Here is a 72,089-nt window from a genome sequence, read left to right on the forward strand (position 1 = left end):
CACAGGGACCAAATGGCATGTGAAGATAAAAGGAAAACCCAGACTCTTCCGTGAGTGAGTGGCTGAGGCATTTCCAAGTCTTGGCATGTATTGGCTATAAGAAGCACTGGAGGATTAGCCCCACTTGGCCAGAACCGTGCAAGCTGCAGAGCACGGGCTGATTACCTGGTGCCAAGCCTGTCCAGTTAATCTGTGCTCAGTTTCTTTATCCTGTCTGTCTATATATAACCTCCCTCCTAGCCACCTTCAACCACCAGTGGGGAGGAGCGCACGCCAAGGGGGTGGGAGGCCCGGAGAGACATGCAGTGAGCACCTCGATGGCAGCTCAGCTGCTGCACCAGGCCTGGCATCCTTAGGGTGCATGGATGTGCAGGGAGGCAGCGAACAGCCCCACATGCCCGATAACGCAAGGAACGACCATGGTCTCCTCTGCACCCCTGGCACCAGGATGCTTTGAGCAGGGCTGGGTGGTCTTGCCTGCAACCATGGCCAAGCTGGATTCGGCATTTAGGACAGTCTCAGACCAGGCTGGAGGTGAAGTGAGATATGCAGAGTACAGGGAATGGGGTCTGGGTCACTTTCACTCATGAGGGTAAGAAATCAATACAAACAAGGGATTTGCCTTTCTATGAACAAGCTGCGGGTGACAGCTCTGGATAGAAATAGAGGAGGTGAAGACATGGCAAGGGACAAGTGATGGGACCTGTCCCATCATGGGACTGCTAGGCGGGACAGAACAACAAAGGGGCTGTGCGGGGCAGACCAGCATGGCTGAGGTGGGATGGAGGAACTGCTGGCAGGGACGTGCCTCCAGGCTGGTGCAGAGGAGGAATCCGGGTCCCGCAGCAGGCTATGAGTCTTCCTCACATTTGGAGGTCCGACACAGACCAGTTTGCACCCCTCCGACCTGCCCAAAGCCCTGCATAATGCTACTCACCAGAGACATCACGTCACACACTGCCACTGCAGGAACATGACACTTTGGGGTTGCTGAGCCTGCTGAGAAACAGCTGGAGAAAAGTCTCTGCTCACAGGGTGCTTTCTGTTGGAGGAAAAAGAGGAGAAATCCCAGTTCTCTTTGGTGCCAGGATGGTATTTTAGGAAATTCCCTTTCATCTTCCCAGATGTGTTGTCCATTTAAATATTGATCCTTCTCCTTCACATGTGTTCTGTACCCACTTAGGCTTGCCATTTTTCAGCTTGCTCCTCTGATGGAGCTCGGACAATACATTCAAGTCTCACATCTTGATTTGCTTAAAAAAAACCCCATCGTGTCTCTTCCCCTGGATTCATCAGAGGAACCAAACACAGAGCAGCTCCACACTGTGCAGCCAGGGGGGCCCACTGTCCTATAGGGGGTCCACTGCATCCTGCAAATCCCCCATGGCTGCAGGCTGATGGGAAAGGCACCACACTAGGATCCAAGAACCCTTGTAACAGCCCTGCAACAGACCACAGGGGCAGCAGCACCAGCCCCAACAAATCCTGGGGGTTTTGCACCAGAATTCATGCAGGGTCTGTGCCACTGATTTAAATGAATTTCCAAAATCCTGATAGCACCAGGTGGGCCAGCTGTGCCCATTCTGACAGCCCCATTTAAAGTGAAGAAGGTTGAAACTACCCTCAGAACAGGGGTAATCACTCAAAACACAGAAAACCCACCAAAACAAACAAACAAAAAAACCCCAACAACAACAAAAAAATGGGCATTCAGATCCTCTGGAAATCAAAATGTTGGAGCTTTCTCTATAAGAATTATTTCCTGGATTAACTTTCTGATGTGAGCAGGCATGTCCCCTCAAACAATAATAAAATTCATGGGTATCAAATTCAAAAGAATATAACCCATTAAATTGAGCAAAACAAATCAAAATGGTGTAACCAAAATCTTGCAGCATCTCCAAAACATTATCATCTTTCATTTCTTTTTCTTCTAGCTACAGAATTGTGACATTCTTGCAAAAAAATTCCTGTCCACTCAAATCTACATTTTTGTCTTTGGTTAAATAAAATATTTGACAAGAGGAAACAACACAGGTTTGCAAGTTGTTTGTGAAGACTGCTTGTTGCAGTGATTTAATTAAAAGCCATTTCACATGAGGGATTCACACTCCTCTGCACCCTCGGGAATATTTTACTTTTGTTCTTTCTCACTCTTCTCTGCTTGCAAAGCCAAGACCATCCAGCCTGATGGGATGCAGTTGGTCTTTGTATTAAGGTAAACTTGAGCAAAATCCCATTTAGCTTATGCTTGGGGACAATCAGAGCTTCTAGTGCCAGGGGCTTATTTCAGGGGGATTTGTGCAGTTTGACACAGATAGGAGTTCAATTTGAGCCACCAAAAATATATCAACTAGAGCAAGACAATCAGGGAAACAGCTGGACGTCCCAATCCCTGTCCCCATGCATCTGCTGGGAGACAAACCAGTGTGTGCATGGGACACACAGACCCTGCTCCTGCAGGAGTTCATGTGTCCCAAACTCCTCTGGGGAGAAGGCGGATGGAAGGAACATTAAGAGCTCTGGCAGAAGGGATCAGGAGAGGCAAGTCTATTCCAGGGGGGAGAAACTAGAACAGGGGCTGGAAGAAAACCAGGAGGACAAGAATAACCAGGACTTCCGCACCAGCAGCTGAGCCTTGCAAGTGTGCAGCAAACACCGAGTCCAGGGATTTATTAGAAATTACAAGGAAACCAGTGGCAGTGCTGTCTGCTCACTGCCCCAGCAGTGTTGGGCTTGCTTTGCTGGTGAGTCTGCTCTTGGGAATACCTGGATGAGAAGCCCACTCCCTGTAAAGCATGGGTACAGGCTCTGCCCTGAGTCTGAGAGCTCCCAAACCTGCACAGCAGGTGCTGAACCTCTCTGAATGCTCCCCACCAGTGTCACAGCCTAGTCAAAGAGGACTGGATCATCACCTAGTTCGAGAGATGAAGACCTGTCCTGGCCATCCCATCCTAAGGTGGAGCAATTGACCTGGTAATTCCTGGTCATGGCTGTAGATTTTTTATGAACTACCAATGGTCTTTTAGAGAGACACCTCAAGTCACCAGTAAGATGCAGTGGAGATGAATAAGGGTCAGCGATGGTCCACCACAAATCAAATACCTTATAGAAACCATAGGGCAAATGAGGAAGCCAAACTCTCCAGCTCAGGTAAACTGGGGGACCTACCTCCAGCAATGAGCACTCTGCTCCCCAGGGTGGTGCTACAGGAGATCCCTGTGGTGGAGGCTAAACCAGGCTGTCCCTGATCTGGATATGGAGAGTGGAGTGCACCCTTGGGCTCAAAACACACCGCTGGCGTCTGGCTGGGCCCTATGTCTGCTTTTGTCTGTAATGGGAAGAAAAGTGCATGTGCATGCCATTAATTTCTTGCTCCCTGCAGCAGGAGACTATGGTCTGGCTTCATATCACCACCATGGAATGAAGCACTGCAACATCAGTAGGTGCAGGATGGATCAATGGGTTATGTGGTTCCCAGGGGATGGGCAGTGGGTTTCTATCACAGCCAGATTCTGGGAAGGGACATCACAGGACTATCTGGTGCCTGCCTTCACAGCCAGCACAAGGGAAAATCGGAACAAGGCTTTCAGCATCAGTGTAAATGCACTACAATGTGCAGGATAGGAGGGAGGCAAGTTCTTTCATATTAAGTGCTCTGAAAGTGGCTCTGCTCCCTCAGGGAAAGGGGCAGGACAGCCAGGGAGGGAAATCTGTGTCCAATTGCTGCACCAATCCCTCCTGATGCTCTGCACCAGGCCATGTCCCTATGTCCTCCCCACAGTCATCCCCTTCCCTCAATGTTTGCTGGAGAGAGACAGTGATTTCTTATAGTGTGGCCCTTTTCCCTGCCCCTCCACCACCAACTGCCTCCACTGATGCAACCAGGCAGAGCTGGACGTAGGTCACCGCCTCTGCCCCTTGTACTGTGTGACATAAATGGCTTTGCTGACCCTAATGCTTTGGAGCTTACAGCTCCTGATGCAGGTAGTCCCAGGACAGCTGTCCTGCTCAGCTTCCTGCCAGCAAAATTAAGTTAGAAATGCAACTTGGGAGCTCAGAGAGCAAAATGTGGTCCTGCCCTCCCTCCATGACCAAGATTGAGCAGGGCAAGCGTGTGCCCCCACCCTATCTTGAAAGCACTGGTTCTGCTTCCTCCCTTGCTTCTCTGGAAGCAAGAAAGTCACATGCTGACCTATGAGCAAGTGCTACGTGAGGGTTAAGCAAGAGGTGCTGATGGCGTCTGTCTGGGAGCCAGCAGGTAAGTCAAGAATTTCTGCAGTACATGCCTCACACCTTGGAGTGGAGTGAGCCACAGTGTTGCAACACCTCCTACAAGCTCAGAAGACGCATTAAAGAAGTTCACTGGATGGAAGCACTTCTTCTAGGCCTGTTGCATAATCCAGATAAGTAGATAAGCCTGTAACATTTGCACAACACAGTGTCCCTTCATTGGCCTTGTTACTGGTCTCATTTTGCAGGGCTTAATTCAGGGGATCTGATGGATTGAGGACACCTTTCAGGTCGTCTATTCCTTGGGAGGTGGCTGCGACCAAGCTCTAGTGTTGTGCTACTGGGCGCATTAAAGGGATGGGGACACCTCACTGACAGCTGTACTTCATGCTTTGCAACTCTGACCCAAGACATTTTGGAAATGGCACTATGACACCTATGGGAAGTACTTGGGCAGCTTCTCATGGAAGGACTGTGGCAGGGCAAAACAACCAGGGGAAGAGAATCATGACCTGCCAGAGATGAAATAACCTTTGCACAAACACACAGATACACACAGCTTGGGCACATGCCTGCTCGACTATTTACTTGACTCAAAGGGCACAGGATGTCAGGCTTGAGTAGTGGCAGGACTCAGGTGTCAGGGAAAAAGATGGGACACAGGTGAATGCATTGACTGAGCACAGGCATAGTCCAGAGTCTGCTAGGAACTGTCCTGCTTCTGTAACTCCCCTCTCTGGAATTTGCCAGGCAGCCCAAGGGGAGGGCACGGTAGCATCTACCCAGCAAACGGATGACATCACCTTGTACTTTCCTTTGGGCTGTGGATGCAGGAAGAATCCAGCTAGCAGGCTCCAGGGATGTACCCCAAGCACAAGGGCACAGAGTAGAGCAATCAGCGCTGTACTCTGGGCACTTGCAGAGTCCTTCGCTGAGCCAACAAGCAGGGAACAATGTTGTGCTGAAGGCTGGCCTTCCCTCCAGGAGCTTTCTGCAAGCAAGTCCCACACCTTGCACTGAAAGGGACCTGGGTGGTCAGAGCAGGAGGCTTGGGACTTGGCGGGATGATGTTTGTAGCTGCCCTAGCCCCACGTTGTCAATGATCCTGAACTAACAGGCTGGGGGGCAGAGGGGGGTGAATGCAGGAACTTTCTGCCCCAGTGACCCCAGCCTGGTTCCAGGTGACACCAGACAGGGAGGAATTCCCCTACCAGGGGAATGCAAACCTCTTCCCCATTTCTTTGTTCAGAGCATGGGATGCCTTGTCCTTGGGTGCAGGTGCCTTCAGGGATCTGCACCATTTCTAAATTGCCACAGAGCCCCAGGAGGGACCAGAGCCCCAGGATGGACCACCTCACCCCTTACATTCTTTAAAGACATATAGATGCCCTATGGCTGTGGCTATTCAGAGGCCTTCAGTCCCAGCCCCACTCTCACATCATGGGGAAGATCCTAGGGCTTGCTGTGGCCCAAGTCCTCTGGTCAGCCCATGGTGTTTTAGCAGTGGAGTTTTTCCCTCCCTCCTGCTTTGCTTTGACTTGCTCCTAGGCCACAGCCCTTTGGCAATGTCCATCAGAAATCCCCCCCGGGGTGCTCACAGCCAGTGTGTGGGATTTGCAGGGAAAACATGCATCACTTGCAGGAACACGAGGTCAGGAGACACAGGACAGGGCGAGCAGAGCCAGTGCGGCTGCAGCTCACAGCCCTGCTCCTGGGATGAGTCACAGCTGCAGTATTTATGCCAGCATCGAGGGGAGGGCCGGGACACCTGGGTCAGGGGAAGGGTTTTCCATGCTCTGCTCCCTTACCCTGCCAGGGATGGGGACTTTATGACTGCCCATAAAGCCACCTGTTCTCCTCCTTCCTTGTACATCTTAATAGTGAAGCATCCCTTCTACTTGCCCTGTTCCCCACCTTGACCTCATCCACCCGCTGTGGGCATAGCCCGGTCCTGGAGAGATGTTTTGTCCTCTTCACCCAGCCTGGGGCATCATCTGCAGGAGCCTGCAGAGATGGAGAAAGAAGACATGGCAGCCTGACCCCATTTCTCTGGACAAGGGGAGGAAGCAGAACAGAGCTGCCTCATGGTGTGGGTACAGATAGCCCCCCATCTTTCCCAAAATCTCTTCCTGGGGCAGTGCCAAGCAGCCAAGCAAAGACTGGCCAGGGAAGAAGGAAAGGAGTTGGCATAAGTGATGGTAAAAGACTTTCCACTCATTGCTTTTCCTTCTTGGTAGGGACTGCAGTGCAATTGCAAGATCGCAAAATCCATGCTTGGGATTTTTTTAAAATGCTAATTCTGGATCTCCAATCTTGAGCTGGCTGGAGGGCCATGCTGAAATAACAAAAGACCATTTGTTTTCCTGAGGGGGAAACTAGAGTCTTGTTTGTTTTCTTTCAAAATCAGAAAGTCAGATCTTATATGTCTCATTCTCTGAATTTTTTGATGGAAAAGAGCAGGTGGCTTTGTAGCATCAGATGTACCAGGAAAACATAGTCCCATTGCTTGAGTTGTGTCAAAATGGTTAAACATGTCAGTCATTCTTGCTTGTTTCACTCAATGACTAAATAAATAGCAGGGAGAAAAGGTTAGCCCTTTAAGTTTCAGTGCTCATCAGTGAGGGTCAGATGAAGCTCATTTTCTGTACATGGGACCTCTGACAAGTCCTACAGGAAAACCAAGAAATGTCAGACGTGACCTTCCTGGCAAATCAAATGTGAAAAACAAGGAAGCTACACTAGGCAGGCTTTTTAAGGAAGCAAAAAAAGGGCACAGCCATTTATTTTTCCTCAACAGATCCTCTCTGAGGTGATTGTACTATTGTAAACTACATCTCAGTTTGGCTGATAACAGAGTTTAGTACTGGTGCTCTGCAGCATTAGTATTGTGTGGGTCTAAATTCATCCAGAGGAGGAGCAGAGCCTTGGAGAAAGTGATGAACCTGTGGCTGGCTGTGGTCAGCTGTGGTAGGGATCTGAGCATTTAATCACAGCAACCTGGTCCTAGCCTCATCCAGACCCAAAAGACAAGAGTGTCCCTAGAAAACCGTGGGAGCTGGACCCAGAAAAAAAGTCCAACTCTGTGCTCAAAGGAGCCAGAGGTCTTTTATTGCTCTCCTTTATGACGATCCAGTTTCCAACCAACAAGCACAGAGGGGTTCAAAAATATGTGTCCTGGTAACTGTTCACATTGACTTACCTCTTGGTTATGTTCCTTTTCAAAGTCCCTCCAACATGTCAAGGTGGTTTATGGTTTAAAGGTTTTCCTATCTGCTAATCCAAGCTGTGGGAGTCCCACCACAGAGGAAAAAGCCAAGAGGGGCTGAGTGACCCAAACGAACCACAAAACACAGCCAAGAGAGGACAGGCACGGAGGTGATCTAGTAAGTGCAAGAGTTTCCAAGGCTGATGTCTGCATCTCCGGGATTACTTGAAGTCCTACAGTCACAAGAGTGTATGGGGTTTATGCACTGTTGGCCAGACCAAAAAGAGGTATCTGGCTAGGAAGAGATGGACTGTGTCCTGGACTCCCTGTTGATAAAGGTCAGTGTGGGTAGGGTCACAGAAACTCAAAAAGAGCCTCACTTTGCCAAATGAACCTCATGCGCTGTGTGACCTGCACTCAGCTTTCACTGCCAGGATGCAGGGTGGCCATGCTCTGCTTTTGCCTGCATTGCCACAGTTGCCTTCATTTGCCCTCCTGATTTCTACAAGTGTTGGTCTCATTTTCTCCAGTTTTTGCTATTTAGTAAGAACATTTGTAAGGACGGAACGTGAGACTCCTCCAGTTGGAGAAGCTGTTGTGATGGACAAGCAGTGGGAAAATTCACATCGCCATGCTGGGCTCAGCCCAAGGGGACCAGAAAGCTGCAACAGGGGCACCATGGTCATTACGTTTCACCACGGAAAGGTTTAGATCCCCAATGGAAAACACGCAACAGTGTCCTGCTTGCTGCCCAGGATGATCAGATACAACCAATGAATGACTAATAAATGAGAACCAATAAATGAGAAGGAAAAGATGAAATACACAAGACAAGGCAGAAACCATGGGGGTCTGAGATACAGTAGCCAACACCAAGGCTTGTTCTCAGAGCCACGGGGAAAGCTTCTTCCTTCTGGAACCATGGCCATATTTTTCAGCAGGACCCAACCCATCATGCACCAAGCCAAGACTGGAGGCTGGTACAGTCATAGCTCCTGCATGACCACAGGAGACATTGGGAGCTGCCTGCAGAAGCCCAACATAATTATCACTCCTGCTACAGTGCAGAGTGAAGAGTTAAATTCTCTCCCTCAGCAAGAGCCCAGAGGCAGCTCCCAGTCACCACCATCTGCTCTCATTCACATGTGAGATGTGTGCGGGCACCATTCAGTTCTCCGTTTATTCCCTTTGACAAAACCAAAACCGTTGAGATCACGTATAATGAAGGAGAAGAATGGCTGAGCCGTTCCCAATGTGCACGGGAAGCTGGGCTGGCTGGGAGCTCGCAGGGAGGGGAAACATCTGGTCCCAGGAGAGGGTCCTTCCCTCTATGCAACCAGGAGGGTGCTGTCTCCTGGGAAATGATTCACTCAACTGCAAGCGGCTGCTGGCATCATCCAGCCAGGCCATGGTCTGTGTGATAATAACTGTGCACAGAGCAGCTCTGCCTACGTATCTGGGTCCCCATGCAAGCAAGAGTGTTTATACACGGTGAACATCCTCTGTTTGCAGGGCATCAGTCTCTCCCCAATAAAGTTTCACTCTCCTCCAGACCAGCTGTGACACTCTGTAGTTTAGCAATCAATCCCATCACAAACGACAATAATCCGGGAGCAGTTCCAAGAACCCCCAAGAGTCTGTCTGCGCCGAACCTGGCCAGAAATTGCCCAGCTGAAATGTGTTGTTGCAAATGGGCGTGAACAGAAATTGCAACTGCTGGAGGGAAACAACCCAAGCCTCATTCAAAATAAAAGGGGGGGGGGGCTATTTTTAAAAAAATGATCCATTGTCCTAAAAAACTAAACTGTTCTATAGTTAAAAAATCACTTGTCGTTTAGACATTTCTGGCAATTTATACTTTAAAAGGGTTTTTTTAAAAGATTGGAAGAGGATAAGGTATTTATAAATTATTCAAATGAAATGTTTAGATTAATTTAAACTAAATATTTTTTTTAATGGCCTCTTCCATGAAATTTTCAACAATTTGTCCTAATTCAAGCAGGAAATTATTTCAGATACTCATAAACTCATGGGATGGGAAGTGAGATCTAGTGAAAATCAGCTGATAATTGCTCGACTAAATCACTTGGCAAGCACTCATGAAAAAAACAAGTCATGCCAAAGAGAATCAAGATGGGAGAAGTAAGCTGAACACATACCAATGAATTCAGCTAGCTCTGGGCTGCAGAGGCTAGAGGCTTCAGTGAGTCATGGGCTTTTCTACGAGAGGGTGTTTTCTTCCTTGTTTCCCCTTTCTGGCTCATGCAAATACAGTTTGTACATCTTTCCCCTGCTTAGGGTTTGTTTTCTGGAAGTCCTGGCTGTGCAAACTTCACAGTGCCAGTTCCTGCTCCTCTCTCTTAGATACCTAGCACACTGCAGACCAGAAGAAGCTCTTAGATGAGGTGGTGGCAACAAGGACAGGTAAAGTTTAGAAAGCTGCAGCACACAAACAGGAAGCGATGGGGGCAGGGGACATTCATGCTGCTGCTTTTCCTCCCGTGTCTCACTGGGCAGCACTGGGCAGGGCAGTGCACAGTGCTGGTGGGGCAGAAGAAAGCATCGATGGTCCCATTGGAGCCAGGAGACCCCTCGCTGAAGGGCCATGTTGCTGGCATCCCCCCCTGCCCCAACCTCCTGCTCATCCAGCCAACTCTGCATCGTTCTCCTTGGACCCCCTTACTGACTCCTTCCCATTGTGTTTTCCATTTGCCAAAGCCACCAGCAGCCTGCAACTGTTTCCACACTAATTTCATAGGTCAGGGGTGAATTGCTTCTTAGGAAAAACAGGCCAATGCAACACATTGGGAGCAACATTTCCAAGATATCCCAGAAACCCAGTTAACTTCCCTGCACCCAATAAAGAAATGCTTCAGAAATTCCCCTGGCAAGGTTACCCAGCAGTCTGAAATGCCGTGGCAATTGCCCTGTTTTTGATATCCCTTGCAGGGTAACTATCCTGACTGCTGGGACCCCTCCAACTCTGCACTAACTGTGTTTTGCGACCCAGATATTCCAGCAGGAGAGTTGTCCCTGGAGGCAGTGTCTGTGCCAGGCAGATGAAGCAGCTCGCTAGGTGCCCTTGTCTAACTTAATTCAAAACAAAGCAGAAACAGAGCTGCAGTGGGTGTTGGGGTCTTCAACTACAACCAGTCAGCTCCTGCACAGAAGGTTTCATTCCCCACCTCCACACTGGAGCTCCACAGTGAGATTTTAAACAGTTCCAGGTATTGACCCATTGGAAAGGAGGTACAGGAGCCTTTCAGAGGCATTAGCCAGCTGGAGCTGGACAACATAGCTTTATACCATGAAGCTGAGCAGTTACAGCTCTGATACTGAGATCCACATCTCTCCAATCCTTTCATTCTAAGTAAAATAAACCACAGCAAGAGCTTAAAAGCCAGCTGACAGCATTTCCAGGTAAGAAAGCCAGACCACAGCTGGGATCATGACTGAGAGCGATGAAAATGTACAGAGCCCAGAGGAGTTTGTTCCTGTGCACCTCCTGGTTTCAGTATTTTTCAGGTAGCTCTGACAACAGAGAGTATGAAACTGTAGAGACATCTGAGCACTGCATTCCACGTAAAAATGAAACTAATAAACCATATGTTTTTAAAAAGAGGGTAATAACAGCAGGTGAAAACAAAATAGCTTGCAACTCCTTTGATGCTGAGGAGACAATCTTGCAACACCGACACTCAAGGAGACCAGAGATGCGGGCTGGGATCCAGCAATCCCCATTTTGGGGGATGCAGACCTGAACGACAAGTTCTTCAGGGCCCAACACAGCGGCCAGCATCAAGGATCCCCGATCATTCCCAGCTGGTGCTCACGAAGTCCTCCAGTCTTGCAAGGAGACGCAGTGGGTCATGCCTTACCCACCACTGTCATCTCACATAGCCTGGTCTGGTGATCTGCTACTGTCATGGTTTAACCCCAGCCAGCAACTAAGCACCACACAGCTGCTCACTCACTCCCCCCCACCCAGTGGGATGGGGGAGAGAATCAGGAAAAGTAAAACTCGTGGGTTGAGATAAGAACGGTTTAATAGAACAGAAAAGAAGAAACTAATAATGATAATGATAACACTAATAAAATGACAACAGCAATAATAAAAGGACTGGAGTGTACAAGTGGTGCACAGTGCAATTGCTCACCACGTGCCGATCGACACCCAGCTAGTCCCCAAGCGGTGATTCCCCTGCCCCCACTCCTCCCCAGTTTATACACTAGATGTGACATCACATAGTATGGAATACCCCGTTGGCCAGTTTGGTTCAGGTGCCCTGGCTGTGTCCTGTGCCAACTTCTTGTGCCCCTCCAGCTTTCTCGCTGGCTGGGCATGAGAAGCTGAAAAATCCTTGACTTGAGACTAAACATTACTTAGCAACAACTGAAAACATCAGTGTTATCAACATTTTTCTCATACCGAACTCAAAAACATAGCACTGTACCAGCTACTAGGAAGACAATTAACTGTATCCCAGCTGAAACCAGGACAGCTACTGACTGGGGGCACCAGTGATTCTCTCGACCACTTCTGGATGAAGATGTAGTGCTTTCTATCACTGACAACCCAAGGCCATAGGTGTAAAATAACTGCTTTTTTCCGTCATACTCACTGGGACAGACTGTCCCAGGTGATCATAGTTCCCACACTGCACTGGCTGATGGGATGGGCTTGGTATGTTCCCTTCCTTTCTCTGTATTGAGTAGGGAACATCTGCCATGCTCAGCAAAGGGAATGCTCAGCTCTCCTAGGCAGGTAAATCTTAGGACTGCACAGTAGGAAGGAAAGGGGAAGATCAAGCCAGGTAGTGGCACATTATTTTCCTGTATCTCTGCAAGTCACTAATAGGCAGAGAGGAACATCAGCAGCAAGTGGACGGCACGGGTGAAACTGCTCAGCCTGTGAGCTGAAGACTATCCACTGTACTACAGGTAGGGAGGAGTCAAATCAGGCAGCTCAGAGCAGAGCACACTGAGCTGTACAGCATAAGACAAACAAGAGAAGATGAAGCCCTGCACTTGGAAACAGCTGCAGGAATCACAGCAGATGACATTGTTTTGCAATAGTTTGAAACTGTCAACCGAGCATGCATGGCACAAAGAAAATGCCAGCAGCGGCCTCAGTGCAGAGACACCCCTGGGAGCAGCTGGCGGGGGTGCTGCAGGAGGTGAATGCATTGCTGGGTGGAAAGCAGAGATCCTCTCATGTTTGAGGTGGATTTGGATGCCAGAGCCAGGTGGCTCCAGAACCAGTGACCCCAGCACTGGAAGAGGAGCTGGGGCAGTAGAAGGCTGTGAGGTCAGACTCAGGATAAGAGGGGTGAGCTGCCTCTGCAAAAGAAGGATGTGAACTAGGCTTCTGGCTGTATGACATGGCTGATTAGAAAAGATACAGCTTGTATTGGTACCAAGAAAACCCATGGCAAGGCACCCCTTAGTGAGAAGCCAGGGACCAGTACATCAGGATGTTATCCATGGGATAGAGAAGATTCCAGCAGTTACAGAAGGGCAATAAACCAATCGTCCATACCACACTTTGGAAAAAAAGCTGGATTTCAAACAACTCCAAGAACTCATCTGGACTCATCTCCCCACTGCTGGCAGAAAGGGACAGCCTGGCTCAGTGCATCAGCAGCCCTGCTGGTGCTCCTACATCTCCTGCTGGCCTTGCCCTTTCCTCTACTTCAAGCATTGCACGTAACTCAAAAGATTAAAAAAATGCATAATAAAGGGAAGATTTTGGTCACAGGGAGAGGACTGTGGGGGCACAGCCGGTACCAAATATTTTTCCATGCCCGGTGCGTCACTGCAAGTTGGGGCAGGTGCACTTAGAAAAACAGAGCCCATGTTTGTGCACTCTTAGGACTGTTATCGAGCTGTGTTTAGGACCCAGCAGGAAACTGAAACTCTTTTTTATGATGTGGAGGCCACTAATGTGTAAGTAAATCACATTTTATGTAGTTAATAACATCAGCGCCCAGGCAGGTCTGGGTTAAACAACCCAAACTGCAATATCCATATAATGACTATAACATTTGCTACAGTCAAGGAAGCAAAAAGTGCAGAGAAGTTGCACGTGGCTGAGGGCTGCCTCAGACTAAAGAGGGCATGGAGCTACCTTGGACTGCAGGGAGAAGCAGCCAGTCACCCCAGCAGTCTGAGAGCCTGGTGGTGGGGAGAAATCAAAGGGGTGAAGCAGGGGAGTTCCCTGCAAGCCCCCAGCCTGCAGCACCCCAACAGCAAGAGCAGACTGACACAGCAGGTGGATTGGCTTGGTGAAGCATCCCCATAACACACCACAGCCCACAAGCTAGTACCTAACACCATGTGCTAGCAAAAGAGAGTCAGTGTGCATAGTTAGGTTCTGGCTTACCTATGCACACACATAGTTTTATTACAGGAAGCCATGGCCAGCTGAAACTGGCCACAAACCATTTAATCTATATGCCCACAGGGTCTTGGTTAATGCCTCTAACCTGGGCACTCATGGGAAAATGCCTTCACTGCAAAAATCCCTTGTAATTTACCATGCTTACTTGAGCTGCTAGAAGACGTGGCTGTGATTTGTGGCTGCACAGATCCAGTCCAGCACTAGACAGACAGAGCTGACACTGGAAGCCTTGGCACAGGCCAGACTGCCATGTGCCTGTGTGCATAGGTTTAAGCAGTTTGCAAAGCCATTTGGCTTTAGCTGTATCTCTACTCATCCCTGGTGCACCCTACTGCATCTGAGGCAGGTATCCAAACCCTGTCTGTCTACCAGAAGTCAGACTGCAGCAGCATCCACAGGGCAGGAGCTGTCACCTGCTAGTGTTATCATCAATAGAAACAAAAATGCAAACAACCACAATTAGAAATGGCCATGGAGGTCACCAGGGAATGCAAAAATTCCAGTTGCAGCACAAAGCTCAGTGCAAGATCATCTTAGGAGGGGAAGGCAATTTTTATTTTTGACAAAGGTGATTCAGCTCACACTCAGTCTCTCCCAGGTTTCACTCACTCATTCTTTCGTGCTCACATACAAGCACCAAGATGTGTGTGCCCAAGTAGCCCGGTTAGGACTACTTGTGGTGACATGGGAAATGAGGGTCAGCAGCTCGCAATGCCTCATCCCAGCTCCTGGATTCTTCTTAGATGGGTGGCTATGCACTGGATCTTGGGCATGCCTCTTGTACCCTTTAGGAACAGACAGTGATTGTGATCTTTTGCCTCTTCATACTGTCCTGCCTCCTGAGTCATTTAGGAGTGCTGCCGATTTACTCAGGCTGGTTGGGCTCCTTTCTGGGTGTAATCTCTTCTTTGGTTTAGGCCCTCCTTTGTTTTACTGCTCCAGATGTCTTGAGAAGTTGCATGCCGATTGCTCTGCTCTTGATGACCTGCTGATCTAGCAGATCAGCACATGCCATTCTTTTAACCCTTCTTCTCACTGTTTCTCCTGCTGCTTTCACATCCAGACATCACCATTCAGGTCAATTTTAAGCTTCTGTTACAAATCTTCACAGTCTGAGCTGAACTCCAAACTCTTGACACAACATTACAAAAATCCCTAAAAGCACAGCAGGCTTGGGTTTCTTGTTGCATTGCTCAGCACACGTACAACCACAACACCCTTCCCTCTTACCAGCTCCTTGGACAGCTTCAGCATCTGCATTAAAAGCTGAATATAGCCATTGATTCTCTCTGCAGAATGACAGGGGAACATCAAGAGACTATATCACACAACTGTCTTGTTTACCATGACATTGCCTTTGAAATCACTCCTTGCACCAGTTCAGTAGATTCCTGAAAAAGTCCCACATTCACTTTGTTATATTGTGTTGGGTCCCTGCAGTTTTTAAACTGGATCTCCTTCATGTTCTGTTGGATTCATGCAGATGGAGAAGATCTGGTTTGTCTAAAACAGATGAGATTTGGCACAAATCCTATGGCCTGGAAAGGCTCTGCAAGCTCATATACAGTCTACTGATTAGCTGGGGTCTCTTTCAATGTGACATCTCCTCTCCCACCTGATATCCATGTTTAGGGTCATTCCAGCCTCTTCCAACCAAGCTCTTAAGGGTTTCTACATACAAGGCCAAAAGCAGAAGACCCAGGTGGATGAAGGAGCATCAAACCATTTGTCACGGTGCAGCTGTATACCTTCAGGTAACCACCCAGCCACATAGGAAAGCGCTTCCAAAAATGACCAACAAAAGGTGAAGCTGCAAAGAAAGGACAGAGAGACCAGAACAGGTTGGGGGAGACCACTAAGATTTCTAGTGCACCACAGAGGAATCTGAAGGAAGTCCCTCGGACCCTACTGGAAAGGGGCTCCAGCAGCGCAAGATCACAGTCACTCATATCTCATCCCTCAGCAGCACCCAGACAGGCTGCTCAGACACTGCTGGCCCCTGTGCACTTTAGTCCTCCCTCTTGGCCTGAACCCCATGAGGAGCCTCAGATCCCACAAGAACCCAGACTGTTCCAGGCTGGGAGGTGAAAGGGGGACACGCTGGGGACTGCACAGACAGGAGCCCACAGCCTGTTCCAAATATCCCAGACCAGCATGAAGAATGCAGTGCCCAATGAAGCCAAGCAGTTTTATTGGCTCTCCTGTGACAAGGTTCTAGAAGAGGATGGGCAAGAATATTAGCAGAGGAAGGGTGTTTGCTGCAGAAGAGACAGGAAGGGGCCCTGAGGAAGGAGCTGTCTCACAGGATGCACCAGGAGAATGAGGCTCATGGAGGGATAGCACACTCCTCCCTCTCCAGCAACAACCGTCAGTGGCACAACTCAGGATGCCCCACGCAGAAAAGCAGAGAGCAGCCGAGAGTTGCAGAGCAGGCACTCTCCAGCCTCTGTGCCCGCAGGGCTGTCACATAGGTCAGGGGGATTTTGATCTTCCTTTCTCCTTGTGAGTGGAGACACGGGACTCCCAAGCCCAGAGGAAGCTGGTGGGTGGCCAGGGCTGGTGTCCCCAAACTATCAAAGGCAATATTTAAGCCAAGTGCCTCTTTGAACCTGACTTGGCACAAGCGTTGTCCCATCTGGGCCACCACAGGGACTGTGTCTGCAAAACTCAGGATCTCCCTGCCTCACGAAGCTGCTGCTCACGAAGCCACCGAGTGCCCAAGTAGCTTCCACACCTACAAACTGAAACCAAGCTGCCAGAGCTGGCCCAGCAAGCCAGCTCAGGTTGCAAATCCGCAGCTGACAGGACAAGCCTGGAGCAGACAGGACAGCATTCCCGGGCTGCAAGCAGAGCCTCTGGCACCATTCAGGAGCTGTTCTCAGAGGGATTATGCTTGCAAATGAACTCAGACAGCAGGGACTCCTGAAACAGCCACTGTGTAGTGAAGGGACCATCCCCTGTTCCACTCCCACCACTTGCAGCCTCTGAACTGAGCTATCACAGTCAGGAAGATCCCACCCTGGCCTCTGCTCGCCCAGCCACAACCCCTGTGAAGGGTCTCACGGGTACAGGAGTTCTCCTTCCCTACCAAAGAGCTTTGCTCTTTGCTTCATGCCAGATGCTCATGCAGCTCTTCGCAAGGGCAATCATCGCTATCTTTTTTTTTTTAAAGATGTTCCTTTTCCACTTAGAAGTTCTCCTGCTCCCACAGAGCTCAGAGAAACAGGTCTCATTCTTATCTGCAGGCATGAGCTGATAGCAGATGAACTCTGGCAGCTCTTGCAGGAGGGTGTGTGCAAGGTGATTTCAGCCATAAAGCCATCGTGGGTGGGGTGTGATTTTTTTTTCCCTCTCTTCATTCTCCACTTAGATAGTTGCACTGCTTTACAGATTCCCTGTGCCCCTGTGGGTTTACATCTCCTGAGGGAGGTACAGCTATAAATGTGACTGCCTAGCTGGGTGTGCAGGAGGGGTGTTCTCTGCAGGGTGGAACCAGTGACTTGCTCGAACCCCAGACAGGCAGCCCAGAATGATACTGCAGTTTTTCTCACAGCCCCCAGGCGTTGTGCCTGATCCTGTGGCATGAAGGGGGACAAGGGCTGGGAGCTCACGGTCTCAGTGATACGGGAGATCCCTCCTGGAGGTGCAGGGCAAGCTGTGCATTTCACGGTGCTGTCAGCGAGCAGAGCAGGACAATGGAAAGGGAGGGAAAGAAGCCGCTAAACAGCCCTTTTGGGGAGAGAGGAGTTAAAGGACGGGCTGTGCTGAGCTGCAGGAGGGAGCCCGGGCTGTTTTCAGCAGAGCTGAAGTTAGAGCAGGGCCGTGGCCGCCCGGACACCCCCTCTGCTCTGGGAGGAGGATGCCTTTGTGTGCAGTTTATGCATAATAGATCCTGCGAGGAAAGAGATACTGTCTCTTTGCTCCAAATACAATTTCAATTAGATGAATAGCAGCATAATCCCATAGAGGCACTCAGCTGGGAACTGACCATGTAAGACGCAAGTGAGCCCTCCCCCAGCCGAGCAGTGAAAGGGGATCCCCCCCCAACCTGCCGGAGAGGAGGCCCCCAAACCCTCCAACAGGGACCATCTGCTCCCGCAGCAGCCCCTCCTCCCGCAGCCCCCAGCGAAGAAAGAGCAAGGGCTGCCAGTGCCTTCTGCAAACAAAGGCAGCGCTTCAAGGCTGGTTCTTTGAGCCCCCCCAGGACAGAGGAAGAGGAGGGAGCGAGAGCCCCAAAGGCTCCCAGGGAGTCCCCCCGTGCTCTGATCCTTGTCAGGCAGCCTTAGCAGGAATGCTCCAGGAGAAGATGGGGTAGCAAAATGGGGAGAGCACATTGTCTCCCTGCACCAGGTGATGCCACCACAGGGTAGGAGGAGAAAGGAAGGAAGAGAGATGACAGGGGACTCGCTCCAAACTCTACTCCCTTCTCCTCCTGCTCTGCTGCTGGTACATCCCAGGGCAGGGACTTGCTTCTCCTGCCATCCTGGCCAAAGGGCAGAGCCACTCCACCATCTGCCAGCAATAAACACAGCAGCAGTGCAAGTGGCAGAACTGAGCACTCTCTCCCCTGTGAACATCCTGGGGTCTCAGAGGGGATTTGCTCTCATGCTGAAATTCTCAGACTTGTCCCTCGTGCTGGAGAGGCCATTTGGGGAAACCTAGGTTGTGCAACCAGGAGTTTAAAGTGGTTTTCATCTCACAAGGCAACTGACAACACTTTTGTCAGCAATTATTACCAAAACCCTCCGATTCCACTGTTCTAGCAACCCCTTCCCAAGCAGGAGTGCACGGCATTTGTAGGACATCATTCACTGCTCCGCAACATATGTGGTCGGCTCATAGGTATCAAACCACCAGATCCTTGGCTTTGCAATGCCCTCCTCCATCCCTGCAAGCATCCCAACATCCTTCAGAACAAATGCCCCTGCCAGGGGCACCCTCCATCTCCCTGCCTCAGGACAGATTGGAGAGCAGTTACGGTGCTGCAGCACATGAAGGAACATCATCCAGTCCAAGGGGCAGCTTGGCAAGCTCTGCAGGGCAACAGCAAGTCATTTTCTTGCTAAAGTCAATAGCTCTGAGCCTGAATACACACAGCTGGGCACAAAGTGACTAGAGATCACATCTGCTGAATAAGAAGGGGTCATTGTTATGCTTTGTCACCCGTTTCAGAGCAGATAGCACTTTAAAGCCATTTGGTTTTGCACTCTGAATAGTTAAAAAGGTCAGGCACTGAGCATGGGCAGTAGGGTGTTTTCCCAGCGCTGGAGCGTGATGTGAATATTCCCAGGTGCGAGTATTTGTCTGAACATCCGCTGCCTTCCCAGTCCCACAGCACGGGAGGGGAGAGCTTTGATCTCTTCCACAGCTGAGACCTGGTGCACGTCTTGCTTTCCCTGTCCCCACTAACGCTCTGACTCTGCAACTTGTTGCTGGGCAGCAGGGCTAAAGACAGAGCCACCGCAAAGCCAAATAACAGAGCTGCTGATAGATGAGCTCTGGGGGGACCCCAGGGCTCAGAGGCAGGGCTCGGCCACAGCCTGACCCTGAAACCAATGCCTTTAATTTACTGTTAATCTGAAATACAGCCAGAACGTGCTAATGAAATGCTGGTTATTGGTTGCCAGTGAAAGGGCGCTGCTTTCTCCTGCTTTTTTGTGTCCTGGGATGCATGCTGGAAGCACTGTGCACTACAGGCACCCACAGCCAGCCAGGCATGGTCCCCACCACGCTGCTCCCACAGTGCAATTACAAACCCAGACATAAATCATGGTTAACCTTTGCTCTCTCTCATATGTTTGTCCAGAGGCTACAGAAATATTGCACAAGACACGTGATGGCCAGAGAAACAAAAATAACTTTTATTAAACTGTCCCAGAGTGGGAGGGGAGGGGGAATTTTTGGAAAGCCAATACTTTTACATTAAGGGAATACATTTGGGAAAATAATGCAGACCAGGTATTCTTTTATCAGCAAAGGTATGTGTTAGGATCTCAAAAGGGTCATATACACACCCTCATGACTCACATACAGTAGGGCTTTGCGCTTTGACTCCGACTTTGACGTCTTGTTTGCTTTTTTCAAAACCAAAACAACTTGCTTTCCCATCAGCTCACCTCTTTCCAGCTACCCTGACTTTAAAACTCCTGCTAATTCCCTTTCTCTCCTCTCCCTCTATCACTGCTTCAAAACAAAGATGAACATGTCCTAATGCCTTGTTATTTCTGAACGACACAGGATTAACTAGGAGAGAAACCTGATTTTGCAAAACCCATTGAGGTTTGAATTGCAAGAAAAATAAACACCTTGCTTTGCCCAGTGCAGAACTGATTACAACACGTTTGCATCTACCTGCAGATAGAGATATCACCCAGCTGTAAGTGTATTTGTGATGCTAAAACTGGAGTCACAAAGGCTGATAATATTGGGAAAGAAAATTCCTGTAGGCTGAAACCCATGAAAGCAGGCACCAGAAAAGGTGGCAGAAAAGCCCAGTGAATATCCAGGCTAAGGTTTTGAAGAGGAATCATCTATACTAGAGCATGCAAATATAGCCTCATGCATCTTTTGTATTCACTTTCCACAAACCTGCAACTGAATGAGTTTTACTAGCACAAATGTTGGAGGAAAGTGAAGTTCAAAGCTGCATGCATGAGTAACCATGGAAACGGAATTTTAAATTTGCACATGTGAGTATTTGTATCCAAAGTACTTTGTACGCTCGGCCAATGCGGGAAGAGGGACACCATCATGTCACAACTGTCCAATGGCAACTTAGAAACACAGCTTGAATTTCAAATATCACCTACTTACAGCAAACCTCCATCCCGGAGCGGAGAAAAAAGAAATGTGAAAAAACCTGCCTCAAATTGCCATCTGCTCGTGAATATTCCACAATTAGCAGAGACAGATTCATTGGATACATTATTCATTGTGGATTATTCGCCCAGATCTAACAGCGATAGTGCAGTGGGTATTTAAATATTGTGCCGAGGAACCATTTCAGACCTAGTATGTGACTGTCCCCATGTATGAATATGGATATGCTCCTGTCCTGCAGGAATCTCTGGGAACAATAGCTGTGTGGTAAATGCCTTGTCCTCTGCACCAAGAGAAAACCTAGAACTCCGTGATAAACTGCATTTTTTATTAATCCCTTTTCCTGTTTATTTGTCCTCTGCCCCAACCCCTCCTCCGTCAGCTGGGCTACTAATGTACCAAAATCAGCTGCCATTTTAGCAACAAAGGCACTTGCTGTTTCCCTTGCTGTGGCTTAGGTTATGGAAGAGGTTTGGTAAGACAGCGTTTTTCCCACTTCCACCCCAGCCTTCCAGTGTGACCCACGTTAGGCAGTGAAAATAATCAAAACAAAACAGAACAAAAACCTCCAAGTGCAATGCTGTATTTGCAATCATGGCTTTCCCAGGACATCTTCATAAGTTGCCTTGCAGTTTGCAGTGACCACAGCACAGATGTTTTTTAGGCCCCTTTGCAGGTTCAGCTTTCGTGGAATGGAGCCAACCGCTCCATGACCATCAGTGGCAGATTGACCCTTGCAGACCTATGTGCCAAAGTCATGGCAAAACAGAGACACCCAAAAAACTCCTCAACTGAAACTGATGACCAACAGGCATGGAAAGAAACAGCCTTGGGAGAGGGGCAGGTTTGCAGGGGTGCACACTTGGGTGTGAGGCTGGGTTATGATGGAGCCAATGCAACCAAGCTGTGCCAGATTGCTGAAGTAGAAACAACACAGAGAAAAGGAAAGGGGAAAACCGATAAGAAAAAGGAAAAAAAAGTACACACATCTAATGAAAGAGTTCAAAGTAGCACAGGATGGGGTTATGCAACTTCAATTTGTCCAGCGCTGTTCACAGACAAACACTCCCCTGAAGCAGCATGGACTTGTGCAAGTGAAGATTGTGAAATCCCCACGCTGCTGCCAGCTGTTGCCCAACTCTGCTGGGTAGCAATGTACTGCAGAGGACAAGCCAGGATCCTGCAAACACCACAGCAAGGCTCTGGCGTGATAAGCACACAGACCTTCACTGTGGAGTCTGGGCTGAAGTCCAGACATGGTTTAGTGGGCATGGTTAATGGTTGGACTCGATGATCTTGAAGGTCTTTTCCAACCTAAATGATTCTATGATTCTAAGTCCCTTCTCAGTGCCACGCTGGGCCGTGGTGGCCTGCAGCATGGCAGTCCTCTGCCAGGCAATCTCTCCTTTAGCTGAGGTCTCATCAAAATGGTGCAACCATCATGCAGTGAGACGTGGTCAAGGAGATAGGACAGTCTTTCTGCTGTTATTAGTAGCAACTCCCAGGCTACTACTGATGCAGAAGATAGGCGGTCTGGTGTCTGATGGGCCAGGGTGCCCCATGCAGAAGGTCTACAGGTGTCATACACAGACACAGAGGTGACTCCCCATGTGCTTATTTCCTTCCCCATTAGCCAAAAAAATTAGCTCCTGCTGAAATGGAAGAATGTGAGAAATTCCCATCCAGAAATTCTTGTAATGTCCAGGATTGTATGTGCTCAAAGCTCACAAGGAAACTGATCTTCCTTGGGGTGTATAGGCACACTGAGCCTAATTTCTTGGTCCCAAAGGTTTTAGGCAGGGGGCAAACCTTGGCTCAATGCACAAGCACCCAGCTTTAGGACCTTGGGCAGCCTTGGACAGGATTCGCTGAACCCACACAGGTCAGGGAAGGATCGTGAGATGTTGTCCTGAAGGCAAGCTTGTAAAACCCATCAATGTGGGGCTCCAGGAGGCAACATGCTATCTGGGAGCTCCCATGGGAGGACTGTTGGGACTGGGGTTTATTTAGACCTTCCTACACGGATTCTCATGATTGTTGACTGGAAGGGTAATTGCCAGCTGGAAGAGCAGCTTTGGTAGTGAGATGATTGTCCCATGTTTGGAGTCTGTAAACCCACAGGGGTGTCTTCCCTCAGCTCTGCTCTGCGCGGTTTGACTCAGTGCAAGCTGCTCAGACGTGCTCCCTCACCACGCTGTGCAGGAATGGGATTGGGCAATTAAACGGTGATTTGGCAAATAGTTTATTTGCTAAAAAATGTGATTTTCATCCCTTTAAAGTTCAATACTGAGGTTTAACTTGCAGCATAAAATTGGTTGAAAAAGATTTTATTATCTGGACTAGCACTGCCAGAAGGCAAGGGACAGTCCTCTTTCATCCACACATCTAGGAAGCCAGAGAGCCAAGGTCAGGGGATTTAAGCCCCATTTCACTGGCACTTTCCTTCATTCTTCAACTACAAAACCCACACAGCAGGGCTTATTCATTCCACACAAGCAAAAACAATAGTTACTGCATTAGTAAGCTTCAAACACAGACAAGGACCTACCCCACCTCTTACCCTAGGAGGTATTTCTGCTCTTGCTTAGAGCTGGATAAAGGACAGCAGTTGTATCTCATGCACTTCCAGATGTTGCTTCAGATGTCCCAGGCCTACAATGCTCCAGAGACCCTTTGGAAGCAGCCAGGACCGGAGAAGGATGTGATTTCAGTGCCAGTGCAGCAGCAGACCCACCCCAATGAGCCCTGGAGCATCTCCAAGCCATGTCTCATGCCACACAAGCTAGTGCTCCTCATTTCCTACTGCACTGTCATTCAGTCCCTCAGCAGCCTGGAAAAAGCAGCAGCCAAAGACAACTTGCCTCTGGGGCTAGATGAGGGGCACAGGCTGAGTCTGGAACCAAGACAAAGAGCCCTGGAGAGGGGAGATAAACATGCAATGCATAGAGAGAAGCATCAGGTCCCCAAAGGGAACAAAGCAGCAGCTCCACATCTTGCCTGGTTCTGTTTCCCTTTCCTCTCCCGTGTTCAGACTTTTTCCCAGGTATAGGTGAGACCATGCACTCGTTTGCCTCTCTTTACTGGCCAGCCAGATAAAACACTGGAGGATCTAAAAACTGCTGTGACATGACCATAGTCTAGGAGAACATCTGCTCCAACCAGCAAGGGCAAAACCAGCTAATGAGACCCATCATCCTTCACCATCATCCTGCTCTGGATAAGGGGTCAGGGCTACAGCTACAGAGTTGTAGCTCAACATATATGAAGCTGGGAGAGGAATCATTCCATCTCTTTGTACACCTCTTAGGTAAAATCTTCAAGCACACCCAAGAAGGGCAAGGGTTTGGAGAAAACCAGAAAGAATGAGGAGAAAAACAACAAATTCCAGAGGACTTAAAGGAAAACAGGGAAAGTGTGTGAGGGTGGCAGTGATGGGTTCACTAAGTGCTGCCTGAACTGGAGTGACTTTCAAAGCAAATTTAGGCCATGCCAGAAGGTGGTCAGCAGTGAGTCCTGTCTGCAGACCAAGACCTGTTCATCTCAATAAGTTTCCACTGGAAATACAGTTGGGCCAACTTAGAAACTCGTTGTTGGAATGTGTCAATTTAGATCATATTTTCTATGGAAAAAAGTCAAAATGAATAATTTCATTTTTCCCTTCTCATTTCAGTGGGGTAGAAAGTTTCGTTTGACCATGATTCATTTCATTTAAACCTTCATAGCTAAATAACTTTTTGCACCAGAATAATATATATGCATGTGCATTAGATATTTACCATGTAAATCTTGCTGAAATGGGCTACCATTACCAAATTATTGCATTCTGCATTCTGCTCCATTTTACAACTACATTTGTCCTAAGTGACACCTTCCAATTTGTGCACTGATGTGAACTTGCATGCATTTTCTTATGGTTGAGGCAGCCTTGTCTGACAGCATCTATCCTAAAATCCCACCAAAGTGTACTTGGAATTGGATTACTCGATCAGCATCCAGGATGAGCAGCATTTGCAAGGTTTACCTGGGATTCAGTCATTCCCCAGGGGTAACAAAGCAAAAACCCAGCACTCAGAAAGATTTACCCTGATGAAGCCATCCTGTTCCAGCCCAGACTGAACCAAATAGGTACAAAAACCATAGTTAATATCCTCTGAACTTTTGTGGTATGCAAAATGAGCCTATTTAAATCCAGAACTGAGATTTGACTAATTGACCTGGGAAGAAAGACTTTTCAAGCCCTGGGAAGAAAAGGGTTATTGCTGTCTTGTAGGAGGGTTCCCTGTATGCTGTTCGAGATCTTTTACAGGTGACCTGGAATGAATTACATGTTCTGTTTCTTGGTTTCCCCATTCGAGAAGACTTCATTTTCCCCAGAGGATGTCTGCAAACTCAATGGTGCTCGTACAGCCCAGCAAACACTTGGGTGGGAAGGGAGGTTGTGGGAGCTCAGCACCACTACGGGCTGTCACGGTGCAGGCTGTGAACTCTGGGTAAGAACCAACTTTGCTCTTTGATCCTGGTTCCTCACCCACCCACGCTACATAGAGCATTTCTAAGCCAGCTCCTCTCAGGGCTGTTCCCTACAGGTAGTATGGATGGGACCACCTCAGGTTTGGGTCCTGTTGCTGTGCCCAGACCTCCACTATCTCAGACACAACCCAATTTGTCCCCACTGGACCCTCACATGGACCTGCTGCAGGAATTGCTGTGACTGTCCTGTCCCAAGCACATGCCCTTTGGGACTACTGCTGTCTTTTCACATGTGTCTGTACAGCACCTAGCACAATGACCTAGTAATTATAACAGAAGCTAGATTACTGCTAAAATTAGGTGCTTATTAACATCATAGCCTCTGGGCACCACCACAACACTTAATAATGCTGCAGTCTAAGAGTAACTCAGGACCCATCATAATCTTCATGAAAAACTGTCCTTAGGGAGAGAGTTTCTGTACAAGATCTTGGTTTTCCATTAGGTCCTATTTTACACATGGAAAAAAATATCTGATCAAATGCCTAAGGATTTCAATTCAGTTCAAGAATTTCAACTGCAAAATGAAGGTGTGCATATGTTGTCACCCCTGAACTTTACTTTTGATTGTAAGCTTTGAGTCATAATCTTCAAGAACAGTTTTGGGGTGTTAAGGCGCTTGGACTCAGGACACTTCATGACTATGTAAAGGCCAGGGCAAGTCCCACACTGCCACCCCACACAGGCACCACTGCAATAAAATCGGCAGCACAGAGCCAAAGCCAAGCTCTGTTTTCTCCTGTCTAGTTCCCACAGTCTCCCTCCTGCAACTAGGATTCCTGGTGGGGTCAACTCCAACCCCAGGGTGAATTTGGGACCATGGCTGCAACAGAGCATGGCCAAAATTCAATTTGCTGCTTATATCCAACCCAGCTGACTGAGGTATTGGAGATGAAATACATTCCATAGCAGGTCCCTCAGGAAAGGCTGAGAAGCAAGACGGCAAGGCCAGCTGGTTCAGGTGCCATGCAGACAGGCAAGGCACAGGGTGAACTCAGCATGCCATGGGGTGGTAGAACACAGAGGAAGGGCTGTGGGGCACTTCCCGGGTCCCAGAGCTGTCCTCTGCCAGCCACAGCACCCTGGGGAAGACACAGACATAGCACGGGCCATCTCCCAATCCAGCAGCCACTTGGAGATGCAGAGACAAGATCAGAGCAGAGCTTGCGGGGACAGGGACAGACCCCAGCATCTTCTCTGAAGACAACCCCTTGCCACCCAGATCAGCTCACTCTGTCCCAGCTGAAGGAGTGACTTGTACAGCCCCAAACGAACAGCCATGAGGCTGTAGGCAAGCACCAGCTGAGCTGGGAAGTCAGATGCTGCTATCGCAACACACACCTTCTCTTCTGTTGCTGATTAATGAGGCTGACAAGGAACGACTCGGAGGCTCCTCCCAGCCCTGCCCCTCACGCACACTCCCCACAAGCACTCATATTATCTGTATCAAGCACATTTTTATGTAAATGCTCTAACCATCGCTTTCAGAGGTACAATGCCTCCCAGACTAAGCCCCTGAATGGCATCGGCACATTTCTTGTGCCTCAGCTGCTCACCCAGACAAACAGAAGTGTGGCTCTCCACAAAGGGCTATGGTAATGCTGAGCTGGAGGAGAGTAGAGGGGAGGGGGCAAGCAGGGGCCAAAGCTATTTCAATGACAGAAGAAAAGCTGGGCTCCCCGTATCTCGATGAGTCAAGGAAGGGACAGGCCCCACAGATGGATAAATGGAGTTGCACGAGGCAGACGGCTCAGCCTCACAACAATGCATCATCTCTGGTTGGCGTGGTGGGCTCTGAGGTCCACTGCAGGGCCCTGGAACATTGCTGCAAAGGCAGGGGCTGGGCTTGCAACCTGGGATCTCTCCATGGAGAATAACACAGGAAACATAAAACGGCCTACAGAGTGGGGAAGGAGCATGCAGAAAACCAGGAAACATTGAAGACTCTCACATGACGTCCACAGCCTCCGCACATGCCACAGGGATCAGTCCAAGGGACAAGAGGAGAGGCGATATCCCACACTCCACCCTCATCCCACCACAACTGGGACCTCCTTCCTTCATCTCTCCTATGGTGAGACTCCATGAGGCTTCCCCTTGTGGGCTGGTCTTTAGTGCCTGGTGGAACACCCAGTAGCTCTGCCTGCACCAGGTGTGCAAGGGTCCTCATTCAGGACAGAACAATTTCTTCCGCCAGGAATAGGTCAACAAGTAACATGTTCATTGAGAAGGGTTTCAAACCATCCAAAGACAGCTCTTACCCAGTGATCAAGGCTGGTGTGCCAAAGAGATGGCTTCTCAACACCACCCGTCAAGCCAGAGGAACTTTCTAGTTTTTCTCTGCAGCAGTTTTGCATGACAAACCAAGTGTTATAACTTGGTGCATCTGTCATAGGTTGGATCTTCACAGACATAGATTAAGAACAACTTCATAAGAGCCTTGACAGGTTTACCAGAGATTTGGCTTGCCTTGGCCTTCCCTTGTACTCCATCCTGTGATCAGTAAAGCCTCTACAGGGACAACTCAGGATCAGCGGGGGTTCCTGATGTGCATGGGACCCTGTCTCTGTTGGAGGGGCCCAGAAGGAAGGAAGGTGAAGCTCAGTTTATGCTCCTGCAGGACTGCTGCAACTGTGAGACACAGCAGAGAAAACCCCATGAGGAATTAAATGTGTCTGTCTGTGAGTGAGGTCTATATGGGGAGGGTGTGCAGGGAAGTGAAGACAGAGCAGTGAAATGATGTATGGATTTGCCACTTGCTACCTCACACACTGACTGGGGCAGAGCCCTGAAATGGGAACAGGAGACATATGTCTATGCACAAACAGGATGATTTGGGGCTGCCCAGGTGTCCCACACCAATGTCATCTGACTTTCACAGGGTCAACTCCACAACACCAGCTGTGCTCTGCTGATGGAGAGCAGCAACACCAGACCCCACCTGGCAAAAATCTTCTCCCTCTCCTGTCCTCTGCTGTCACACATCCCAGTCACTCACACTAACCAGCCCATGAGGCTGCTGTGAAAAACTGGGCAGGTTTTGGGGGGGGCAGCACAGCATGGCTTTCACAGCATCACTACAAGCCAGAGCACTGAGCAAGCTTAACAAGAAGGTCAGGATCCATGTGGAAAGCCCAGGGCAGTGTTTCCAGCTGCTTCTCACATACAGAAATACAGGCAGCACATGGCCTTACTCTTGCTGCCAACCAAGCCGTGCACTCAGTATATTAGTCTCCCTCTGCAAAATCAGGCCAAGGGCATACAGGCATACTTTCCATTGATTCTTTCACTCTGTTTTGATAATTCACCATTAAACTGCAAGTAAGTTTGCAGTGAGAGGCAATAACTACAGGGAAAGTCATGGGATGCACACTGGATTTGGCCCCCATGTGATGGGAAGGGCTGGTGCCTGCCCTTCCCCTTGCCATGAGCACAGATACATGGCCAAAGGGAGGGCAGACAGTATCCCAGCCCTGCAGGGTTGCACTGCACATAGGGACCACTCGTACCACTCCCCCATCCCACTTTCTCCAGCGCTACTAGCTGGGTGAGCTGGACCAGCCTCCTCCCCTCTTCAGGTCCTCCAGCACTATTTATTCCAGCAGACTTTGCACCATCCACCTGCCCCACCAGCAGGACGGAATGGGAGGGACAGGACAGCCCTGGATGTGGGAAGGAGACCCCAGGGATCAATCCAGAGTGGGGCTGATGAAGAGGTTCATGCATACGACATGAGGCTGCAGCAGCCTGGGTCTCCGGGTCCCGACAGTGCCAGGCCAGCTCACAGGCTAAAACAGGCTTTCTGACTGCAAATTAACTTCTCTCTCACTCCCTCCAAACATGCAGCTTTCTGACGTTCCCCAAGCCCAGGGCCTCATCCCACCCACCAGGCTGGGGACTGCACACCCAAGCGAAGTGCAGCTGAGGTTTGGGTCAGCTCAGCAGCTCTGCCCTGGAATGTGGGCTTTGCAACAAACAATTATGATAATTGCCAGTGACAATAACAGGCAGAAAATGTTTGTGTCATGGCAACACAGGAAACAAGCAGAGCCTGTGTCTGTCAGTCATCCCTGCCAGTGCAGCTCATGCTCACGCTGGTTGATGCCCCCAACTTTTCTAACAGCTGGCCCAGACTCTGGACTCCGCTACGTACCCACCAGCTCAGAAGCCATACCACGATGGGTTACATGATCCCAGAGCTGTCCTGACCTGGAGACAGGAGTCACTTACACATGGGGCAGTTTTCACTCAGATAGGGATCCCTGCAGTGCTCAGCCCCACAAAAGTACCCCAGTTAGAGCTAATCCTCTCTATCCCTCCAAAATGGGGATGCACTGGGCGACTTCACAGGGAAGATTGACTTTGCAAAGTTATTCACCACCTGACACACAGAGGCATCCCTCCAGCTCTGGGCACATCTCCCAGCCGGAGCGATGGAGGTGGGTTATGTCCCATCCAGCTCAGGCCTTGCAAAGGTATTGATGTCCACAAGCAAAGTCCATTCCCTGATATTTTGCAGCCAGGTCTCTTACAACAGGAGGGTGGAAGACGCAGCACTGCTGGACACCAGCACGCAAGCATGTCACTCCCTGTGCACCTGCCGTTTCCAACCTGCTCTGCTCCCCTTTCTCCTCACTTATGCCCATCCTTTTGCATAGCTCAGTCACAGCTGATGAGACTTTCCACCAATTTCCCATTAAAAAAAAAACAAACCATATCTGGACTGAGGCCAGGGAAATGAAACTTCAGCTCCACAGGACAGTGATTCAGCAGTGTATAATCAAGGTTATAATTGAAGCTGCACTTACTCATACAGTTTGGGTGCTGGCATCTGCTCATGAACACCAAACCACACAGTGTCAAATTACAAGCCAGGGAGAGGGCAAACCTGGCCTGTTTCTGCACTAAAGACCTGCACCCCTCCTGTCCTCAGCTGCCTGCTGTGCTCCATGACATGGCTCTGCAGGGCTCACACATCTCGGGGGGAACGGGCTGGCTTCCTCCTCCTTGCCCATCAGCAGCATCTTTGCCATGCACCAGGTTCAATTAGATCTGTGCAGTCAGCTAAAGACAAGTGAGCTGGATTCTTGTCACTGAGGGCATGCTCTGAAGACAAGGACATTGTGTAAGAGCAAACGGATGGCGTGATGTGACCTGCAGCATCTTTACTGCCACAACGATGCAAGAGAAGCAGACAGCACAGGTTGGCTCTAAGATCCCAGGGTGACAGGTAGAAAATATGTTGTCCCCTATCTTGTTTGAGCTCTACAGTCACAGACACCAAATATTTTCATTTTACTCCATTTTCCATTTGACTTGCAAAAAGTTGGACAAGTAGCCCTGCAGCCTGCTGCTGTTAACTGACACTAACTCCTGCAGCCCTGGGGAGTTTCCAAAGAGCAGGTGAAGTTAGTGCCAGGCCAAATGTTTGGAAAGGGGAAGAATAATGACTCAGATGCACTTGCAGGCTCATCTGTCTGGCTTTGATGCCAGATGAAGGAGCAATTGATACACCACTCTGTTAGCAAGGAATTAAAATAGAACAATATAATTAAGACCAATTACATGGTTTTATGGAAACGGATTTTGTCAGTCTAACATGGTGTTTCTTGAGGAGATTAAAAGATTGGGTGATAATGGAAAATTGCTTCTAGGTGAATTTCTGACAGAGGTGTCTGAGTTGGTGCCACAGAACAGCTTTCAGGTATCAAGTGCACAAGTGTCCTGGTTTCAGCTGGGATAGAGTTAACTGTCTTCCTAGTAGCTGGTCCAGTGCTATGTTTTGAGTTCAGTATGTGAAGAATGTTGATAACACTGATGTTTTCAGTTGTTGCTCAGTAGTGTTTAGACTATAGTCAAGGATTTTTCAGCTTCTCATGCCCAGCCAGGGCACCTGACCCAAACTGGCCAACAGTGTATTCCATACCATGGGATGTCCCATCCAGTTTAGGAACTGGGAAGTGGGGGGGCGGGGAATCGCCGCTCGGGGACTGGCTGGGTGTCGGTCGGCGGGGGGTGAGCAATTGCCCTGCGCATCCTTTGTACATTTCAATCCTTTTACTACTACTGTTGTCATTTTATTAGTGTTATCATTATCATTATTAGTTTCTTCTTTTCTGTTCTATTAAACCGTTCTTATCTCAACCCACGAGTTTTACTTCTTTTCCCGATTTTCTCCCCCATCCCACTGGATGGGGGGGAGTGAGTGAGCGGCTGCGTGGTGCTTAGTTGCTGGCTGGGGTTAAACCACAACAACAAGCCACATTTTGCACACAGTAAATGGATGATCTCAAAACGGAATAACCACTTTGCTGTTTTCCTGGCCAGGTCTCAGCTTTTCACATTTGTTACCGGTTTCCTGGAAAAAAATCAAATCTGGAGCACTTTCCAGGACAGGCGTAGGGCTCTGCACTCAGCCTTGATGTCCAGTCTCCCCAGAGGCCAGGACAAAAAGCCCCTCACTGGGTTCCTCAGTGGCACTCACATCTGCAGGGATGCAAGGAGAAAAGCCACTCTCTGGGCTAGCAGGAGGTACAGAACAGCAAATCTTTTGTCGGGACACAAGACAGATTCTTGTTGTGGTGGCAGAGAGAAGACCACTGAGCCATGAATGGGAAGCATAGCTGGATGTCTGTTAGAAAACCACCATATACTTGGTCAGGTTGAAATGCTGCTTGGACCTTGGCCTGTATTAGTCTGGGCTGCAGCCACAGTACTGTAACCTTTCTGGGTGAGTGGGACGGACCCCACTGAGTGACTTGGGGCTGTACATGAAGTGTTCAGAGGCAGCCCAGTGACTCTGGGATGGCCCCTAGGTGCTTCAGGCAGATCTCAGCAAGGCTCAGAGACTCACAGAGGGGTTGGAGTGGGAGGCTCTAGTATTTCTCAGTTTATTAGATGTTAGATCCTGCATATAATGCCTTTTCTCATTGTCCTGGGGTCTCTCCAATAATGAAGACACTGTATAATATTTGCAGATAGAACAATAAGTAACTGACAGAAACAAGTAAGGCAGCAGTACATACCGGTTGAATACTTTCAGGAGAAACCAACAGTAAGAGGAACGCAGAGATGTCACCCATGGCTTTGTTTAGCAAAATATTTGAAAGCCTTTGAAAATCTGCAGTGGCAAGAGTCAAGAGATAAAGTGGTAAATGGCAAGAGAGAAAGCATCAGCCAACCTTCCTGCAGAGATGATGGTTAACAGTTTCTGGAGCAGCTCCCCCTTCACTCCTGGGCTGTAGCACTCTGTTGCAGACTGCACTGGAGATGGGCAAGGTGCCTCATGATGCTGGAGATGTCTCTGGGCAGTAAGGCAGAGCTTTGCTCTGTTAGGAGCTGTGCAGTGACTGTGGACACTCTGGAGAGACCATGGTCTGGGTCCTTGATGAAGTACACATGTATCTGGACAGATGAGGAGCCCACGGAAACCACAGGACGGTGCTGATGTAGATTGGTGGTGAACTCAGCCTTAGGCACGCTCAAGGTTTTCACTGGCAGCAGGACAAAGCAAAGCATGAAAGGCAGGTTTGGCAGAGGTAACAGGATTGCTGTTCTAGTGTTTACCTCCCAGCATGAAGAACAGCACAGTAGAAAGCCCAAAGTGTGAGAGGCAACTGAAGGAAACCAGTGCATGAATGACTAGCACTGGGAATGGTAGGCGGGTGCAAGGGAGACAGTCCATAGAAGGACTTGAAGGTGAAAGCAGGTACCTTGTACCTGGCAGATCAGGGATGGAGATGTCAGGAGGGATGTGAAAGAGGGATTACACATGAAAGCAGAAAGACAGCATGGTCCTTCAAGCAGTGATCTGGGTGGGTGGTAGCATGATGCTGGTCAGATGAAGAGATACGGCAGCTGTAGTAACCCAGGCACATGACAGGGAGGACACAGGCAATTGTGCTGTCAGTATGTGGACAGGAACAGAAAGGTTGCACCACTGAAATATTAGACACAAAGAACCTACAGATAAGGTACTGCCTGGACACAGGGACTCAGGAGGAGAGCTGGGACAATCATGGCTTCCAGGGTAAAACAGGCAGGACAGAGGTGGCCCTGGTGACTGAGGGTACCCAAGGTGGTGAAGATTAAGAGCTCTGAGCAAGTGATGTTTGGCTTGAGCTGGCAGCTGATCATCCTAAGTCCCCAGTCAGGGCCATTGGGACAGATCCAGTTTCTTCCCAGTGAGAGAAAGAAATCAGCACATTGCATACCCATTAATTGCTCACAACTAATGAGCCTTACGGGGTGAGAGCACAAGGTCCAGCTACTCAGAGGTCCCTGTCCCATCCAAATCTGGAGCATCAAGGCAGCAGGAAGGAAGAGAAGAGGAGTAAGAGGAGGCTGATGCAGTTGGTGTCCATTAGCCCTTTGCCCAGCCAGTCGGAACTGGTGCGAGAAAAGCACCGTTCCAAGGGGTGCATCTTGAGTCCACCTGAACCACCTTAGGGCTGTCCCCTGCCACCTGTCACTGCAGTGTGCACACCAAGGCAGTGAGGACTGTATCCTCCTGCATCCCCACCACCTTCCCCCCTTCCTGGTCCAGACTCTGCCCAGGTGCAGCTATTCACAAGCAGGTTGCAGGACTGTGCTTGTGCGCTGAGGAAGATGCCTTGTCCCACTGGTCTGTGCCACCCAGCAGCACTCAGACACAGCCCACAGGGCCAGGCTGTGGTAGTAGAGGTGCTGCTGAAGTCTGGGCTGCACAGGGAGAGGGGGTCTGTGCACAGACACCTATAGACCTGAAAAGTGATGCTCCCTTTCTGACAGAAGCAGAAGGGATGTTGTGAGATACAGGCTAATTTCACAGCAGGACCCAGCATGTCCCTGTCCCCAAAAAAGAGAGGAGACAACACCAGGAGAGAAGGCAGCTGCGAGGGGCTGAAGAAGCCCTTGCTTCACTCCAAAATTTTTTCCCCACAATGTCAACTGAGCAGGAAATATTGCTAAAACTCCAGAGAATCCCAAACACCTTTGGGGTTTTCCCTTGCCAAGAGAAGTGATTCCCAGTGCTAAAAGTGTCGCAAAGGCTGGCGGCCCAGATGCTGAATGGTGCTTTCACTTCCAGATCTTGCTACATGCCACATCCTTTAGTAATCTAGACCCTGCACAGCAGACACTTCTTCCTGGGGTTTCCAGCCAGCAAAGGTAGGAGGGTACAGACCAGACAAGTATAATTTCTCCTATTATATCCTGTGCCATGTGGATGGTAATCAGAGTTTCTTCTTGCACTGACAAAGGGAAAGAGAGGTTACTCTCAATGGGATTTTCAGCAGGGCTCAGCACCCATGTGTTGCTCACAGCATGTGATTTTTTGCCCCTTTGGAGTTATGGCCGTAGCCCTGACTCTGCACTGATGCACGTCCCTGCATTCACCTTTCCTTCCTGGGGGAAGGGGCTGCTCCACAACCCTACCTCCCGCAGCATGTTTTAGAGGCAGCACCCAGCTTTCTGTCTCTGTAGCTCCTGGAGTGGCTTTCACCCACTCCCCAGTTCCCAGAGGAAGGGGGACAGGAGGTGTGTCTACTGGAAGGTGTTACTCACCACTCTTTTTATAGTCCATTTAAGTCACTTCTCATTACAGTATATGTTTATATATGCTTATAATTATATGCTCAGCACATAGATGAGCATAGATCTTTCCACTCCAAAGGCACTGCAGAAATGGCACTTGGCTAATCCACTAGCCAAGGCAATATCTAACCCCAAGCTATCCTTGCTATGGTACCTGAGCAAGCATGCTCCAGTGAGGACCTTCAGCAGCTCACAGGGGAGCAGGACGATGCATGGCAGCACCTTTGCCTGTCACCTTCTGGGATTGCGTGTGACTGTGCTGTACCCAAAAGTGCTGGGGAGATGAAAACAACACAACAAGGATCCAGGTTTGGTTCTTCTTCTGCTCATTCTGCCTTGAGCATGAGCTGATGGTACCATGAGCACCTGACATCAGCAGCACAACTGGAAGCTGCAAGGCACAGTCCTTGCTGTGAGCAGCTGTGGGAGCTGAGCTGTCAGGCTTTCACTTTGCCCTAAACATGACAGATGAATGTGCACCACCCCACAGATCACCTCCATCCTCCAGACCTCCAGCAACAGAACACTGCTCAACCCCCATCCACAGGAGCCCAGCAGTGCACGCAAATTGGAGTCACCATGAGCAGACTCCTTCCCACCTTGATGTCTCCAGCACCTTCTGGAAATACCTCTTTTTTTTCTGGGCCTTCCCTGAGAGCTTTGCTGTTGGGGCACAGCTCTAGAATCAGCTCCAATTTCATGGTCTTTCTTAGCAATGAAGTGATTGTTCGTTCCTGTGAGCAGGTCCCTAAACCAGAGTGTCCGTGCAGACAGTATTACGCACGCACACATACACACATGGCAATGCAGAGCTGTTTGTACCGAGCCAGCAAAAACTCATGCCATGAATCTGCCAGCTGAAACACAGCAAAGCGGAGCTGTGAATCACTTCTCAGCTGCAGGGCTCTCAGAGAGTAACTTTTAGTACCTACAACCACATAATGAGTAAAAGCCTTGAACTGGAAATGCAAATAGACATATAATTTATATTTAATAAGGCAGTTAATGTACTGTGTGTCCAGTAAAGTACCATCCAGCTCCTATCACCCATTTATTGAGGTTACTCCACATAATAAATTCCAAATGAGTGATAATGGCTGTATTTGGAATTATATTAATAACTGTACATGCATATCTGAGGCCAGAGAGATGAGGGTATAGCAAGTGCTGCACTTGCTGTGCAGGCATGGCAGCAGGCGGGCCCATGAGTATTTTGGAGATTTTATGTAATTGCCATCAGCTCCAAATGAATGAATTAATTGACTCCCCTTGCACCCTGGCAGAGGGGACCTGCTCTCAGGCACTGAACCAACCAACATCATGTACAACTGACTGATGTAAAGGAAAGACTTAAGGGGAAACATTTTCTGCAGTGTTTCAAAGTCTCCTACCCAGGTCTGGGTGGGAGACTTGCATCTGAATACATCTGTGCATGTATCTGATTTCCTAGGTTGTGTGCAGTTCGGAGAAGAAAACCGGTAATTTCAGATACCCTAGAAGCAAAAATGTTTAAAGAAACCTCAGTTAAATTAAGTCCTAAGGGGAACCAGGAAATATCAAATTCAAACTGACAATAAAGGTTTATTTTGAGGACTACCAAAAAGCTTAGAAATAAAATGGATATTCATTTTTTTAAAAAGCACAATACAGTAAATGTAATTTATTGAATGATTTGTTTCAATAATACATTTAATTTTCAGTACTTAAGTAAACACATTTTGGGGAGAAGTGCCAGATGAAAAATCTCAATTCCTTTTAAAATCTTTATGTTTCTCTAGCTCAGTGATTTGCTGTCATAGACATGGACTGAGCCTATATCACTTCTTTTAGTCATTACCAATGAAATAGGATTTCATCCCAGCTATTTTTGTCTTTGTCTCCTGCACCTTTGTCCACAGCTGGCAGCTCCTGCACTGCTGCCGTTCACTCACCCACCGTTCAATTCACACATGCATGGGAAGGCACTTGCACCGCTGTGCACACTCATATGCACTCATGCATCTTCATATGGCAAGCCAAAGGGTAAGGGAGATTCTCAGCCTGAGCAGACATGAGGTCAGGAATATTTTAGGAAGGCTGATAGTCATCTTCTACCTTTACTGATGGCTACTTGGGGTCTGCAAAGCCCAAGAGTCACACAGTTGATCAGCTCAGGGCTTTTAACCCAGGGTACATAAAGGACTTCAGAGAATTCCAGAGTTGGTAGAAAGGATGTCTGGAGGTCTTTAGTCCAACCTGCTATCATCAACACTATGGCTTAGTTTGGTCAAGTCTTTAAAAGTCCAGGAACCCAGGCTGAAGATGTCCTCACCCTGCAGCCCAGCTCACATCTGTTCCCATACACTGTCCCCACACAGGACAGACTGCACAGCCATGACCTGACGTTCACCAGCTGCCGTTGAGCTGTGGGGAAAGGACAGGAAAGGTTCAACTCTGCAGTTTCTAAAGGGTTAATAAAGCAGGGCCAGCCCTGCCTGCAGGAAGCACTGCTGGAGTTTTGCTATCTGCCCCTGCCAGCTCTGCTTGCCACAGGACTGTATATTTCCCCAAGTCCCCGGCACACTGCTGGTGCTTTGCAGTGGATCGTCACCCCATCCCTCAGAGCTGGGTCCCTCAGAGAATCAGGAGCCAACAGGGCTACAGCCATCAAGTGTGTATTTGCTTGGGCAAGGTGGAGACCCTCTCCTACCCAGAGCAACCCCTGCATCCCCCTTCCTCAGCCCCTGCTCAAGCTCTGGCTGCCAGCCCAGCCATAGTCCAGCACGCAGTCCCACTTGTAGCTGAGCCCTGCAAGGGCTGCTGGGCTGGCGAGGCAGGCAGATAGAAATGCAAAAGCCCAGTCTCTGCTAGCACCAGATAATAGTTCAAAAGGCAAGCATCCTTTCTCTTTGCTCTCAGTCTCCCTCTCAGTTTCTTTTAAGCACAAAACCAGCACAACACACACACACACACAAAAAAAAAAAAAAAAAGAAGAAGAAGAAGAAAGGGAGCAGGGAGGAAAGAAAAGAAAGGGGCGACTTCCAGCCAGGCAATAAAATGCCATCTGTCTCCTGATGGCTCATGTGACACTGACAGACATCCACTGCGAGCCAGAGCCAAAGGCACGGCAGCCCGTGATCCTGTCACAGCAGGAGAGGGAGCACTCCTTCCCCAGCCTCCCCTCTCTCCCGAACCCATCAAAAGTTTTTGAGCCAGGAGGAAAAATAAATCAGGCTGATCCTTGCTGCCCTTGCCACAGGGAGACATGTCCAGGGTGGTGGTGGAGGTGGCAGTGTTGGACTTTGGAGAGGGGGCTGTCTGTGCCATGTGACTTTTCACCAGGCTGGGATCCCCTCGGATCCACCTGTTTTCCTCTCAAAAGCAGCTCCCAGAAAACAAAGGCGATGAACAGCAGGCAGCCCACCACCCCCACACAATCCAACTGCTTAATTGCCTCTAGGGAAAGAGCCTCGCTGACCCTGGGACCCTCCTAGGCTGGAAAAGCAGAGACGAAAAGGGAGTTGTACAAGACAGACGTGCTGCTGTAGCTGCCAGTGACCTGCCATGGTCTGGCCCTGCAGACACTGCCACAAAGAGGGAAGCTGCAACTTATGTTTCCTGGGAGCACAGATGTCTCTAGATGACATAGCCACTTCCCAGAAAGAGATATGCCCCGATTTGGTCCCAGAGGAGATGGCGGGGAAGTCCCTGTGCAGTGGGTGGAAGAGGGAAAGCCCCAAATGTTCCTGATTTCCCTGGATTCCCAGCAGTGATGGTTTCAGGAGAGCAGGCCTTAGCTGGGTGTTGGAAGGTGCAACCTTCTTGCCCTACATCCTGGGCATCTCTGGCCTAGCAGAGCAGTGCAGACCCTGGGAAGCTCAGCACCCTGTGGTGAGGCTGCCCTGCGTCCGCTCATGGCACCCGCTGAATGGTGGTCCTGGGCAGGCTGGGCACGAGGCCACACACCTGCACAGAGGCATGACCACCCTCATGCCAGCCGGGGCTGTGGGGCCAGCACAGCAGTGAGGTGTCCGCACAGCCCTTCTCTGGAGCACCAAGCCCACCATCAGGAGCCAGCAGTGCAGGCCAGCACACACCTCCTTCCCCATGAACCCCTTCTCATTCCCAGCCTCACCATCCAGGCCACTGTTCGCCACCCAATACATGGCAGGACCTCACCGGCTTGGCCAACTTGGAGCTGAGTTGCTCATCTCCTAAACCTGTGTCCTGGGAACAGAGTCACAGAAGGAGTCACCAGCCATATACAGAGCTGGGGGGATGATGTGAGGGGGTGCGGGAGACTGGCTTCCCCTGCCTGCCAAAGGACCAGAAGGATGATGCACCCTTGGACCCTTCCCCACAACCATACCACCCGTCAGTACTCGGGCATGGTTGGGCACCCTGTCAGGTCCTGAGGGGAGCTGGAAGTCCAGGGCAGCAGGAGGTGGACAGCTCTCACCAGCCCAGCTGCAAAGTGTCAAGTCCCTTTTGCTGCTGGCACCTTCTGGTACATTCTGGGCCCCTGTCCCACCTCCAACAGCCAGACCGAAGCAGCCTGTCAGTGGCTGCCGATACCCTGGTCCTGCCAGATGAAGCCACCAGAGAAACAACACCACATTTCACGCTATGTCACTCCCTGCTGCCTTTAGGGACAGCCGTGGTCATTGGCATTGCCAGAGGGATGAGAGAAGGGCTGGATACGTGGCTGTCTCTTAAGGGTGGGCAGAGAAACAGCAAGACTGGCCCAGGGCAACCCAGGACAATGCCAGGCCATGGGTCACAGCACCAGGGCAGCACCTCTTTCCCTCACTGGCTGCAGCAGGTTGGTGCTGCCATCAGGAGAAGCAACCTTGCAGAGCTGCTGCAATGAGACTCCTCAGAGCACACCATGAATGTAAGCTGTGAAGCTTGGAGGGCTCTGGTGTATCGCACACGATTTGCCAAGCAGACCCCAAGCATCACCTCCCCCAGCTCCTGGTCACAGGTTTGCTGCCCACCAGCATCTTTCCACCTGTTCCTACACCGTTTGACACCAGAGGTGGTCTGTCTGTCTGCTGCAGCTATCCCTGACCCCACAGTCATCTCAGGTGACACCTTTAGTGACTCCTAGCCATGTCCTGCTCCCCTCGATGCCTGCCCTGGCTGTGCCTCCAGGGCTTTTTCGGGAGGATGGTGTATGTGTCACACAATGGGGACCAGGGCTCAGGGCTGTCTGGGGGACAGGGAGAGCATCAGTACATGAAGGGCTTTGAGCCAAGACAAAAATAGTCACAGGGTGCAAAAGGCCCTAGAGACACCCTGAAGAGTTTATTATGATAGCAGAAGAAAAAGCTCTGATTGTGTTGTGAAATGATGGTGTGGGATTTCTTGGCCTTAGCCCATGGGCTACAGGAGGGATGGAGATAGGCATTACTGCAGGTGGGGCTGGGAGGTGTGGGGCTGCCTCCACCCCAGCCCCACAGGAGCCACCCTCCAGTCCTGGGTAGAGAGAAACACTCTGAAACAGCCTGGCCCTGCTGTGTTTAACCTGGCTAATGATTAGCTAGATAGGACTTGGCCATTCAAGGGCACAGGGTGAAAACAGCCCTTCTGCCTTTGCTTACACAGCACACACAGCTGGGCCATTCCCACAGCCAGCACCCAGAAAGAGCAACAGCAATGGGGGAAATGCCAGCTCAGGAGCAGCATCCAAGGGCTTGGGCTGGGAGAGCAGCCCAGAGGGTGTTGCCCAACCTAGCTCTGCTTGAAACTTTCCCCAAGCAAGAGCTGACCCCAATGTACACAGTTGCATCTCTGCAGAGATGTTTTTGCATCCAAAGGCAAATCCAGGGAACTGGGATCTCACTCTTTACCCCTGTGGCATCCATCAGAAGTTGAATCAGGAGTTAATGTGAAGCTCCGGGGTCACAAAAAAGGCCTCCTTGTGTGTCTTATACTTGGAGGCCCCACAAGGTTTGCTACAACACCCTCTTACCTGCCCAGAGAGCAGGTGCTTTCTCCTCCAGCGCCAGCTGCAGCAGTTTTACAGCAAACTCCTTCCTTTCACTTCCCAGTTCAGCCTCCCACATCCCCAGGATCCTGCCTGAAGTTTGCACATGGCTGCTGTGATGAAGAGCAGGTCTTTGATCAGAGTGTGATAACAGCTTTGCAATGAGAGAGTGTCAAAACTCTGAGAAAATAGAGTGTGGCCATGGCTGAAGGGATCCCTGCCTACCCGAGAAACACCCCTCCTAAAATCTCATCCAAAGCCACCCTCTGACCAAAAGCTGAAGGCATCAGGTTCTGTGCTTCCCCCAAACCTGACAGCAAAATGTCAGAACCAGGAAGCTGAAGAAATGGAGGGACTTCTTTGCCTGAATGCACGTGTGCTGCACATGGTGGGATCAAAGGGCCAGACAATGCTGGTGTGAACCCTGCGCAAGCAAGCACAAGAGACCATCAGCCCTGAGACCCTGCCTGCCCCACCTGCCCACTCCCACTGCTCTCTGGCCCCAGCACCACACTCCTGAAGACTGGCTCTTGGCTCAGCCCACCACAGGGTCCAGCATTGTCAACCTGCTGGGTTGGCACAGTGCCTGCCTGGAGCTCTGCTCTACACAAATGTGTCTGTGGGACCTACCTTAGAAGCCAGTTGGAAGGAGTAGTGCATGGCTTGTCTGTGGCGCTGGAGAAGGAGGGGATGTCTCCCAGTTTTGGAGACTAAACACAGGACATGTCCTCTGATAGGTACTCCTCTCTCTAAACGTGAATGTTTTAACACTTGGACTAGCACCTAGGGGTGGGGTCTCTGTCTTTGGAGAATTTCAAAACTTGAATGGACTGGCCCTGAGAAACCTGCTGCAGATTTTCAGCCAGCTCTGCACAGAGTAGGAGGCTGGACCAGAGACCTCCAGAGGTCCCTCCAAAACTAATTCTGTTATCCTTTCAACCCCCTGAACTTCTGTTCTCTGCTGGCCAGATAAAAGAAATGGGCCCATCTGTAGATTCCTATCTAAGGCAAGTTTGGGGGAACCCAAGGACTGGATTTGACTGGCTGTAAGTACAGTTGGGTTTGTAGTGTGGGTTTTGCTTTGCATGGCTCTGGGAAAGCCAAGGCTTTACATGTCTTTCATATATTCCTCCCACTCAAGTTAGTATTATTCTTCTTGTGAAGAGGAAACCACTTAAAATGACTCACAAGTGCTTCTCATCAGCTTGAGTGAACAGAAAAGTGAATATGAACTGATCTTAGTTAAATGAAGTCCACTTCAGTTGTCAATTAGGGGTTCAAAGCTACTTAATTAATACACTTCAGCTTCACCTCCATATACACAGATCCAAAGAGACACCTTCCATCCACTTTCACTGCTCAGCAATTGAACAACCCTACTCAATCCACATGATATTTGAAGACCTTGGTGAACCTCACTTAAGCCCAGATCCAAAATCCTGTTCTGATTCAGCAGACCCAGGACAATTTCCAGCATTTCATTAGCCCTTTACTCCACACCCAGCAGCCAGCATCTGTTGAAATGGCTTAGAAGCAGCAGCAAACCCCAGTTCTAGAGATCTCATAAATTTTCATATATTCTTGAGTTTCCAAAGCTCTCTGCTTTCTCTTCTCTCAGATCACAGAGAGCTGAACCTGCTGGAGACACATGCCCCAAATCTCCACACAACACTGGCAACCAGGGCTTCTGATTAATTTTTTTGTGTTGTTTTGGCTACAGCTACCCATTCCACATCTGCCCCCTCAAAGGATGATGTTAGTCCCACTTCAAGCAAGAGATCAGACTCAAGACTTCCAAGGTCCCTTCCAGCCAATATTTGTAGGCCAACAAGTCCTGTTTCATGGCAGTGCCTGCCTTCCGAGAGTTGGGAAGTGTTTCTCTACCCCATTTTTCCTGCCAGTTCTTGGTCGTCTCTCCCAGAAATTGCCCAGCACCATCTCTTCCCTTTGCAAGTAGCAATAGCAGAGCACTAGCAAGATGTGCTTTCTTTGGGTGTGAATATGCATAGGTCTGACTTAGATGTGCAGGAGTCTGGCTGCATCTCAGATCCATACAGGTTCCTGCTTCCCACTGTGCAATGCTCAGTCTGCGTGCAATCGGCTTTCTCTGTCTGTCCCTCTGTCTCTTTTTCTCTTTCCTTCCTTCTTATAAATTCTTTCTTCCTTCTTCCTTCAAGTTCTTTCTTTCATTTACTCTCCTTTCTTTTCCTTCCTTCCTTTCTTTCTCTTTCTTTCTTCTTTCTTACTTTTTCTTTCTTCTTTCTTTCTTTCTTCCTTTTCCTCTGCATTCATTTGAATGACAAAGGTTTCTGATTACAGTCCTCCTGGGGAATCAAACAGCAAGGCTGCTGCTCACTTACGACTGACAGATTAAGATAGATAAAGGAAGAGATTTGTATATTGACTCTGTGTTTATGTAACTCATGTGCAAGGCCTGGCCAGGAGCAAAGGGGGATCTGACCCACATAAATAATAACGAGCAGCATTTTTAAACTAAATCATCTGGAAAATTCACAGACGATTCCGTTGGTTCCTTCTATTGTGTCACCGGAGGGTCATAAATAATTCAGCCTTGCTCAAATATTTATGGAAATCAATTTAGCCCTCAGTCCAACATCACCTCCCTGAGAAAACAGTTTTCCTTTCGTATCTCAAGTGCAAACTGACTGCCCTCTGTCCCACCAGCCTCCCCCGGGGCTGAGGGCACCTGTAACCTCCCAGCAACATGCCCAGGCACCAGCCCAGCCAAGCTGGCCCCAGACATCTCTGGGGCCATGGGGACCACCAGGAAGATGAAGCTGCAGGTGCTCCTCCAGGAGAGGAGCAGGTCCAGCACCTGCCCCCCTTCTGCTGTGACCACCCTAAGCTTCGCTAAGGGGTATCTGCTCTGGCCCATGGTGGTTGTCAGCTCCAGAGACGAGGATTGGTGCTTGACAAAGCAGTGGGCATATGGAGAGCAGCTCCTGTGCAGGTGACAACCAATGCTCAGGTCAACGAACACTGCACAGGAGAGACGTTCCCTGATGTGATCAAAGGTCACAAAACAAACTCCCACAGGAGTGAGCAGCCCCGGGGAGCTCCCCACACCCACTCCCCGGGCAAGGTCCACGGCTCTGCCATACCCGCTGAGGAGCAGCTGCTGTATGACCTGAACCATGACCTGGTGCTTGCAGCTCGCTTCCTTGCCTCTCTCTGGCTGACACATGGTGAGGATTCCCGAGACCTCCCTTCCCAAAAGCAGAGCAGCCACATGGGCTGCCCATCACAACCAGCACCCACACCAAATCCACCAGGCTTCTGGCCCTGAGCACTTCATTGATCCTTCTGGGAGCCCAGCATGTCCATGGGCTATTCCTGTATTTTGATGAAAAACCCACTTCATGGGAGCTGTGAATCTCTTCCAGCATCTTCATTTCACATAAAGAAAGAGGACAAATTCCCAGGGTCAGAAAGCTGTCCCCTTCTGCACATCATCCAGGGGTGCAATATGCTCAGAGAGTGACCAGACCACCACACGGATCAAGATCAAACCACCTACCAGCTCAGTCACCAGCACAGAAACTGGGGGCAGCCATACGCAGCCCATGTCGGTATGGAGAAGCCACATCTCCTCCAGCTTCTGTGTTCCCTGCAGCTCCTGTAAGCATTACCTCTTGGTAGGTCACTTAACTGGCCTCTCCCCAAGTTTCTGAGCCCATTTCTCTCCCCTGGTGCTCTTTGCCTGGAACAACAAGCAGAACTGTGGAAAGCCATGACACAGCTGGGTTCCCATGGAACCGTGGCAGACGCCAGGACACCTTCTCATGTAGGGTCCCATGTCTGTCCCAGGCAGCAGTGCAATGAACCGGGCAGACACTGGGCTGCGTGCCACTTGGGAACCTGAGGTGGCATGGCCATGTTGCAGTGAGCAGGAACCCAAGGAGGGAGTTTTTGTGATGGTTTGGGAGAGATCATCCTCCTGTGTTTCCACTGGGATATTTCTTCACCAAAAGCACCAGTGTACGAGCTTTGGCTTGAGCACCCTTTGGCTGTGAGCACCTGGGGCAGGAGCCAAGCCTGGCGGGGTGAGCTCAGGGCAGACTTTCCAGAGTATGGCCAGGGTCATTGACAGCCGTAGAGGTGAAACACAGATGTTCCCTCCAGCCATTCAAAGTGTTTCAGATCGCCCAATTCTTCAGGATGAGAAACTCACTGTGCTGCAGGAGGAGGCAGAGAGAGGGTGTGACTGGCAGCCTGAGGGGCTGGAGGAGCTGGTATCATTGATGGCCAAGCTCTGCACCCTCTGGGCTTAAAGAACAGCAAAGGCACACAATCCAGTATGTGAAGAGGGTTTGTGAGCTTCTCCAGCCCTAAAACTGCATAAGAAAGGTCACAGTCTTTCCCAGGCCTCCACCAAGCATGCTGCATCTGAGTTTCCTCTGAGTTTCCTAATTAGACAAGGGCTAGTGTGTCCGATCCAGGGCATACACCATCTCGTGGACCCAGACTTCTGACCTCATCTATGACTAGAGCTGTCCTAGAGAAATGTTTTGCACTGGCACTTCTTTCTTGGGCTAAGGATGCTTCTCCAGGGAGCACTGAAGTGGAGACACACTGCTCAGAGCTGCCTTAGAAATCTTCCTCCAAAGGCCCCCTGCTTTTCCATGGCCTCTCATTTATAGCAAGAGAAAAGGCACAGGTCCACAGTGAGCAAGAGGCCGGGGATCCCGTTGCTGCACACTCTGAACAAGGTGCTCTGGCTGGCTCTGGTAGGACACATCCCTCCAGAAGCCCTGTGGCTGTGGTAAAGGCAGAGGACCCAGCTAGGTGTAAGATCCAGTGATAATCCAGGCACCAGAAACTCAAGCTCTCTTCTGTAACACATATAACCCATCCATCCTTGCTGGCAATCAACCAGCACAGAGGAAACAGGACAAAACATCAGGCCCAACCACTCATGCATCATGTGAAATGACCGGGCTATGTCAGATTCCAGCATCAGCTCTACTCTTCACAAATGTTGGAGGTCTCTGCAATTATCCAGTTCACTGGGATTTAAACAGCCAAAATCAGCTCCTAGCACTGACCCACAAACCCAAACCACAGATCAAACAACAGAAGAAGCAGAGGCTCTTGGCTTGTGTTGAGCAGAAAGCTGCAGGAAAAGGAGACACTACAGCTGAAGAGTCACAGGTCGTCCAAGCAGGTGTGAGCACTGTCACTGCTTGGTAGAGGACAGAAAAACTCACCTTGCAGTGATGGTCCACAATGGAGACCCCACAGAACTGGTGGCTGTTTGGCATGCTCCATGAAGCAAAATGGGAGCTCCATACAGCACCATCTTGTAGGATAGAGCCAGGTGGGATGACTAGTCCATGGGAAGACTTGCACCTGTGTGGCCTTCACCCAAGTAAGCATGGAAGAGATGGGAGCCCTTGTAAAGTTACTGCCACTTAACTGCATTGTCAGATATGATGGGGCCAAGATTCATAGCTCAAATAGCCAAGCTTAAGAAAACAAAGGCTAGAGAAATGACCACCAAGTTGGAATAAAATGGTACCAGTCCTCTACCATGTCTTCCGTACCTAAAAGTAAACCCCAGAACAGAAAAAAAACCAAATAAAACAGTGCCACAGACTAGGTACACAGAGCTTCACATCTGCTTTCCAAAGGCTTCTCCTAGGGTCATGTCTCTCAGCACACGACTGCTAACCCCCTTCTGCTTGTCAGACTCTCCTCTTTCACCCATAAAGGACAGCAATGCTGAGGCACCCTCAACGCTCATGCACATCCCATGTCTGCACATCTGTAGATGCCACTAGATGAGAGCACCACTGTTGTTCCCACATATAAGAGGACCAGTGATCCACATGGGACACTTGCAAGGGTTTGCATGTACAAAACCTTTACTTCAGGCGACCCTTCCAAAATCACAACCCACTCTCTTGTCTCTGGGCTAGCTCAGTTAAGCTGTGATCCCTGCTAGGGTTTCCAAGGTGCAGATAGCTTCAATGGGGAAAGGAGAAAGGGACAATGGAGCTAACCAGAGCTATTAGACCTGCCCCAGGAAAGCTGCAGCAATAGTTATGCTCTTCCTGCACACTGAAGAGCAGCATGATGCAGTTTGCCTGCAGCTCCCACCACAGGGGCATGTCTCCCCCAGCATGCCTGGGCATGGGAGACAAAGGGATCAGGATGTGCAGGATGCTACCAACATGGAAGAACTTCACTGGAAATAATTAGTCCTTGTTAGGAGAAAATCCTAGGGAAATTTTTGGCAAAAAGATGGGTAGAATCCTTTTTCTGTTTTGTGCTCTCCCTGCCTGGAAAAGTCCCTCTCCTGTCTAGCTTTTATGATCTGGGGCCTTGGAAAGTGTATTTTTCTTTGTCAGACTGGTGATTCATTACAGACTGAAAAGAAATGGATGTTCCTGGGCTGCAGGGTTCTGAACTGCCCGACATTTGGGATGCCACCTAACGATTATCCTTAATTCATAGCCCCATTGTAAAGGTGTCTGCCTCTGCAGTCAGTGCAAGGACATCACCTGGTCTCTCTGCAGAGCCGTTCCATGAAAGCATGTGCATTAGTTGTGTTTTATTCAAAAACGGGTTAATTTGTGCCCTCTTCTCCCCTAAGCACAGTAACACAATCAATCTCAACAGAGCTGCTTGGCTTTCTCCTCCCTTCTCCAGCCGTTACTTCTTGGCTCTTAATAAATTATTCAGCTTTCCTAAATATGCATAGGGGTCTCATTAACAACTAATTTTGCTTATTTAAAACAACTGCATAATCAAACCACTATAGTGTTTCGCCTTTCTTATAGACATGAATTATTCATGTGCTAGGAATCTGCATACAAATTTATTGATTCTTAAAAAGGCCCATTTTTCACAGCCTGGAAAAAAAGAAACCCTGGTTATTCTGGTTTTGAACGTTTTGGCCCAAACTCCCATTTAACAAATCATATGGTGTTTTCCTGGGAACAGACAGCAGGCAAACCCATAGCATCACCAAATGCACCTGGAATTCCCGAGTGCAATGAAAGGGAGTGTTTCCAACATTGCAATTAATCATTTGCACAATCTTGACTTGCAGCCCTTTCCCAGAGTGCTAATGGCTTATTGTTGCAGCATCCATTTCACACTGACTTCTTGGTGCCTTTAGGTGCTCCCATAAAAGCCACAAAGAACACCTGGGCAAGGAAGGGACATCTTGCGAAGGCATGCAAAGCCAGCAGTATCACTGGATCCCATCTGGGCTTATCCCACAAAGAAAGCACTGAAGATAAAAATGTGTACAGGTTCAAGAGACAGCATACACCAATGCGTGCTTTCAGTCTTCAGGCCTGCTCAGCCACCACCACTAAGGGACACAGGGCATTAAGCACCCACACACATGCCGCCCCACATGCACTCCCGTTGATTCCTATACTGGTCTGTTGCATCTTGTCTCATTCTGAAGCTCTTCTGTAGAGTTGCATTTAGAGATCCATCCCCAGCTCCTACATCCTTCTTGCATAGATCCCTGAGGAGCTGGTCCCATTCTGCTCTTAGGCTCACAGAATTACAGAGTAATTCAGGTCAGAAGGGACCTCTGGAGGTTTCTAGTCCAACCTTCTGCTCAAAGCAGGGTCAGCTATGAGATCAGACCAGGTGTCTCACAGCTTTATCGAGTCTTGTCTTGAAAAATTCCAAGGGTGGAGACTGCAAAACCTCTAAGCAACCTATTCCACCATTTGACTGTCTTCATGGTGAAGAAGTTTTTCCTCATATCCATTCTGAAACTATTTTTTCAATTTATGTCTGTTGTCTCTTGTCCTCCTGTCATGCATTAATGTGAAGATCCTGGGTCTCTCTTCCTGATAAACTCCTCCTTCTTCAAGCATTCCTGGTTATCATTACTCTCCAGCCTTCGAGGCCTGCCTAAATCTCAGGCTGAGATCCAGAGGAGCAGTGGCCTTAATGACAGCCACAGCATCACAAAAGCTTCTACAAACATCTTCTCATTCTCAAAAAGGGCATTTTTGGAGGAGGCTTTGACAACCCCATCCCATGAAAAGGGACTACAGTGAATGTTAGAAATGGAGCCACAGAGCAGTGACCTACACCTCATCGTAAACAAAGAAGGATTTAGAAACACCTGTGCATCTTCTTGCAGGTACTACCAGGTCCTCAGTCCCTGGCAAATCATACCTGCTGGTGGTTGAAGGTCTGAAGGGGAGATGAAGAGTGTCTCTGTACCCCCCAGTTGGAGTCCTTGGTATGAACCCCAGCACAGACAGCTCCTTCTGAGGTATGCTATGGGCCTCCAGCCTAGATGCAGGTCCATAAATGCCAGGTAGAATCCCAGGGAATGTCCATTGCTTGTGCTTGCAGGGTATTAGCAATGCTCTGTCAGTTGGCAAGAGCTGCAGGTATGTCAGTCTTTGCAGAGAAGCTTCGAGCTGCAAGTCCCTCAAGAGCTCTGATCTTCACCTGTCTGGGCACACTCCAAGCTCAGGACAGTGTTCGCATCTGCAAGCCAGTGTCCAGGAGCTCCCTGCTCAGTTCCTAATGGCTGTAGCAGTATTCATAGGGAGCTTGGGTTCACTGCCAGGATAGAGGTTTCAGTTCATCTATTCCAACACTGTGACCAAAAGCAGGACAGCAGCACACCAAGCCCAAGGGCATTTGCAGTGCTGCCATTCAAGAAGATCCATCCTGGCAGGGCCAGCTCCGGGCCATGTCCCTGGCAGCCTCTGCATGGCCTCTGTCAGAGATGTCCTGCATGGGGCACAACTGTGTCTCTACAGCCATCTCTCTGAGCCTCTGCTGACAAAGCCATGGCTTATCTGCCCCATGTGCCATGTGGGTTTCCTCACTGAATGAACATCAGATGGTTCATTTTATTTGTCCCTTGAGAACTGGTCAGGCTTTCTTTTTCTCTGTTTGCTTAGTAAAAGACCAGGTTGCTGTGTTTTAATTTGTCTTCTTACTCTTTCATGATAAAAAAAAAACCCACCAGCCACAGGAGGAACATTAGTCTGTAAATGTTTTTTTTATAACATAGCAGAATCCTGAGACAAGACCTCCCTTTGCTCCTTTCCCTGTCTGTCTGCATCACTGGCTGGCTGGCTTTTTATCTATTCATCTGCTTGGCTGCAGCTTCTCAGGGTGTCACTCAGAAGCAGCCACCACGTTGGTGGTGAGGAATTAATCCAAATCCCAGCCCCTATCTGTCCTGTGATGATCTGGAGTTTTCAGCTAGGACTTGTTCAGGGAGGACCCAGTGGTGACAGCCACAGATAAGGCAGAAGGAGCTGGCATGGAAAGGTACACTTTGCACAAAGCATACAGTGGGATGCAGGGTGGCTGTTGACTACCCCCATCCCACACATTTAGCTCAAGGCAGTGGTGTGCTGACCCATCCTTGAATGAGGGGATGGATCTGCCCTTTGCTGGCACTGCAGAGGTGCCAGCACATTGTGTCACAGCAAGGTCACCTCGGGGCTGGCAGGACTACACTGGTTATAACACACTGCTGTGAGTCACTCATGGCTCTGCCAGAGCTCCTCACATAGCACTTGGAGAAGGTAATCGCACTTAGGGTGACCTCTGGAGACCAAGGCACTGAGGAAATGGCAGGTACTTGCAGGCTGTTCTAGATGTCTTCACAATGACACGTGTCCCTGTGCACCCAAAAGCCATTGCTTCTCCTCCCAGCTTGTGACATCTCCATGATCACAACCTCTGTTCCTCCTCCCCAGATGGCTCAGCTCTTCGGTCCCTCCACCAGCTGGGCTTTGCTGCAGAACTGAATGCTTCTGCACTGTCTGCAGACTGAACGGTGAGGGCATGTGGTCTGGGTGAATGATGCAGGAAGGGTAGGAAAAATGGAAAGCAGAGATGGAAAGGCACTGGGAGGAAAGGGTGGGGTAACACTGGTAAGCTGCTCCTCATAACCCAGGAGTTGAAGCAGCTGAACTGGTTGTTTGTAAACCAGGGTCCCGTGAATCTTTGGAAAAGCATTCCGTTGCTTAAGTGAGAGAAAAACCTTCTTAAGATAGAGCTAACATTCCTGCTCTGATCAAAGAGATGAATGATCCCAGGAGAAACTTCATTTAATCAGAACAGCAGGAACTTGACAAAAATCCCCATTGTACACCAAGGGACGTATTAACCAAAATCCTGCTATAGCAGAGTTGCAAATAGGCATAACTTTGCAGCCCAGGAGCAGCTGTACTGAGACCAGCGGGTCTGCTTAAAGTGCATCTGAACACATGTTCTTAAGAGCTAATTTTGTACAGACAGCAGCCCTGAAACAGCAACTTTTGGGAAACATAGTCAAGAACACAGACAACAGGCAAGGAAAAGAGACCGTTTCAAGCCTGGACGATGAAGAAGTTCTTGGCAGTGTGGCAAGGAGGTTTTGGTTACTGTTGAAGAAGCAAGTTTGCACTCTTGTTTTGGAAATGGGTAGAAGGAGATCTACGAGTTCAAATGAAAACCATCTGAAAGGCATTCACATGACTTTAGTTGGGAGAGTGCTCAGGTAGGGACTGCAGTCTGAAAGGATGAGTCATTTAGCAGAGGGCAATCCATGTGTTCCCTGAGACAGACCCTATCTTGCTCCAGGAGTCACAGTCCTGTGTGCAAAGAGCCTCTATGTCAAAAAAGTCCCATTCACTACCTTGAGATTGAAATCTGCACTCCATGGCCCCATTCCACCTTAACAGGAGAGGATATAGGTACAAGCACACTGGGTTCACACAGACCACACTGCTGGTAGGCACTAACAATGAGGACAAGAAACATGGAGTTTCATGCAGAGGTTAACATGCCTCCAAAAATCAACCTGCATAAATTGTATGAGGTACCTCTGTTGGACTCGGGGTAACTTCAGGTACCTCCTAGAAAAACTTAGAGGTTTTTTTCCTCTTTAAGGTCAAGCTTATGTCTCAGTTTCTGTGTCTTCAGTCTGTCTCTGTTCCTCTGTTACAGCTCCCTGCATTTTATGAGAGCTAAGTGCATCCCATGATTGCGGTGCAGAACTGGTAACCAGGATACCTGGGTCCTGCAGAAGGTGGAGAAGGTGCCGTCCTCAACTTGTTGGGTGAGAATGAGCCTGTCACCTTCCTCTTGCAGACCTCGTTTTCCCAGATGGAGATGGTTCTATTTACCCACATTTGTAAATACAGTTTTACAGCCTGGGTTAATGTTGATTTCCAAGTGACTGCGCTAAAGTCTCATCCAGTCCTTAGCACCCATTCTGAACTTCCTTCTTTCCCAGCACTTCACAGGTCAACTGCAAAGCAACACAGATACATCAAGAAGCTGATATGGGTGGTATCAAAGCACAGCTCCTTCCTGCAGCTGCTCTTCAGAGTGTGTTCCCCTGGGACGCATCCCTCACACAGCATCAGAGAGGAGGAGACCACGTCACTGCTCTAGGCACCTTTTACCCATCACAGCTGTACTTCCTGGTGCATATTCCAGATCTTCTCTTCAGAGACAGGTGTCTGACCTGCTCTTGACACCTACGTCCACGCAGAACCCAGCACACACACACCCATTCCCCATCTACCCGTGGCTTAGTAAAAGCAGATGAAATCTGGGAATGTCATGCGAACAAACACACAAACAGGTCATTTATTGTTTACGTCTTTGCTGCACGTGTCTGAGTAGCTCTCTGTTGGACCCTGGTGGGTGCGCACACTGGTACTGCCCGTTCACAGCGTGTCTGCCTGCCCGCAGCCGTCGCTGCCCTCTCTGCCTACACCATGGGAACAGGGAGCGGCAGGGAATGTCTGGATTCCATAAGAAGCTGAGATACTCATATAGGCAGTATTAATTACAACTCTTAACATTTAATTATAGGTTCCCTTGGTTTCCACTGTATATTTACAGCTGAAAAACCTTGCTAATTGCCTCTGTGTTTTCATAGCTCAGACGTGAACTCACACTTTAGCGATGGCAGAACTACTCTGCACGTTCCAGACCAGCTCGTGACGTCAACAATCTACCACCCATTTACAGGCACCTAGAGAGAGCCAAGAGGAGGAGCTGGGTGTTCCCCACTGACCTCACCCCCTGCTTACAACAGCATGTCCCAAAAATGGCCTCAAGAAGTTTAGGAGAACAAGAATTTCCTTGAGATCAGCAGAGGAACAGAGTTGCAGACTTGAGCCTTTGGGACCAGTAATCCACAGGGAAGCTGGGACCTTCAGGGACACAAGACTGCTCCAGTGGAACTCCTTCTAAATGGACTGCAAAAAAGATCTGATCTTATGCAAAAATATGCAGATGGGAGCTGATTGCTCTCAGTCACACCCTGTGTACTTCACTGAATGCCCACAATTTCACAGGGATGTGTACAAGTGCAGTGCAGCAGGGACAGCACGGAGACTTGTAAAACTGAGTCATACTGTGAAAAGTCCCAACCATGTCCCTTCACTGCAGTTCCCTGCTCCCTTCCTGTTCTCCGTGGTGTGATGCTGCCCATGCTTGGGTGGAGGGTATAAATTGCCACGATGGGTTTGTGCTGCCCTTGGAGCAGCATGGTTCCAGGCCTGGAGGGGAGCAATGGCAGGGCACAGCAAGAAGGGAGCATCCTTGTTTCTGCACTAATCCCAGCACTCTTCCAGGAAGCTGGACCTGCAGAGATGGGCCTGAATTAGGACTTCAAACACCTCTCTGAGCACTGGATATCTATTATCTCTGCTGTGCGGGAGGCAGCTGCTTCCTCCAGCCAAATTAGGGGTTATGTGACCCAGCAGCAAGAGCCCATGGCACGTTTTGTAAGATCGCCCATTTTCCCCTGAAGGTCCTCCTCCTTCCCAGAACCAGGCATGATCTGTGCAAATGTGCCCTGTCCTGCCCTCCCCAAACACAGACAGGAAAAATGCCTCACAGGGAGCCGCTCCCTGCCTTCCCTGGAAGCCAAGCTGCCATGGCAGGGATGTGCCCATGGGATGAGTGTGCAGGAGCTCCACTCTATGATGGTAAGGAGCTGAACCCCACCTTGGAAGGCAGGGAGCAGCAGTTGCCCTACCCGGCTTCCCAGGACAGCCTTGCCAGGCTCTAGCCTCTGTATGCCCTTTCCACCCTGGTGCTGGGCATCACTAAAATCACCCAGAGATGCTTCCTCCAGTCTTTTCCCATGGAGTATGCCAGCCCTGACTGTAGAGGGCTTGGAAATCTCCATCTATCCTATCACATCTAATGCACAAGCACCAACTGGCTCGAGGTGAACAGCAGTAGAATAACCAAACCTGCAAACACAAAACAATGAGCCTGAGACTGCCCATGCTGCTTGGAGCACACATGCTCCCAGGTTGGCAATATGCTCCCATTAGCGAGACCATGTCACAGCGACCCCTCCACAGGCTGCCCCACAAGTGGCAGCCCTGCAAATCCTCATTCTGCAGGCAGCAACGGAGCTGCTGCATCTCTTAAGACGGCATTGAAAGAGAAAGGACTAGTGGTATTCATCTCACAGAGCTTAGTCTTTTGTGGTTCTGGGCCCCGCAGCACCTCTGAATCCTGCACATCACAGCACCAGGGCTGTAGTGACAAGTATGTCTTCATTTCTGTAAGGGAAGAAGAATACGCCCAGCACAGTAGAAATGTGACCGCTCCCTACTGCACTCTGCCCTACTTGGAGACAGACAAGTTAAATCCTACAGACTCCTGGCTCGTTCTCCTCCTACTCTGCTTTTGCTCAGGCTAGCACACCAATATCAACATGCAGAGGCATCTGCATCGCCTGCTCAGCATCAGCTGTAGCTGCATAGGGTTGGCCTCAGAAGAGCTAAAAGATCTCTCTGCAGCCAGGAGTCTTTTAACTAAAACCGCCTTCCAAACCCCACAAGGGACTCAGCCCCTCTGAGATAGCAGGGGGATGAATCCCCACCACCGGGCTAAGCAGTGTGTGTGGGTAGGTGGGAACGCAACAGCCTCTGTCCCATCATGCTGTGTGGCAAGGTGGTGGATGTGGGACCAGAAGCTCTGCAAAGCAGCATGGTCCGGGCTGGGCACTGGGCTCAGCAGCATTGAGACCATGTAACAGGACAAGCCCCAGGCCCTTTGCATGCCTCAGTTCCTCTGTCTCTAAAAAATGGGAATAATGTTAATTCACTGTTTGGGGAAGTGCTAACCTGGGTGTGAGATTCTGTGCAACTCGTGTGGGTCTTCTTGAAAGATCTCCTGGGGGCTGTCTCCTAAGACACTTGAAGGTGAGGGTGGCTGCCATCTGAAGCATGGCACACTGACCTAGGAGAGCTCACATGGAAACCCTGGCCTTTGCTGTGTTGGTCATTTGGTGGCACCGAGGAGGGGAGGTTGTCTGATGTCACCACTGGTTTTATGAGCTCTTCAAAAGAAGCATCCTCACTGTCTCACTGAAGAAACAAGCTGATGCACAACCACACCACTTGGGAATCCAGCTCTCCCCTGGCACTTTCTTGCCCAAGCCAGTCCATAGCAGGCAGCAAGTCAGATGGTCACAGCTGGCCATTGCTTAACCCATCCGCTGTTTCCCGAGGACAGATCCTTTGCATTTTGGCTTAATGTCACAGCAGAGTCATCCAGGGAGTCATTCAGCCCTGGGCCACATCTGTGCAAGCACACAGCTGGTGTCCAGTCCTTAGGGCAATACACAGCCACGCACTCCAAGACAGAGAGTAGACATGCCTAGGGCATAGCACACAGACTGTCCTTAAACAACAAACAAGCAATTGGCCCGGGGACAGATGGATCTGCCCCTATCATGTGGCATCCATTGGTTCCTCTGCAGCTTGGAGAGAAATGCCCCAAATGACAACGACTGTGAAAAGGCATCTTAGCCCTGACATCTGAGTGGAGAAAAAGTAAGGAAGAAAGTATCAATTCCATCCTGCAAACTGGGGTCTTCTCTCCTGCTTGGCCTCAATGCATACCCCTTGTTATTGTTTATTTGGGTTATACAGGTGCAGGGGCATCAGGGTCTGCTTCTCTGCTTTCATGGCCTTGGGTAGACGGCCCTGCACGTGCAAGGGCAGGGAGATAGGGCCCAGGATGTGCCTCACTGGAAACCCTCCCAGCCTCCTCTCTCTGGCTGTGCCCTGATAACAACATAGGCTCCAAGTGCCCCAGTGCTGTTTTGCATCCCATCTCCACTGACCCACCAGCCAAATGCCTCCCAGCTAGGATGCAGCCCACAGCTGCCTCACAGAACTGCATTCCCTGGGGCAGGCTTTGCAGCTGCAAAGGGCCAGTGGCACAGGTGGGAGCCCCACACCCTGTGGGACCTGAGCAGTGACTCTTCTGGGTACAGCAGGTCTCCCTGCCTCACTGGAGACCTGCACATGGGATCAGGCTTCAGGGGCATCACTGCAGAAAGGCCAGCCTGAAAATTTCTCACCAGAGCTGATAACAGAGCACACAGGCACACATGCCTCCCTCCATGGAGAACCACCCCAGGGCAGCTCCACATGCTGTATGTTCCAGCAAAACACATCTCACAGTTCAGCAACTGGGATGGGATTTGCACAGGGCTGGGGAGGAACCAGAGGAACCACACCAGCTGTGCCATGCCAGCTCCCACCTGACTGCCTTATCTTAGCCACTGATCCCAACTGCTGCTAGGACATCTTGGATCACTGCAGGATGCCAGCCAGGGGCCACTTTGCAGTGTAACCATCCATGGGATGGAGGTTTTGGCCACACCTGCCTAGACTCCCATCCAGCTCCCAAGGGCTGCCTCTTTCTTCTGCCCTGCCATGCTCCCAGTAACTCCGATGCTGTGCCCTGCAGCCTGTGGTCACTGGGAACAGCCAGGTCTCCACCATCAGAGCACCTCCTCCCAGCCATGATTCCTCATGCACAAGCTTTTAACTACTTCCTTGTGGCTCAGCCTATTCACATTCACCATGGCCACAGACTTCACACAGCTTGTTAACTAGCACTACATGGGGTGTTGCTTTGTATTCAAAATTGCAGGATGCTTGCTAAGCAAGGTGTTGTCCAGCTTTCATTAGAGCCAAGACAAGGACCCCTCTGTCCTTGGGAGGATCTGGATGAGTCCTCACCCAGCTCGCTGTCTATATGCAAGCGCATTCTTTAGCTCAGCCAGTCCCAAGGGTTTTCATTCCCATTTAGGGGAATTATCACATTTGCCTGTGTTTGTTACAAGCATCAGAATGAAAGAATTCCATCTTAATGGGATCCTGCCCCTAAGGGACTAAAACGTTTTCTTCACAGCAGTCTCTGTCTGAGCCATGCATGAGTACTTGGAGATCTTCCCAGTGTTTACCTGGAGCCACAAACAGCTGCCATTCAGTTGAACTACATGAAGTTAAAGCCCTCATTAGATATTTCACCAGAGCAGACTGTGGAGGCTGATCCCCTCTGGGTGGGCTGTGCCCCCCACACCCACCCAGCCTGCAGCGCAGGAAGGAGCCAGACCTTTGCTCTGTGTGCTGCTCCCCACCATACCAGAGTCCCTGCAGAGGAGAAAAGGGGTTGGACCTTTGGCCCTATAGATCTTAGACCACTGCATTGCTTTGGGTTGAACCAAACACCAAACCATCTCATTACATGATTCAAACTACTGCAAGTGACTTTCCAGGGCAATAAAAGGGAAAACTACAGGCATTGGTATAATCCCAGTCGATCTGAATGTTGGGAAATGAAATAGCACATGAATTTCATTACTGACAGCCACAGGACAGCATAATTGTTGATTGAACTTACAGGATCACTGAAGCATGGGCCCAGCACATCAGGTGTCTGGAATGATGGAGACCTCTGATTCATGTGCAGCAATTCCCAAATATGCCATCCCACAGCTTTAGCAGAGAAGCCCTTAGAGGGATTCAGGGACTCCTGCCTGTTCAGGGATTCCTCTGGAAACCAGGATGCAATCATATGCCATAGAGCAGAAGCAGAGGGTTGGAGGGTGCCAGACACCTCCCATCCAGGACCGGTCAGACTGCTCGTGAAAGAGGGATTCAAAATTCGGCTGGACGAGAAGGAGCCTGTCCCTGCCCTGATCAGTGCTGTGCATTTTTGACAGTTTGAGAAGTCACTGGCTGGACTGTGAAAAACTCCTGTTTTCCTGCACCCCACTGGTGTCTCAGCTTGCCCAAGATGCTCCTGCCTTTTTTTGACTTAACCTGATGAACAGCTGCCCCTTTCTGGTCTACTTCTCAGCAGGACTTCAGATGATTTGTAATGAAAGAATTAAGGCCAGGATTTTTAAGTGAGCCAGAGGGAATTAGGAGTCCACAATACACTGAAGTTCAAACCTGTTGCTTTCTGGAAGAAAGCTCCTTTCAGCAGTACCAGCACAGTGTATGACTTTGCTCCCCAGAGATGTGAACAAGCCCTTTGCTCTCCAAATGGTGATCAGTCCCACTGATGGCTACACCCTGGCTGTGCAAATGAGGTTCAACATGTGCCCGGACTTCTGCTAAGTGCATTAAAAACCCACATGATAAAAAGCTTAGATGTCATGCTATGCTGCATTATGTCACATTAAGTCATGTGATGTCACCCTACATTATGTCAGAATACAAAGCAGCTGTGTCCTGATGATTCAGTCATTGAGGCTGAAATATAGTCCCCCCTCCCAAGGCATTCAAGTCTGGGTGACATATAAAGAACACAGAATATTCTGTAATTCTCTAACTATTTTCTAGGTGCAAAAATGAAATTTCTGAGAATTTACAAGAAAATTGTTTATTGGTACATGAGTTAACATTAATACAGAGAAGACCCTTTATGAAAGTGGCCATCCAGTGTCAGGTAGCATTTCCCCCCATTGGTCATGTCATTGATACAGCACACACTCCCAGTCTATTATACAGATGAAATTCTCTGAAATCTCATGGAGACACTACATTTCAAGAATATTTTCTCAGGAACAATGGACCTTGTTGCCTATTGCTCTCTCTGAGAAATTTCCTTCTGCAATAGCTATCACTCCTTGTCATTCAGAGCTGTGTCACCCCTTCTTATTCCCAATTAACACAAAGCCATGGCACTGTCATTAGGAAAGCTCATCTCTTGGAAGGGCCACTGCAATTTAAACCTAACTTTAGCCCTGTCTTTCCCATTTGCTACAGTTTGTGCATAATTAGCCTCTGAAAATGTTTTATCATCAATTTTCTAATCTGGACAACCAATCTAAACAGATGTTTCTGGCTGCTCTCCAGCCAGAGGTCTTTACACACTGCACATTTGCATCTGGTCTGCACTGTGCTGCTCCTTGCAGGTGGCACAGGTGATCTGTGGGCAGGTGAGGTTTTCTGTCATTTTTCACCAGGCTGCACCAGAGCTGTGCTGAGCACGGCCGAGGAGCTCCAGCATTGTTGATGAGCCGGAAAAAAGTCACGATGCTGATTATAGTCTGTCAGCTTCCCTAACCACTTCCAGCAATTAGATTTAAGGACTTTCTTACTAAATTTACAGAAATTGCTTCCTTCCCTCCTGTTCCTTGGAGCAGAATCAGCAGAGCTTGATCCCAGACCTACCCACTTGCATTGTCAGGACAAACGGTTCCTGATCCAGTCAAACTGCGCCTCTGGACCTGGTGCAGCCTACCCAGGCAGGCACCAGCACTGAGCTTCCCCGGGACCCTGACCTTTACCAATAAACCAAGCAAGAGGTAGCAAAGAGATTCACCTTCAAGCCAGGTGCATGTCATTTGGCAGGTGAACCAACATCACCTCACAGGCAGTGGAAGCTGGGCTCAGGTCAGGACCTGGGTGGATTGCTGCTAACAGATCCTGGGGGATTTGTCGACTAATTGCTTCCTCATTCCCCTCAACCCCATGCATTCAGTCCTCTGGCAATTTAAACTCCTCTAATTTCGACAAAGCAGGACCCACCCTTCCCCAGCCCCTGTGACACAGCCCCTTCCCTTGCACCGAGGCACTGACTCTGAGCATGCAAACAGCCATTGCACAGGGCTGATTTGGCTGAACACAAAGCACTCTTTGCAAGGTTATTTTTCCCCGAATTAGCTCAGCCAGCACTGGCACAGAGGCAAGCAGGAACATGCCACCAAGGGCAGGAGCCCTGGCAGGGTCACAGAAGCCTACACTTAGATCAGCTCCTGCCATGTGAAATGGATGCATGAAAGGGAAGATCTCTGTAAGGGACAGTTCACCCCCTCCCTGCCTGCACTCTGTGTTCCTTCTCTTCACTGTGTCCTTGGCATTACACAAGCTGTACCTTTCTGTGGAAGAACACTATTTTTTTCCTCTTGCAAAGTGCCAGGCAGCCCCATGACACTAGCAGGAGGCAGAATCTGTACCAGAGTCCTTATCTCCCAGAGGGTCCATCCCTAGGAGACAGATCAGCAGCCATCCTTCAGAGCAGTATGATCCACAGCGTGTCCTTCACGTATCAGACTCGGAGGGTGAAGAAGCAGAGCTTCTGGGAACATTTCCAAATCACAGGGACAGCATGAATCCACTCAGAGCCTGAGTGGATGAACATGGACCTGCCCAGGCAAGGGCTTCCTGGACCACTTGGGCTGAAGAGCGTGGCAGGAGGAACCTGAAGGTCTGCCCTCCTGCTCAGGTCCTGGGTTGTTAAAGCAAGTCCTTCTCACTCACCCTGGTGCAAGCACCCAATAATGGAAGGTTCTCTGCTGTGCAGTGCTGAAGTTTGAAGCAAAGTCCCCAAGGTGAAAAGCTGAGGCCAGACATAGCGAAGTCTGGGTGTTGAGGTCCTGCAGGAATAATCCATGCTGTTCCCACCCCAGGAGTAGTGTGATGGGAGGACAAGCAATGAGCAAGGGGCAGGCAGTGAGTCCAGAGGGCTGGCACAACTGAGGTGCAGGAACACCTTTCCTGGACAAGTGCATATCTCAGTAGAGGGAGACCGTGAATTTTCAAGTATGGACACAAAAGGTAGACTACCCCAAATGCTGGTCAATACAGAGCTGGCTCTGAGCCTGCTCTTTCCCACACACACCATTTGCAAGGCAAAGAGGGGGCGATGTGTCCAGCAAGAGGCTGGGATGTATTTCTGTCCTCCATCTCTGTTCTTTAAACATTCTCCAAGGTCCCCTTCCTCCACAGTCTTCCCTGGCCCATTGCAAATGCAAGACCTGTGTTCCCAGATTCCACTAAAATCTTGAGCTCAGTTTTTCCTGGGCCTTTTTGCCATATTTCTGTCTTTATTTCCCCCTCTTTTGTAGCTCCCCTTTCTGGCACAGGGATCTAAAGACCTTATAGGAGTAGGAGGAGCAGCCAGCAAAGCCAGGGGAAAAGGCCCTTAGGCCACTGGTGCCAAGACAAGGGGCAGCGGTCCCTTGCCCCTGGTGACCACAAAGCTGATTCAGTGGCTGTGGAGAATGTTGCTCAGAAGTGGGGTACATAAAGATCTCAATTAGCTTCAAGCTTAGAGCAGACAGGTTTTTGGGGAGCAATAATGTGACATGAAATAGCAGCTGAACAAGAGCTTGCAGCTACAACTGGAGAGCTATGATATACTGAGCAGCCACAGCCAATGCTTTTAAACAGATCGTGGGTCTTAAGCTTGTAAGGACTGCCATCAGCTCAGCACCATCTGAGCTGTTACTTCTGGAAGTAGACGGCTTTTCATTTTGCTTTCCAGTGATGTGAAAATATTTGCATTTTTCCATGAGGTAGAATGAACTCTTTGTCTCCAGGAGGTTTCTCACCCCCATGGGTATGAGCCAGCCACATGCCCTGGCTGATTCCCACTCAGTGAGCTCCATCAGGGTGAAAAATGGACCAGACGTAGGCACTGAGCTTTCCTGCAAGAACCACTGCAGTTGGCTGGGTCTCTGAAAGCACACACTTTGTTGGCTATGAGACACACCGCACCTGTATAAGCAGGTCAGCCTTTGGGTCACACTGTGGCTCTTGCTCATGACATTTGTCTCAGTGACCGTACAGGGAGACACTAACAGGTCTGGAACCATGAATGACATGGAGGAGGTGGATGAGGAACAGTTAGTTAATCTCCATTTCCTAGTCTTTGTCCACAGCCCATCTTTCCTCCTTCCTCTCCAGCATGCCCCGGTCTCCACCAGAGCATCAGCCTGACCTGTGCTCCCCACCAGCACCCACCCATCCGTCCCCTGCCACAGCCCTGCCTCCTTGCCCCCACGCACGGAATGGTGTCTGCTCACCCAGGATTCACACAGCCCTTTCATTGTCCTCAGGCAGCTCACATGGGCTCTTGCACAGGCAGCCCCAGACTGCTGGATTTTCCTGGGCTTGATAGCAGGACTCTCATATGATTAATGTTTTTTTGTTATTTCTTGACTACTGGAAGAATGGTGTTCTTCTTCCAAGCAGCACAAGCCAGAAACTGCAGCTTCTGCAAGTATCTTGTCATTTTAGCATTCCCCACATGGCATGCATCCGCATTCCCTCTTTAGATTTGTCTTGCACTGAGAAAGCCCCTCTCATCAGACCTGACCTGCAGCACACACCTTGTAACACAGTCCCAGGGCACCACACTCCTGAGGTCTCTCTGAGCTCTCCTGCCTTTCCTTGACATGAAGCATCCTACAGTAGACACAACTGGGGAGCCTTCCGATGCCTCAGCAATAAAATAAGGCCATAAGAGGCTGAGCTCAGCTGGTTTGACTCTCTCCTGTAGGACATGATGAGCCTGGGAACATGGGTCTGGCCAAGAAAAAGCCACCTCTCTTGGCTGGCCCCAGAAGTGGCTCCCAGGGTTTGGTGACTCACACTGCTTAAAATCAGAGCCTGCCTTCCCATGTGAAGGTTTCAGCTGCCAACTGTTGGACCATGTCCTGCCTCTTCCTACAAAACTGAGGAACCACTTAGTGCCAGGGACATTCTCCTCAAGAGAACTTCAAGGTTGAACAACAAAGCTATCTCAGCTCACTATTTTTCCATTAGTGGCTCTGCAAAGAAGAGACTATGGTTGACCGAGAAACTTGGCTGTGTGGTGATGTGCAGAGCAGAGCAAGTGCCACTACCACATCCCAGGAGGGAAGTCTAGCTATGGTAGTTCTCATTCTTTGCTTTTTGCTTGTTTTACTTAGCACACATGTTCAGCTGGCAGGAAAGCTCTTTATCACAGTGACTTCCCTCAATGACGGGCTCAGAAATCCTTCCACCTTCTAACCTTGACAAAAAACAAGCAGAAACTCCAATTGTCTTCCTGTCTCATCAGCTTTCCCTGAAGGGGAGCCTGGTCTGTGGAAGACTCCTGGAGGATTGCCCTATACCTCCCCTGCTCCTGTCCCCATCCTACGCATTAGTCCCAGGTGGATGCTTCATGGGGAAACGTGATCAGGTCAGGGCATAGCCATGCCTGAAGCCCCAGCACAGGGACCTTCTTCCCAGGAGGACCACGCTGTGGAACAGCTTTTTCTCTGTCTGTGCTAGTTCCCCAAGTTCACTTGTCTTTGGAAATGTAGTATTTATAATTTAGAAACATTCTGTCAACACACATCAATTTTGGCAGGTTTTCCATTTTAAAAACCTGTCAATTTCCTTCCCCCTGCCCCTCCTGATCCCTAGTCCCACGTCAGTCTGGTTTTTAACTGTAAACACAGTGCTGCCACTTCCAGCCAAACAAAAATCTGAAGTCCCCATATCATCAAATTGGTTTAAAGATCATTTAAAGCATAATTATTAGAAATCATGGGAAAACTGGGTTGGTGTGCTTTGCCATCTATGCTTGAGTCTGAAAAGGTCACATTTCTGTCCAAGTGTCTCCACACAAGACCCTTTTTCCTAAGTGACAGCTGAGATTCAGTTTGGCATCTCCTGTGGATGAAGCTTCCTTGGGGACCAGAACTTGCAAGAGTAACAACATTGTTTTCAATTTGAGCCCCGGGGCTTTCCAAATGCAAAACCTCAGGCAAGTTCCTCACAAATTGGCATGCAACATTGGCTTGGTGCTTCCTTCTGATTCAGGCTCTGCCTGATACAGCAGAAACCAGCAGTATGCTCTTGCAAATATGGAAAACCATAAACTGGAGTGCAGTAGATGAACCATGCCTGGCAGGCTGGGGGAAGTTATTATCTGCCCTACTTGAGGCTATGCCTGGAATATGGCGACCAGTGCTGGACCCCAGTTCAGGAGGGAGGTGGGGAAACTGGAGAGAGCCAGGTCCAGCGAGCTGGAGAATAGGGCTAGAGGGGGAGGCTGAGTAAGCAGGGCTGAGCTAGCATGGCGAAGAGGAGGCTAAGGGCAACCTAACAGCAGCCCACATCAAAATGGAGATCTTCATCTCATCTTCGTCTTGGAATTTTTCAAGACTAGGCTAGACAAAGACACAGCCAGCTTGATCTAGTGCTGGAGATAATCCTGCTCCAAGTGTGAGGCTGGACTGGAGACCTCCAGACATCTGTCCAACAGCACCTCAGTGATTCTGCAAGCCTCCTTGCCCCTGCTGTGAATCACCCATTACTCAGTGACACTCAAAGCTTCCAGAGCTGCCAAAAATATGAGAGAGGAATCCAAATAGCCATGTCCGTCATAGCTGTTGTCAGGATTAGGTATTTTATCAGTCTCCCAGACTGCAAAACTGCCCAACAGGAGCAAAATATTGTGGAGAAGTATTGGGGAGGCATGAAGAGTACAAAAACTTTTTTTTTGTGGTGGCCACAAATGGACCAGGCAGATCTTCACAGCCTGTGGGAGGTGAACAGGAGGAGAAGAGCAGGCCTAAAGGTGAGGGAGGGAGAAGGGGAACAGCCACAGAGCTGTGGGTGCAGCAGCAGCTGCTTTACTTACTGCTTGCAAAGTCTTAGGAGGCTCAAGGAATGGTTTCCACTCCTGCCAACAGCTGTGACTGATGGTTTGTCTCCATGGCAAGGGCAGCCAAATCCCTTTGCAAGGTGGACACAAAACAGAAGTGGAATCAAAGGTGCAAGTCCCTTCCCTCTCTGTGCCCTTGTCCTGTGTTTCTCCTAAGGACCACCGCAGCATACACCCCCCACCCCTCTAGACACCCAGAGACAGTTGTTCCCTTTCTCCTCCATTGAATATTATGCATGTTACACAAAGTGAAAAAGATCACCAGCAGGCCTTGAGAGACCTCAGTCTTCCCGTGTCCCACTTTCTGCTGCTCAAGCCATGGAGATGAGGCTTTGGAGAAAACCCTTCAGTCCCCAGAAAGGTTCTTGACAAGGGAACCAGGCAGAGCACAGCCCCCCTCACCTGCTCCCATGGACACTGTCCAGTTCCCCCATGCTTCATACTCAGCTGAAACTCCTGACAATTGCAGCCTAACACTACAAATCCTTTTGATGTGACCCAATTGCATTTCCTAGTAAATAAACAATCCCCCTTCCCTCTCCCAGCTGGATCACCAGGAAGGTGAGGCTCATCAGCTGGATGGGCATGGTCCAGTCCCCCCACCTTGGCTCCCCAAAGGACATTATGTCCCTACATCTCTCACCAGAGACCTGAGGAGACCAAGTGCTGCCCATGATCCCAATGAGTGCTCACCTGAGCAGTCCCTGTGTTGCCCTGGAAGAGCAGCCCAAACAACCCATGGCAGCAGAACCATGGGGATGAGGCTCAGAGCCAATCCTTATACCTACCCCAGCCCCCAAGGGAGAGTTCCTATTTGGACACATCCCCAAGCATGAGTTGCACAGTGGAGCCCAGCGCTCATGAACCAGCCCTGGAGTGTGCCTACCTTCCCCAGTCTGCCCAGTAGCAGTAGGGCTTCTCTACACAGCCTGACAGTAACAGCACCAGCTCCCCCTGAGGCCCACACATCTGCTGCCCCACCAGCCTGGATGTCACTGCAGAAACAGCTGTGGAAAGCCAAAGAGATGGCAGCACTGGAAGCAGCCAAAGCAGACCTCAGAGAGGGTCCAGAGCTTGGGTGGAGCCTTCATAGCATTAGTGTAGCCCCAGGCAACCTCCAGCAACCTTGGAGCCTGGTGAGGAGAGCACTGGGTGACCTGGTACTTCCCATCACCTGCTTGTGGGTCAGGTACAATCACCCCTGACACATCTTCCTTTCCTTGCTGGGAGCTCTGCAGCCTCAAGGGCAGTCAGCAGGAGCTGGGCAGTGGAGCCAGGGGACTGATGGTGGAGTAGAGAGGTGGTCCTTTCTTCTCACCTCTGTAGTGATCTCAGTGGGTGCAAACCCATTGGAGCCTCTCCAAAACCACCTCTCCAGGTGTGCCACCTCCTGCATCATTCAAAGCAGTATCTTCTCAGTTTGGTCAGAAAGGGACTGGGACTGTCCACAGCAGAACCTCGTTGTTGGTTCCTAGCACAAGTCTCTGAAGGCACCTCACCCTCCTCCTGCCTTGGCCACCAGAAAGCCCACCATGGCTTCCCCACCTGCTGCTTTCTAGAAACACTGAAATACAGCCAATCTGACATGGAGCAACTGGGCTTGGCTCTGCCGCCCAGGCTGGATGAAAGCAGCCAGTCCCTACCTCAGGAAGAGGGGGGCTCTTGCACAACGTGACCCCCCTCCATCCCTGCCCCACAACATGCACAGCTGCCTGTGCCCCCAAGGACACTCGCTGCCTCTTCCCCTGCTGGGGAAGCAGCTTCCTCCTTGCAGAGCCGCACAGGAAGCACTGCGGTATTTATAGCTCTCTCTGACAGCGTCTTGCACAAACTCGGGGAAAAACCTACACTCAGTCAAAAATCTACACTCAGTCAAAAACAACCTCTGTGCACCCAGGGAGCTGGTGCCACAGGAGATGTTCTCAGCCCACTCCTGGACCCACAGGTCCTGGGGAGGAGGTTGTAGGACCATCTCCACCATATGGATGGGATGAGGAGCCTTTCCCAGGACTACTTCTGCTGTCCTCTGCTGTTGCCTCCTCGCTTGCCTCCTTCCATCTCCATCTCCCACCATCTGATCCCTCTTCTTCCCTCCGCCATCTTCCTCCTCCCTTCTCCTCATGCTCTGTGTCATAAAAGCAAGCTGCTCCCCATCTAGCCAGATGCAGTGAGCAAGGAAAGCAAGATGCAGAGGACACTGCTCCACAGGAGGAAAGGGCAAAACCTGCTGCCCTGCATAGTGTGAAGAAGAGCAGAAGAGTCAGAGCAAGTCATTGACAAGTGGCAGCATGCATTCATCTCTCTGGGCCATGGGGAAGCTGTGTAGAGTGCAAAGATCCCTTCCACCAGGGAGTTCAAGATGTCAGAATTTGTCTTTGATCTCAAATGGGAGAAAAGACATGGAAACAAAATTTTGCATTCATTATTTTAGGTAATTCCAAGTTTCCATTTCTATTCTAAACTTTAAGTTATTTTCTGCTATCACATAAAGCAAGAAAATGTTGAGATTTCAAAACATCCACTTCAAAAGGAAACATGGAAATGTTTCAGTGCAAAAGAGCTCTGAAACAGGTTCAATTACAGCTCTGAACTTTTCTTTCCTGAATGAATCCTGCTTCACTTGGCCCAGTTCCATGATTTCTTGGTAGATTTGTATAGGCTGAGGCAATAGCAGTTCCAGGAAATTTTTCCCAGCCACTTCTGGACCTAACAGGAGTCCACTTCAAAGCCCAGCAATGTTCATTTCCATTTGACCTGGGGGTATCCTCACCGTTAGCTGTGTCCCACAATCAGCCCTCTGAGCATCCTACAAGACAAAACAGGTGATGATCTTCCTGGCACCTCACCACAGAAGACCCCACCAGTACTCTTTTCCCCATTTCTCTCAGTCCTACAGCTGGCCAAGCTTGCCCAGCAAAGCTCTGCTGCGGATGGGAGAGGCACACAGCCAAGATTTTCCACCTTTCATCCCAGAGGAATGCAGGGGCCACACGGAGCCCATCCTGGACATGCTCAGAACAGCTAGCCCCTTGGAGGAGCTAAATTGCTGCATCTTTCCCAAGGCTGGCCCTTATCAAGAAGGCTGCAAGCCAGCCCTGAGGTGACCCAGTTGTGGCTTGCTGTGCTGAATCTGTGTCAAGTAGTGCTGCTGCTACCTAAAAAGCATGTCAGGTAGCCAGTGCTGCCTCAGGCACAGGAAAATATTTCATTTGCTACATCGCCCAGCAGAGGAGACAAATCATTTATTTCTTGTTCCTCCACCATGAACACGGAATTGGCTCTTCCAGCCAAGCTGGAAATGGTCAGCATGGGCTGGGTCCACTGTAGCTGTGGGCCTTCCCATCTCACTGACCTGTTCCATCTAAATCAGACCCATTTCTGGGAGGCAGGTAGGGTCTCATGTTTAGCAAACACGCTGTGTGTGAAAACTTAGTCCACCAGAAAAATGATCTTTGCTCGTTATTCCTGTGTCCTGGCTCTGCAGCGGCACAGCTTAAGGAGAGCATGCAGAGAGAGCTCCACCAGCATCATCCTGTGGAGGAGACAGCAGCAGCATCACTGTGCATCGGTGCAGAGACCAAGGCTTGAGTTTACTTTCCAGAAATTATGTCTAAAGCCTGTGATGAAGGTGCAATGGGGGAAATGTTTACTTTAAGGTCGCTATCTGTTCTGCAGGGCTTTCAAACAGTGCTTGCTGTGGATCAGAAGGGATAACTGAAGAAAACCCTATCTTCCTTTCCAGGGCAGGAATAATTCCCAGGAAATCAGCAGGATTGACTGAGACCTGGCATTTAGTAATAGTCTCTGCATGCAGCTGTCATGATTGTGCTGTTTTAAGACCATTTGCTTCTTGTCCCAACTCTCATGGCTCCACTGACACCCCTTGTTCACTCGCTCCCAAATACCAAAGTGGCACATATGCACCCTGCAGAGGCCAACCAAGCCTTGCTTTGAAGGATTAACATTCATCCCATGTTTCTCCATCAGCATTTCCAGGCACTGGTGGTTGGGCAGTGCAGCTGGCTCCTGGAGCTGCAGGCAGACAGTGAGCACAGCCTGCCTGCATACAAGGGGCATGGCCACAGCAGGACTAGGTGCACTGCTTGCTACCCTCCCACAGACATTTTGGAGGGGCCACAGAGCTGATTTTGGATGACAGATTATTACAGCACTGTTTCTGAGGATGTCAGACCTATAGCAGTGCTACTGGTTCAGGAGTGAATCCCGACAACTTCCCATGCCCATGTGAAATCAGACCATGCTCAAAGCCCATCAGGACAGGTCCAAGAAGTTTCCTTTCTGGAGAGCTACAGTCTTCAACCTTGTTAACATGCAGTTTTCAGTTGCATTGGAGCCCAGAGCTGGTTACAGGCCACGTGGCTGGAAAGGAAACACATTCACAGGATCACCAGATATGAGAAAGAAAAAAAAAACTCAGTTGCTTTCTTAAGCAGGAAAGGAATCAGGAACAAAAAGCCAATGCAACGTGAGTGCCAGCCAAGTGAAGGCGACTATAACGGCTCAACTCTTTCATAACACTCTTCCCGCGGAGGGCAGTGAGGAAGCGTGACACAATAACAGCACTCAGCCCTGCACTGCAAGGGCAATGCAGGCAGTACCATGCATGGACACCTGCACCCTTCTCTGCATCAGCAGCTGCTGGTTTTCCACATAACCACCAATAGTTCTATCGCTGCTGTATTCCTGCAAGGCAAGACAGGATTTCTATTCCCATATTGCAAAATGCTGGATCTTTGGGAGGATCTAGGTAAATGCTCAGCACTGGGGCATCTCATCCTAAAATATGCATCTGTGCAACTCCTGACATTAGTGCCTTAGTCCACAGGGCCACTTAACTGTGATGAGGAGTCGCATGCTCAATCATTACACACCTTCAGCAGCTGGAGATAGGGGAGAACTGGACAACCTTCTGCAAGGACCAAGCACATCTGAATCTGAGCCACCCTCAGTTATCTGCTCTGGCTGAGGACTTCCTCCTCAGTCATTATGAATGGTCATTCACAAAGAGTGGCCATTCATCTCCAGGGGAGCATCCAGGGTTGTATGCATGCCTCTGAAAGCACAGCTGCAGGAAGCCATGAGGGTTCAGCATCTTGTCATGCTTCTGAGAAAGGAGATAGCAGATGACTAAGTCCATCTGCACTCTCTCCACTCATCCCATCCCATCCCATCTGCAGCGTCAGGGGCATCAACAAGGTAACCAAGAAGGACAACACCAAATAGCATTTTACTTTATGGGCACAATATATGAAATATATATGAAATCTGTGCTACAGCTCCATATTTAGAACCTTTTTTCGATAAGCAGGACCCATTGTCTTGGCTGCAATGAGCTGACAGTTCCAATATCCCAGCAGGGAACACGGGAAAGGTTTTTGATGTGACAGAATTAAAAACTGGCATAGATTTTGCCATTTTGCTAGTGTCATTCCTCAAAGCTGAGCCCACAGGGGCTGCCAACAAATATACCATACATCCTCCTTTAGCCTGCTGTCCCTTTCTCCGTGAATAGGTGCATATGTGCATGCATATGTGTTGTCTGAAAATTCCTGCCTGTGTTTGGGAGCTGCAGAAGATGAAGCCCTGGAGCCCAGGAAGCAGGTTTTCATGATCCCAGCTTCTGCTGGCAGTGTGCTGAGATGATCTGCCTTTGCCTGTAAACCATTATCTCTCCATCCTCTCTGGGAAAGACCCAAGCTGAGGCTGCATCTTGAAGATAACTGCTAATATGGGAATATTTACACAGGTCTCTCTTCTGGAGTCAGGCCAAGCTGCCTGTGGTCTGTGGCCTACAATAACAAACGTTACAGCAGAAGATAGTATTTGTTTAACTACTTGTTCTGTCAATACTGTAGCTTGCAAAAGCCCAAAGATTGCATAGCCAGAGCTGGCGACATTTCGGAAATCATCTGTTCTTGCACCATGAGTGGGGGCTGTTTTGCTGTCAGGTGGGACTCTGCCAGGCTTCTCTCCTCTCTGGAGACTGGGGGTGGGAGAGTGGGTTGAGGCTGTACCTGCTTTCGAGAATGGAAGGCTCTGCTTCCCTATTACACTCTGAGCTTGGAAGTCTCTAACATAAAACTGTGTCCTGGCTTGCCTGGGTCTGACCGTGCTTTCAGCAAAAGCCTCTACACCCAAGGTCTTACCATGTGAAAACCCAAAGCTCTGGCTGTGGGAAGGTCCATAAGCCAGACAACTCCTGTCAAGGTGCAGCAGTGTGAAGCCCTGACAGCTAGAACCACCAAGATATATGGCCTTCTCAAAATGCAAATAATGACAAGTCTCGGGCCACACAGCTATCTGCACAGTCATTTTTTCTGCCCTGGAGGAAGCTCCTTCAGGATGCCTAGCGATCCATATGGCAGCAGGCAGCTTGGTGTTTGGTCATCTCTTGGCCTGAACTGTAAAACTTCCACGTAATGAGTAGCAAAGGGCAGATGCTCCACGCTGGAAATTCAGCAGACCCTGACCCAACAGACCCTACAGTCTTCTTGGACCACAGAAGTTCGTAGACTGGACTTGGCATCACCTTGGGACTAGAAGGTACCTTGAGTGAAGACAGGTCTGCTCTTCAACCCCAAGTAGCTCAGCTATCCTTGCATTGTCCTATTTTAAAGTTCTTGCAAGATGAAGAGCTGTCTCCAGGAAGGAAGATCTTCCTTGGGTCTAATGTGAATCCTCCTTCCTGCAGATGAAGCCCCTTGGTCAGCTGCTGAGCACCTGAACATGGCATAAAGATCTGTCCTTCACCTTCACAGCAGTCCTCTGTGTATTTGAGGACTGTTCTCCTGCCTGCCTCTGTTGTCCTTTCCCCAGGATAAACTGTCCAGCACCTCCAGCTACCAGGACTCTGCTGGTGATTGCTCATCTCAAAACACTCTCCAGTTGCTCCACATCTTTCCTAAAGTGCTCGGCCTTCAGGAAAACCCTCCTGTAGGACTTCCCCATTCACAGCCACCCTGTTAGATCTGCTCCACTGTACCAGGACCACATTAACCAAACCACCATGCGCATTTGTGGGGTTCCAGCACTGCAGTGCTGGCTCAGCTACCCCTGTTAGACACAGGTTCATACCCCATCTCAGGGAAGGTGCAGCAGTACCCAGAAGTCCCAGTACAGGGTTGACCCTGTGGCCAGAGGCATGGTGAACTCTAAGAAAACATTTAGCAGACATCTTTGCATTCATTTCAGCTCCTGCTCTCTTGCTGATGGTTTCCTCAGCATCTGGCCACAACATGGTGCCAGGTGGAGTATTATCCATTGATATCAGTATATAGCCTAGAGCCCTGAAATGTCACAGGTTGCAAAAGCAGAGCAAATAAGAGGTGGTGTGATTTCTGGAGCAGCAGGTCTAGCAGGTAACTGTATCTGTGGGCTTCTGCCAGGATGCAAGTAAGTTCTCTGGTGAAGCTTGGGAGGAAGAGGTAAGCACAGCATGGAGCCAGCAGAAGTGGGGAAGGCAGGCAGCCCCTGGCACCCAAGGACCCTGTCTCTCTGCAGAGCACTTCCACTGCCTCCTTTGCAGCCCAGTCCCACTTTCCTTTCCTCTTTGTGAAAGGTTTCAGGTTTCCTTCTGGGGTGGCTTGAGTTTGTTGTGAACCAGAATTGAAGTGTTGAGC

The sequence above is a fragment of the Haliaeetus leucocephalus genome, unplaced genomic scaffold (genome assembly GCF_000737465.1).
Source record: "Haliaeetus leucocephalus isolate CR32 unplaced genomic scaffold, Haliaeetus_leucocephalus-4.0 Scaffold517, whole genome shotgun sequence".
NCBI lineage: Eukaryota > Metazoa > Chordata > Aves > Accipitriformes > Accipitridae > Haliaeetus > Haliaeetus leucocephalus.